Source organism: Xenopus laevis, chromosome 1L, assembly GCF_017654675.1.
Source record: "Xenopus laevis strain J_2021 chromosome 1L, Xenopus_laevis_v10.1, whole genome shotgun sequence".
Classification (NCBI taxonomy): Eukaryota; Metazoa; Chordata; class Amphibia; order Anura; family Pipidae; genus Xenopus; species Xenopus laevis.
The window spans coordinates 64,976,957-65,049,045 of NC_054371.1; the positions used below are offsets into that span (position 1 = coordinate 64,976,957).

Here is a 72,089-nt window from a genome sequence, read left to right on the forward strand (position 1 = left end):
TACCTGTAAATCCACATATGTACATGTAATTCACAAGCATACTCACTGCCATACAAACATGAACACACTCAAACAACCCAAACATACACAGTACTTATCAAGCTTACAGACACAAATTAAACTAAGGGTGGTACCTTATGCAGTGTCATTTTGGATTAACACTGTGGGATTTTTAGCTTTGGTGGAAGAGGGGTTCTTTTTCCCTTTTTTTAAATTAATTGAATTCTATCTGAAATCTTCAGACCTCAATTTCACTAAGGGGATAAATTAGCAAAGTGTAATCTCGAATATCTAATTCTTTTGAACAACCTTACAGACACAATCACATTTTTTTCTTTTAACAAAACTGGCACGTCTTGACACTTGTCCTTCACCCTCTACTAGTAATAGCTTAATTAAGTGGGCAGAGCAAATGCCCCATCCTTCATACGGAGCCTCTGCTTCTAATGGGCAGGCAGACAGGACCTGTAGAATTATAATGTGGAGTAGGCTAATTCTAGCCCTGGTATAAACCTTCCTAGAAACCAGTGGGATTATATTTGACATGTGTGTCCTCACCAGCACCAGCAAGCCTCACTCCCACTAGACCACCAATAGAAGTTTGTGGGGGTGTTGGGAACAGAAGCTCCCCAGAAATGTATAGGATGCATGCAGCAGCAATTATGCAGATGGCACATGGGCACTGGGTAATAAAGGGCACAGAGCATTTAATGTACCATGCATGTCACTGTGCCCCTTAAAAATGCAGCCAAGGCAAGTGTATGCCCTTACTCTGCCTTGCTCTGTTACTTATTTGGTGACCTGATAATCCTGAACAATATGGATATGGATGGATGACTATGGATATCAATTGGTATGCCAGTCAGGCAGAATTAGAATTTTTATCTGCAAAATGAGGAAAAGAAGAGAAGCTGCAGTTCCACTTCACTTCATTAGGCCCCCTAATATGATTCTACCATTTGACCTACGGGTTGTCCCATAAGAGAATTTGCCTCGATTCAGAACATAATCAGGCCTGGGCTGACAATTTCTTTATTTTGGCACTTGCCAGTGGGGCTTCTGTAAACTGCCATATGTCATCAATTATATAATGGGCCGGCTATAATGAAAAATCGCCAGCGGTATGGCACTCGTGTCGCTTCATTTGGAAACTTCGGACGACTTCTGAAAACGAAGCCATACTGCTGGCGATTTTACATTATAGCTGATGGGAAGGTAGGGGAAGGCAGATCAGGGAGATTGTTGCCCAGAAAAAGAGGCGATTAGTAGTCAGGCGACTAAATCTCCCCGAATCTCCCCGTGTGCCCTTAGGGTTAGGTCTCCTGAGCCAATTAGTGGACAAAGTCTTTCACTATCACACTTCCTCTTGTTACAGTTATAGCCAGGGGTGCTTCGCCAATGAGGCAAGTTGAGACTGTCGCCTCAGGCGGCAGCGCCCCACTAGGCACCAGGGGCAGCAAAAATGCTGCTCCTGGTACTTTAAGAGCGAATTTCCAGGGGAGGGGGGCAGCAGCAACTGCTGCTGCCTCAGGCGGCGGATGGGCCAGGATCCCCCCTGGTTATAGCTGCATCATTTCTAGTCAGTTCATTCTGGGGTGATACATTTCCTTTAATATCATTTCCAGCTCCCTCTTCCAGTCTCTCTAATGCTGATCCTGCTGTGTCCTCCATAACTCACTCCAACCTAATTTTTGCAATACATTTCTCTCCCTCTCAAATCTTATAAACAGAAAACTGTGTTAATACATACCTTCCAATATTTGACTTTGAACAGTAAGGTCGTTCCTCATTCACACCCAGACATGCCCCAGAACTATTTTTAGGTGTGAGAGGTGTTATGCTGAAACATTAAGGTGTCTGCTACATTTCAAGCAAGAGATCTGCATCTACCCATGCATGGCCACCTTAAAGTGGACCTGTCACACAGACATAAAAATCTGAATAATAAAAGTCCTTTTCCAATTAAACATGAAATCCAAAATTTTATTAAAGCATTCATAGCTGTCAATCAAATACTGTCTGCCCCTCCTTTATGCAATTACTTTCACTTTCCATTCAGCACTTACTAGATGTCACTGCACTCTCCACATTCCCCCGTTCACCGTTTAAAAGTGTAGTCAGGACATGGGGATTGACATCGGGTCCCACATTCTGGTGCACAAACAAGATTCTGAGATGATGCAAGGCTTGCCTGAATAACAGTGTCCACAAAATGGCTCCTGCCTGCTTTCTATAGATATGAATTCCCAGACCGAAGGAAACAAGATTCAAATAATTTATACAGTGTAATTAAAGTTTATTTTGCTTGACAAACGTAATAAAATAGAATTTGGAATATTTTTTTCAGATGACAGGTCCCCTTTAATGCTAATGTCACAGAACATTTTCTCAGCTGCAAGGAATTTCATGCTTCTGTCAGTACTCACATGAGAGTGAATTGCAGCTGAAAAAAAGCACCAGTGTGCATCAGAGCAGATTGGCGGTTTCTACACTGGAGAATATGCCTTGTGTGACATTAGCCTGACTGACCCAGTAAAAGTAGTAGATGCCAGGTTTAACCCCACTGCAGGTTAATTGGCACAGCATAACGTTGTTCTGTAGAAGGCACCTGACTCATAACCCCTGCTTAGCTTTCCCAGCTGTGCAGACTCTTCCAGCATTTATGTGCAGAACCATAGAATAAAATACCTGAGGTGGAAGCACCCATATCCAGTATAACACAGACATATAATAAATAGACGCAGATAGAAAACTGAGAAAAAATCTGTGACTTACACACAATCAGCATATAATAGATTCTCCTTAGACTGCAAAATAAAGATGCTTATTATAAAGAATATGCAAGAAAAAAAATAGTTATTAGCATAAAGTATGGCTTACAATACATGTCTGAGAAATACCATTTCTGCTCAGCCAAGATGTCCCAGAATCACTTTGGATCCAGTGTGACATCTCTGCATTCAATCTGAAGCATAAACACTAAACTGTACCTGCTATAAATATTCCTGTATTACTCCCCGTTCGGAACACAGCAGTACTGCTGCTCAGGTGTAGATCATACTGTATATTGTTAAGGGGAAACCATATAAACCAGAGAAACATATTACAATTGATTAGTGACTGGGTGATGTTGCCCCATTCACCCTTTGGATTAAAGGAGAACTAACCCCTAAAAATGAATGTGGCTAAAAATGCCATATTTTATATACTGAACTTATTACACCAGTCTAAAGTTTCAGCTTCTTAATAGCAGCAATAATCCAGGACTTCAAACTTGTAACAGAGGGTGACCATCTTGGAAATTGTCTGCAACACTCACATCCTCAGTGGGCTCTGAGCAGCTGTTGAGGAGCTAAGCTTAGGGGTTGTCTCAAATTATCAAGCAGAAAATGAGCCTGTAGTATAAACTGATGCTACAGGGTTGATTATTAAATTCTGATGCTGATTGCATTGGTTTCTGTGCTGCCATGTAGTAATTATCTGTATTATTACAAATCAGCCTTATATTGTGACATTTCTATTCTATGTGTACTGTATATTTTGAGTCAGTCCCTAAGCTCAGTAAGTGACAGCAGCACAGAGCATGTGCAGTAAATCAGCAGAAAAGAAGATGGGGAGCTATTGGGGCATCTTTGGAGACACAGATCTTTACTGCTAAAGGGCTGTGGTTGGCTTGGGCTGGTACAGAAGCAGGAATAGTCATAATCACTCTCTCTCCTGCCATGCGATGTTTCCCCTAAGCCAGGGATACCCAAGCTTTCCCCCCCCATGAGCCACATTCATATGTAAGAAGGGTTGGGGAGCAAGATGAGCTTGAAGATAGTTCCCGAGGATGCCAACAAAGGGTTGTGATTGGCCCTAAGCAGTTCTCTCATATGCAGATTTTGAGTTCAGTGCACCCAATAGATTGTTGTGTGCACAAATAATCTTTGTATGGAAACACAAAATGTGGGCAGGCCCAGACTTGCAATCTGTGGGTTCTGGAAAATGCCAGAGGGGCTGCTGTAAGATGCCATAGACAGTCACTATTTAGTGGGCTACTGGGGGTATTTTTGGCCTCTGTGTACTTGAAATGCCAGGGCCAATGGCAGTACAGTAACTTCAACATTTAGGATTCAGCAGCAGTATACACTGCTGTTCCATCAACATATATACACATACGTCCCAACTGTCCCATTTTTCCCAAGACAGTCCTGATTTTGACAGGTCAACCTGCAGTCCCAGATTGTTACTGAAATGTCACGACTTTCTCTTTGATCTCCTGCACTGAACAGCCAGAAAAAGATACAAAGTTTTAAACTTAATTGGCTTTTGGCAGAGAGCCTGCACTTGGATACTTTTGTAACAATTTAAGATAAGCAAGCAATAGCTACAATTGTAACTATTAAAGATAAGCAGGTCTCTTGGGGAAACTGTGATTTGCAGCTTAATGGGCAATTCACCTTCATTAGCAAAACTGTAATAACACATAAAAACCACTGAAATGTGTTCAAACTTTCATAACCTGCCAAGTTTTGTAAAATGAACATGGTATTTAGGGGGTGTGGTCACAAAAATTAAAAAAAAAATCTTTTTGTCCCTCTTTCTATTTCCAAAATATTGGGAGGTAAGTATACATAGTATGCCCTTAGTAGATATCAGGGAACTTTTACCCAAATTGTGAGTCTGTGCCGTGATAGATTACTTACAATGGTGACTGACTCCCTTAAACTGCTTTGTGAAAACAAAGGGTTAATACACCTTGAGAAAAAATGATATAAGCAAAAAATAGAAAGTAGGGGTTACATGTTTTATGAAAGCAACATTCAGTTCATGGAAAAAGCTACTGGCCATTATTTCTTGGTTCTCCCCCTTACGGCATAACCCAGAACTCTATTATCTCAGACTTGTCCCAGAGGCCCAAATATGAGCCAGACATACATATATCTTGAAAACAATAGAAATGTCACTCACATGCATTTAAGGTCTTTTGCCAATTATATTGAGCCAGTGCTCAGTGTTTCATGCTCTAAACTACTTTCATTAGATATAAGATAGCATTACAAAATTATGTAACAGAGTAAGGGAAAATTGTCACAGTGGCAACCCTCAAAACCATATATAACTTGCCAAATTAAATCCTTTCAGATAGCTACAGTTAAGGCAGGCCTTTGACAAATGTTAGAGGGGCAAAGAAATCAACATAATCCCCAGAAAATATATCAAATATATGTCCCAAAAGCAGTCATACTGCTGCACACTTTTTCCGAACGATATGAAAATGCTCACAAATTCAAATAGTTGGGGCAGAAATAACTCAAGGAATTGCAGAGACCATAGCACTCATTTACTTATTCATAACCGTTGTGTCCCACAGTCAGTTGCGCAGAAAATTTAATTCCTGCAGCTGCTCCTTCTGTATATTTATATGCTGCCATCTCTCTATCTCCTGTTCCGATTCAATTGCTGATGTGCCTAATGATGGGGGATCCCTGGAGCTACTGCCCTCCAAACCTCTCAGTAGCTTCAGTGTTTCCACAGAGGCCTGTGTGAATAGGAACAGCCCAGGTGCACCAAAAGAATCGGATGCATGTAATAGGGTAAAATGTTGATGGTTTAAAGGGGTGATTCACTTTTAAGCTAATTTTAGTATGTTATAGAATGTATAATTTGCAGTTGGCCTTCATTATTTATTTTTTATAGTGTTTGAATAATTTGCCTTCTTCTTCTGACTCTTTCCAGCTTTCAAATAGGGACCTCTGACCCCATCTAAAAACAAATGCTCTGTAAGGCTATACATGTATTGTTATTGCTACTTTATTACTCATCTTTCTATTCAGGCCCTCTCCTATTCATATTCCAGTCTCTTATTCAATCAATGCATGGCATGGTTGCTAGGGTAAAATTGGACTCTAGCAACTGGATAGCTGAAATTGGAAACTGGAGAGCTGCTGCATAAAAAGCTAAATAACCCAAAAAACCCCCCACAAATAATAAAAAATGAAAACAAATGATCTCAGAATATCACTCTCTACATCATACTAAAAGTTAATTTAGTATTGCATTTGCACAGTTTGGTAGATAAAAATCCTGCAAACTGTTTTGCAATTGTATTGTTAGAAGTATAGGCTCTGTTATTTAAATCCATCCAGACATGTCAATGTCTGATACAAGTAGCAGTTTATGTTCTTGGGCTCGCTGTGCCAAATGACATTTTTTTGCACGGAGTAGACTAGCCAAAAGCCAGCCCTGAGGAGAGACATAAAACAGCCTGCTTAATGCTGTCTCACTCATACAGCTAATCTAAAGAAATTGGAATATAGTGCTCTAGGCATCTGTATACGGGATACTCACATTTAGCCTGCATGCAAAGTCACTAAGTTGTTCAGTCTTCCAAAAGACAAACTAGACAAAGATAAACAGGATAAAAGAGCTGTCTTTATTTGCAAAGGTAAGTCTCACAGTGGTATTGTCTCTACATAGAAATACTGCACATGATAAAGTGTAAAATAAAGAAATACTGGTAATGAACTCCAGTCACAGCTTGGTAGCTCTGTGCCATTTAGATAAGGTACCGTGTTTGTTCTGTGAGTGAAGGGAATATGAATTTTCATGAGGTAGGACACAAACCATTTGACTCACAGTTAAAGGAAAGATCAGGAGAGTCTCCTACACAGCAGTTTATAAAGAATGTTGCAAGAGTTACCTGTTGGTTTCTGAATATATTTGCATATTAAATACATAAAAACCATTGTAGCCTTTGCTGGACATATCTGCATGTTCCTATCACCCATTTCATAGTATTGCTGATTATAAAGCACCCTGTATATTGCTGATGCTGAATAAATCCAGGTATCCATACAACTCAGATAAGTCAATGTTCCCTAAGTGAGTGAGGTATATTGAGGTTTTAGCACCATCATTCTGGCAGTGTGAAACTGCTTCATGGAATGCTAAATTGCAGTCAGAAGGTAGCCCTGGGGCTATAACATCGATCCTTTCTCCAGATATAAAATTATTAAAATTTTTGAATCTGAGATATATTTTTTAGCTTAAGAATCTTTAACTTGTGGTCCTCCAGTGGTTACTGAACTGACAAGGGGATTTCCAATCATACAGATATGAAGGTCACCAATGTCATTATACTAGTGATACTATGATACTTTACAATATCAATGTGGCAGCCAAATAATTATAAAATGGGTGTGGATGAGCCCAAGCTGCATTATTTACCCGTTACATGAATATTTAAGGGGATGCACACTTGAGTAAGTCTTGTTTTTTGGGTGGTACATTCCCCTTATAAATATGAATAGTAAACCCAGTCCTACTGTAGCGTTCTCTAGGGGTAACAAAGGGTTGATACAGAACCAACGTGTATTCCAGGTCTAGCTGTGTAGAGATGATGTAGACACAGATGGAGGGCCACAGGTTGTGTTTGGAAAAGTAAGATAGACAAATGAGTGGATCAGAGGACAGTTTGGTCATGCAAAACTGCACTTGTTGGGGGCAGGCCAAAATACCTGATCAAGTGTTTTCCCTGTTTAGTCATACTGAGATGCATTGGTCAACTGGATTTTGGCAACTAACCTGATTACAGTCCGTACATTTTTTTTATAAGGCAAATTTCACACATAGTGCAATTTGGGCTAAAAATTATCAAAGTTGTCAAAGTGATGGTTCTGTGTGTTCCTTTAGAATTATACCTGTATTTACATTTACTGTAAGAGTACACAAAATATAGCACCTAAAATATAAAATAGAGTTGGATGCAGCAAAAATGTCATGAGGCCAATACTCTAATCATTACACTAGGGAGTCAGAGGAAAGGTGGTTTTAGTGCCATGACACAGTCAGTGGTTAAGCTTCTTTCTGATGTGATGATATATGTGTCCATCCCTAAATTCTATAGCGAAGGAGTCTGAGAGGTACAAACATATTTCACAGCTTATGGCACAGAACTCTGAAGGTAGAAAGATGAAAAGACGCAAGATTTAGAAAAGTCAACATGCTGGGCTGAAAATGACCTTATTATCCCCCGTTTCATTGAATAAAATACTCAGATCTATATATTTCCTGCAAGTAGAAAAGATAAAAGTATTCTGATTGTCCAGCAGCTTTTCCCTGGTTTTATGAAACCCTACTCTGCCATGCTTTTTGGTTCCCTACAGATAGATAGATAGTTTATCTAGAAGAAGTGCAAAGTAGTGAAAGGGTAAACAACCCGGGCAGCATATGGGGCAGCTACAGGAAGCAGCTCTATGCAATATATCTGCATGTGGAAATATAACATTTCTTGGTTACTATATGGAGCGTTTCTTCCTGAAGTTGAAATCTGCATCAGGTCCTGAAGAGTTTTCTGGTAGCTGATATCACCTCGTTCTTTCCATTTTCCAGTGGAAAAGCTTTCCATGACACTCTTAAGGAAACCATCCATGCATAGTCATAGAAATGGGAGGGTGGGTGCACTCTGTTGGGGATTGTGGAAATTCAGTTGAATCTGTTCAGGGTTTAGGCAGATTGCTAGTGTTTCAGGTTTGGTAAATTATATGGAGAACACATTTGAAAAGGGATTTCTTCTGTAGAAAACAATGAAAGGGAAAAAAAGAGAACTGGTAAAAAAGAAAGGCATAAATAATATAGTAAAATGAAACTATATGCTAATAATAATTAGGGCTCCCCCCAGTCAGTTGTGTGGAAACCCTCTTTCATTGAAGGTACTTCTGTCAAAATGTGCTCCTTGCACTTCCATATAGTCAGGCCCAGATTTCCTACACGTCGCCCCAGGCCGCGTGGTCCTAATGCCCACCCCCCGACCTTCACGAGCACAACCCCCCGGGACGTACAGGAGCTGTACTTCCCCAGTGCTCCTCAGAATGCGGCTGGTTCGCATGCCGTGCCTAAAATTTTGCCACCCTAGGCCCCGGCCTTGCCACAAATCCGTGGCTGCGTATAGTTGCACTTGGTTACGTTCGGTCCTTCCTTCCTTCCTTGCACCTAAAAAATCATGCACAGACCTCACTCGCCAAACACCAGAAATTATGCCAGATGAAATTCAGTGCCAAACATAGTGTAATTGTGTCAGACTTACTGCCCCCATGTGACTGCAGTGAGGCTGGAATTCCCCACAGTGGGAAAAAATATGGCGATTGCACTCCAAATTGCACTTTGTTCACAGACATAAATGAGCCCAATTATCTTTACATTGATAGTAAAAATACTCAGTATTAATTTCCCAAATTGCTCATAAATAGTAATGGTTTTGTTGCCTTACAGCACTGGGGCCTAGGAGTAATTGCAGTCGGAATGTTCGTGTGTGTGTGTGCGTGTGAGAAGGTATCCCTGTTTCCTCCCATACTCTAAATCAGTCATCCCCAACCAGTAGCTCGTGAGCAACAAGTTGCTCTCCAACCCCTTGAATGTTGCTCCCAGTGGCCTCAAAGCAGGTGCTAAGTTTTAATTCCAGGCTTGGAGGCAAGTTTTGGTTGCATAAAAATCAGGTGCACTGCTAAAGAGCCTCAATGTAAATTGACAATCCACATACGGGCTACCAAATGTCCAATCACAGCACTTATATGGCAGCCCAAGAAAATGTTTTAAGCTTGTGTTGCTCCCCAACTCCTTTTACTCCTGAATGTTGCTCATGGGTTCAAAAGGTTGGGGATCTAAATACATACAAGAAGATTAATTGTCTCCTAATAGTACTGACCATAGTGTGTGTGAATGTGATAGAGACTGTGACAGGCAGAGGTGTTTGATGGATAATTTCTGTACAGGACCAGAGGTGCAAGGACACACATAGTAAAGTAAAGTGGATGTGCTTGATTGTTTTGGGTGGGATGTTTGCCACCCAGTTTTGTGTTTTTTTTCTTCATACCTCCTTCACTCATCCTGTCTCAAATCCCTTCTGTTCTCTCTTTTCCCCCTAAACTTTTTTAACTTGAGTTTAGACTTCCCTTCTCTATCCACACAAGCCAAGATCTCTTCTGAGACTGAATAGTGTTGCAAGGTAAACTGTCTCCTTGCTGAAAATAAGCTAAATATTACTGACTATTGCTAGAATAAATGTCCAAATAAAGTTCGAGTCCAAGGATATTATGGTTTCTCCCAAAGTCCAGCAATAGATCAGGTTCTGCTCCTCCTGTCAGAAAAATCTTCAAAACAAAAGTTGCTGTATTCCTCAGAAAAACACGTTTTTTTGAGGTGGGAGAATAACAGAAACATTTTTTTTATAGTGTAGTATTTCCAAAACTTCATTTACTTACACCCTTAGTGATTTTATACACACATTGTGCCGTGTTCATTAACACTTTTTCCCCGTGTTGATTAATGTGTGTATAAAATCACTAAGGGTGTAAGTAAATGAAGTTTTGGAAATACACCACTATATAAAAAAAAAAAAATTCTGTTATTCTCCCTCCTCAAAAAAACTTGTTTTTCTGAGGAATACAGCAACTTTTGTTTTGAAGATTATTGCTAGAATAACAAAGTGAGCAGATCTCTATGTATTCATAGGAGACCCTACCCACCAAAACATAATTTGTAATTCTGTAAGTTACTCAGCACTTACTGGTGAAGACAAATCATGTTTGTAAATAGCTTTAAAGGCCCCAAATAAAGCACAGGGGATGTGGATAGATGAAGACGATAGAATAGATGATATTTACTAAAATGTATTTTCCATTGATTCTGTTTTCTAAAGAGATGGTAAAACTCTCCTACCTTAAAATATAAATATTCCATATTAAATTCTCCAGCTTGCAGAAAACCAGCACTAAATACATATATATATATATTTTTTTTTAATTTATATATTTTTTTTGAAAGGGTCCACTCCATTCAAATATACCCTACCCTGTGTCTTTGCTCATCTCCCAGTATCATTTGTCAGCCGGGAAAAAGTAGGGCTAACATAACGGAAAGAATGCAGCAACATCGGTGAGTTTAACTCTAATTGCAGAGGGCTGGTGTACATGTGCTGCAGGCAGCAGCTTTGTGCACTGGAGTATACAGTTCATGACTGAAAACAGTTTGTATGTGACATTAATAATTTGCTTATTACAAAGTTAGGGATATAAACACACCATATATAAAACCCCTGTCTTTCAATTGCTGGCTCAATTCTAGTGTCTTACCTGTTTCTAAGAGCTGGTAGAAACCTCAGGTTGTGCTACCTCAGGGATCACTATAAGGAAAATATGCCATTACTTACATTATAAAAGCAAACGGGTTAACATGTGCTGAAAATATACATGGTAACACATTTATAAAGGTAATTATAAATATCTAAATTATAAAATAAAAAATTAAAACAGAATATCACTCTCAACACCATACTAAAAGTTAACTCAAAGGTGAACAACCCCTATAACTCTGTGGTTTGATGTGAAGATTCAGATCTGGCCTAACTACTTGGAGTGCAGGGATCCAAGAAACAGCTAAATCACACAGCATGCTGGGGTAAAAAGTAGGAAGCTTACATGAAATGTTAGTGCCCTTTTCATGAAGAAATCCTACAGTAATCATCAAAGGATAAGAACCCCTCAATGTAAATCATGTGTATCTCATTCATATATAACAATGTTCATGACACAGTACTCACCTGTAGTACCTTGTACTGCCTCTTCTACAGCATCCTCTGGCTTGTGTGCAGACAGCTCAGACCAATCATCTGCAGCAGCAGCAGCAAGCTCTTCTGGGATATTAACTGATGTTTCCTCTAACACAGGAGACAATTCTTCAGCTGAGGCAGCTGCTATGGTGCCAGTGTTCTGTGCTGTATAATTAAAAGAAAAAAACACGTTTAGCTAATATTGTGTTCGTTTCCATAAATGCTTGTCTCCAGGGGAACTGTGAAACTTTAGAGATAAGTGTAAAACTATATATATATATCTATATATATTGAATAAAGTACCCCCTCTTGTAAATGATTACATTATTATAAGTTACCGAGGAGTTCCATGACCATATGGAAGGCCGAGTGTTTTTATACAGGTCATGGAACTTTTGTGTATTATATATAAATTTATATATATATATAGTCCAACAAGCTGCCAGCACTCTTGAAAAGAACAGTTAATATGCCTGGGTGCAGAGTCAGCGAATAATCCACATCAATCAAATAGGATCCAAACTCACAGGTCTTAAAAGAAATGAAAAAAATCTACGTATTGGCGGGAAAAAAACAGCAGCAGTGATGACATATGGTCATCGTCAAACACAAGCGACTAACCGCAAAGGAATTAAAGACATGATGTGCTGTAAGTATGGTTTGTTATAGCGATTGTACCCAAGTCAAGTAAAATAAGTTGAAGGGAAATTATGGTGCCCTATCTGTAGTGCACAGGGAAGATAACAAAATTATAGGTATATATCTTTGTGCTAGACTCTTAACACTTTCTCAATCAACGATACATTAGTAACACTGGCAACATAGTTCCACTCCACTATAAATTAGGTGAAAGGAAGTCATATGATTGCCACAAGTAGAATTGTTACATAGTTTCTTGTTTTTAACCTTTTTCATTGCGAGATTTATAGATATTGAAGAATTGTGTAAGTGTGGATTTTAGTATATCAATTGATGTGTTTGACGATGGCCATACTAGATCACCGCTGCTACTGTTTTTTCCCCACAAGTACATAGATTTAAGGCAAGTCCACTGCTAATTTGCCACTTTGAGGAAGGCCTTAGGGTAGGTCGAAATGTCAGTTTTTAGCTTTTTATTACATACATTTTTTCATTTCTTTTAAGACCTGAGTGCTGATCCTATTTGATATAATATACATATATCCTATTTGATATAATATATATATATATTTCTATATATATATATATATATATATATATATATATATATATATATATATATATATATATATATATATATATATATATATATATATATGTAGTCCAACTAGGATCATGCACAATTCTATAAAACTTAGCATTTATTGGAAGTACTTTAGTAAAAACAGCTCACTTAAAAAAAAAAAAATATATATATATATATATATATATATATATATATATATATATATACACACACACACACATATAAACTCACACTGTATCACTAAAAATATACTGAAATTTAATTAACGTAAAAAACAATGTAATCAAGCAATGCAATTTAAAACAAAATGTTGGTATTAAAAACTACCAGTAGAGGGCAGTAGTATCAATGTGATTATCATAACCTAGACTAAGATAAATAATAACACTATAAGGGTAGTACACTAAATACAGTTCACACCCTAGTACTGTTATATCATCTAATTGCTGACATACCGGAAGAGAGCCAACATAAAGAACTATAGAAGAAGCAAAGGCACGCGTAGCATTCCAGATATTCAATATAGACATCTTCAATATATTCTGGTATTGGATTTGGCCAAATCAAATCCTAATTTGCATATGCAAATTAGGGGCGGAGGCGGAAACATGTGACTTTTTGTCACAAAACAAGGTAAAGGTTAAATATGGTTTCCCCTTCCCACCCCAAATTTGCATATGCAAATTTGGATTTGGTTCAGTATTCGGCCAAATCTTTCACAAAGGATTCGTGCATCCCTAGTTTTTTCCATTTGAGTTTTTTCTATTCTATTTATTGTTAATTCATTTCTAAGCCAATAGAGGAAGACCTTTGGCAAGACCATTCTTTTATTATATTAATAGTGCAAAAAAGGAAAGTCGTTTTATTTGTGACTGAAAACTACTTGTAATGTGGATTAGTAATAGAAAAAAATGGTTTTCTTTACATTTGGAAATACATTAATGTTTACATCACAGCAGGATTATGAGCCCTTATGTGTATGGCGCACATGCAAACATAGTAGTCAAAATGCCACTCCCTGCCTGTTCTGCCCTCCCATTTCATAGGCCTTAACAAGATTTTAATAGCAGTGACTATTAAAGAAAGTATATCATGAAAATAAAGGAGAAAAAAAGGAGAAATAAAGGAGAAAAAAAATAAGTTACACACAGAAATAGATACAAATACGTATACATCACTTAGGTATGGTTTTTAACACCCTTTTGTTGAGTTACAGCCTGGAATGAAGATGGATTGAATTGGTTTTAATTATGTTTTACACCAAATACTTGACACTTTAAAGCTGCAAAATATTTATTGTGGCATAACAGCAGGTATTCACCCCCCATGTCAATAGTACTTCATGTTGAGTTGTAGGCCAAGTGTCTTCTAGGTTGGGCCATTTGCAATTTTGGCCATTCTGGACCCGTTGTCACAGCTTTGACTGGGCCATTTTAAAGATGCCCATACTTGTCCATCTGGGGGCATTTCAGACCGATAATCCTGTGATTTTGGTGGATTAAGGATTATTGGTCCTGATGGAAATTTCTGTCATCTGATAGGAAGTGAAGAGCACATTCAAAATGAGACAATACACACGTATGGCCCCTCCTATGGTATCTGTCCAAAAAGCTTACATGCCAGGCAGGCAGTATAGTGTATGGGTTGGCCCGTGTTTGGCCATTCATTCAGGTTCTTGGGTTCATTCCACTCCAGTCTAGTTTTGGCTATGTGCTTTAAATATTGTGCTGCTTTAAAGTGAAACTTCACATTAATATAAGAATGAAACCAGGCTCTGGAAGATGTTCAAAGACTGGGATCATGTTTACAACTAACCCTCAGTGGCAGAACTACCGGGGGAGCAGGGGGTGCGAGCGAGCCAGGGCCCGCAGCCCCTCAGGGCCCCCCGGCAGCTCACGCGCCACTGACAAATGCGGCCGTACGGAGGGGGGCGGGGCCCGGCTGCGCGTCATTCACCAGGGCCCGCCCCCTCTAGTGACGCTACTGCTAACCCTGTTTGATGCTTCTCCAAAACTGTATCCCAAACTTGTTCAGATAACTCCCTTATCCAGAAAGCTGCCACAGACTCCATTTTAATATAATAATTGAAATGTTTTTAAAATGATTTTCTTTTTCTCTGTAATAGTAAAACAGTACCTTATTAATATTAATTAATATTAATATGACTTGGTACTGTTCACCAAGTTTGTAAAGTTTATAGAGCTCCTGATCCAGAGAACAGGAATGTTTTGCTTCCAATAAGGATTAATTATATCTTAGTTTGGATCAAGTACAAGGTACTGTTTTATTATTACAGAGAAAAAGGAAATCACTTTAAAAAAATGTGAATTATTAGGTAATATTATTTTGATTAGGAGAGATAGCCTTCCCATAATTCAGAGTTTCTGTATAATAGATTTCTGGGGCACAACTCTATACATACTTCTATTTTACACACTATGTAGGAGTGGCCCTAGAAAAATGATACATAGAAAAAACAGATTTACCATGACTTGTAATTTGGTGCTCATTACCTATGAGTCCAAGCTAGGGCACATGAAATGCTGTAAACAAAATCAGTTAGGTATGGGACCTGTTATTCAGAATGTTTAGGACCTGGGGTTTTTCTGGATAAGGGATCTTTTCATAATTTGGATCTTCATACCTTAAGTTCACTAGAAAATCATTTGAACATTAAATAAACCCAATAGGCTGGTTTTGCTTCCAATAAGGATTAATTATATCTTAGTTGGGATGAAGTACAATGTACTGCTTTTAAAAATTTGTATTAATTGGATAAAATGGAGTCTATGGGAGACAGCCATTCTGTAATTCAGAGCTTTCTGGATAATGGGTTTCCACATAACAGATCCCATACCTTCAAACAAAAAGGTGATCCCTTGTTAGATAAATTTATCCTGCGGTAGAAGCGGAGGTCTGACCTTAGTCAGTACAAGTTAATGATTTAAAGGAGAAAAAAGTACCCCACTAGCTTCAAAACTCGCTCAGCAGTCTAGTTTAAACCTACCTAATTTAAATAGTCTCAATTGCGTGCAAATTTGCTGATAACTTTAATATAAATCCCAAAAAAGTGCTTGTGCTATGATTAAACCGATTAAAATCCAATGATTACGAATTAATTAAATAATTGTGATACAGTTCATTCTATTATATATACAGGGGTTAAGAAAAATTGGTACACATATACCCTTAGCTATAGCAAATTCTATTTCACGATAGTGTATATCCTTTTGCAACAGGATATATTATAGTCTAAGAGTTAATAGTAACCCCCTCCAATCACTTTAAGTTAAAAAACTTTAAAGTGCAAGTGCTTAACAATTAATGAAGAATAGTAATTTCATCCAGACTGACCAAAAATTCATAACATTGAAAGTGCTCGATAGTGCTTAACAATAAATTAAAGTTGAGAAAATTGATTAAATAGAGACCGCAATAAATAGGATAAATATTAAAAAACACACAATGCTCAGGTTCAGAAAATAAGTCAGAAATGGAAAAGAAGAGGAGGTGGAGTTGTCCCAAATCTACTACCTAATTTTTTCTATCCCTGGGACACCACAAAGTCAAAGAAGGCTGAGTACCCGGGACTGTGGTCTCAAATTTTACTCTAGTCCTAGACTGGAAGAAAACTATATAGGCCTAAAAAACCACAAATCCACGGGCTCTTGTGAGCTTTAGTATCAGATAGATTAGCGAAGAACCGAGCACTGGTTGAGGTTTGAGACCTCCCCACCCCCTCCACTACTTTGAAAACCCAATTGACTTAAGTATAAAAAGTTAAGGTTAAAAAGGACTCAGAACGCCGACGCGCGTTTCGCAATACTGGCTTTTGTCAAGGCGTAATGAGAAAGCTCCCTACCTGTAATATTTTTCTTATCTATGCATATTGCTTAGATATGCACTGTCCCCATATGTGCTATTTTCAACATTTCAGGATCGTTTATTTCGCTTATATTGGGTTTTATAAAGCACCCAATTCTCTAGTTTAAAAACCTAAAACATATTGAGCAGATACTGATTTTTTTAAAGCAGGTATTTATATTCATTGTGGCTATATTCATTACGGTTTGCAAGCATTTTCTATGAAATGTGACCCATTAATCGTAGACCGATTTTAATGACTATAAGATTTCCCTGTTTCTTTGTTATGACTATGATACACACTAAACAGACTTGTTATTATCAGAGCACAGTAGCTTGTATTCTTGCCTATGTTATTAGAGAAAAGTGCTACAGATGCATTCTGCAAAAAAAATCATTGTTATCACTTTTATCGCTTACTAAAAAAAGCATCTGCTTTTTTTCCACAAAGTATAATGCCCCAGGAAGCCTTGTGGAACAACATGTTTTGTTGTACTGTGGCAATATGGGCAGCTTGAATCACATCTCATCATGCTCCATTTCACACACACAAACTGAGTAATTACCAAGTGGGATAAGCATCAAATATTTATCGCATCATTAAATGGGAAACAACAGTTAGGTCAGCATGCCAAATATTTGATCAGACTATATCCTCAGTACCCAGTTATCTAATCTAGTGCTAATGCAATTCAAAGGTACAACATGCATGTGACCCAAATAATCAAATCATTAGTAGTGGAGCTAAAATTGTCAGAGAAGCAGCATTATTTTTAAATAATCCAGAGAAAAGCAAAAAAACTCATCTAAAATCATCTTCCCAATTAGGAGAAAAACTCCTCCAATAGGGAAATCTGACCATTTTCAGAATAAACTTTGTACTATTTCACAGGTCTGTTAAAAAAAGGTTTTGCATATTGAAATGCAAATGAAATAGCTTGATACATCTACATTTATTATTCAGGCACATCCAACATTCTTTCTCTGTAAAGGATTTACCTAACTTACTGCCATTAAGGGTATATTTTTGCATATTTAATATCTCAAGTGCATCACTAGTCATTAAGCCTCATCCACTACTTAGACCAGATTCCCAGTTCTCCAGGTCTGGACACACCCAGAATGAATTTATTTTTCCTGCATAGTTTTGTCATTGGCAAACACAGAAACATTGTTTACAATGCCCTGTCCCAAGTCATTTAAAGAACAGATTAAAATTAACCCCCAATAGCGAAATCTGCAGCACACAAGAACTAAACTCCAATCAGAGAATATACAAGGACAACTATGATATACAAACAATATTTTAGCCATTTCTCTATCCTTGTGAAAACAGTATTACAAAGAGGAAAAGACCGTAGTTTCCTAGCAAGCTTTGATGTCTTTAGGAACTAAGATAGCAGGAATCTACTGATCAGTTTGAATGTTCATGGCTGATGCAAATCAAACACACTACCTGCTTTTTATAAGTCACAAAAGCCCCTAACAGTACATTGACCCCAGAAACAACATATACTTTTGGAAAGTACACATTCTGATGGATTCAAAATTGGTAGATATATTCTATTACAAACTAAAAAAAAACCTTTGCTAAAGGTAGCTGTTTTCTGGAATTCCTTCATGTTTTATGAAATAGTGCATATAAACAAAACACGCTGCCTTTTTATGTGTGGTAAAAGCCCACTTACAATAAAGCTGGCCATAGATGTTGAGATTTTTAAAAGATCAGGTCCTGATCGTGAGACCACGATCTTCTCAGAACGATCGTACGAATTTACCATCAACTAAAAAGACCAATAAAGACCAATTTGCCAGGAAAACAAAGGGGAGCTGCCTGCTTGGCCCTGCAAACATAGATAGATTGCACTGGGATCGACAAAGACTTTTTGACCTGGCCGAACAATTTCCTGACAGATGTTGGCCCGGAAAATCGTAAGATGTACGATCGTTCGAATCCCACGATAATTTCGAAGGATTGGTCGGACTTCCCTATAATCGGTCGTTCGGCAAGAAGAATCGTCGCGTCTATGGGGAGCTTAAGATGGCCCCCGAAACTAATATATTTTATGAAATATAAACTCAACAAGGTTAAATATATATGTACTCCAAATGACTCAACTGCAAAGCTTTGCTACTGTCACAATTATCATGATCACAATTATCACATTGGTTTTCTGAACAGTTTCAGGGCCATTGTGCACAGGATTGCCAAACTATGTGGCATGTAGAGACCCCAAAATGAATTATTATTGTTAAAAGTTTGGCTGCTGTAAACACTCTTTCTGCTTTTAATGTAACATATAACACCCTAGCATAGCAGCAAGTTGACCCCTGAAAAACTTTACATTTTTGGAAAGTACACATTCTGATGAATTTAAAATGGGTAAATGGATCTATAGTGCTAAAGTAACATAACTGCTGGAATAGAGCCACCCTATTAAAGGGAAGGTGACATAAAAAGACAATATACTTCTGTGAGACAGAGATTATGCCATACAACCCTCTGAGAAAAGGAATAGAAATTGGCTGGGCAGTATTATAGCTAATTAGTGAACAAGTAATAGATCCACATCACAAACTCAGTTTCTGGGTGAAGTAGAAGACCGTTCTCATTAGTTTTGATAAATAAGCATTAAAAGTCGATGTGCGAGTGTCTGAACTATTATCAGGTAGTATAGCTTCTTTTGCAGCCATTGTATTGAGTCACATTCAGAAGACATGGAAGGTACAACTTCTGTTAAGACTCTATTTCCTCACAAAAACATGTATTTTTTTAGATGAGATATCAGTCTTTGGCAAGAACGCTCAATAGAAACTGTAATATCTTCTTCTTTATTTCATATGGAGAGAAGCAACTCAAATGTGTAAAGGCTGCCTTTACCATTCCTTTGGGGAAATAAGGAGTACTAGGGAAAATGAATATCTTAGGGCTTTTGTTTGTATTATGAAGCCACCCTAGTAATTGGTATAGGCAGAGGAACTGTGTGATTTCCCTGAAATAAATCCTTGTTCCTACTAACCGTTGTTTTTTTTTATTCGTCTACATATTGTGTTTAATTCCTGTAACTGAACATTGTGCGTAAATGCCTGGTTACGGATATATCTGCTTTGCTGAAAAATAAAACTAAAAAAGTGTTGTAATGGATGTTCCATTTACATTTTACTTCAAAATGAATAATTAAACCTGCATGTTAACCTGACAATGGTGCCGCATCCAGTTCTGCCACTGGTTCTTCAGAAACTGCTACATCCTCCAGTGTTTCCTCTGTCACTAATGGTGCTGCAGGGGTCGTGTCCTGTTTTTCAGATTCTTCAGCAGCAACGGCTTCAACTGTAACAGCAACTATAACCTCTTCTGTGGCAACATTGCTACTCTCAGCCTCCTCACCTTTTAAAGTAGTGTGAGAAATGAGACATGACAAATAACGGCAGTGCATATAGAAAACGTACATGCAAATTGGAGAGCTCAGAAACCCTGAGATCTGGAAACCGTTATATAGTCAGCACTTCATGAGCACAAATAACTATACTAAACATTTGCAGAGGATATGCATATATTCCATCTTGCTACGGAATAATAACATTTTAGAAGCTAAAGTTGAATTTTTTCATTAAACACTCCTGACACAGTATAATTGCTCAGCAAACACAAATGCAGCAAACCTAGGAAATATGTTGTGTTGTATATGTCCTCTTCTGGTGTCAAAATCTTCTCACTGTTGTTTTGGAACAAGATTATGGTACCACCTTCAGGGAAAATGGTACCTCCTTATGGAAAATCCAGACTTGCTGTTTTTTTGTTTTTTTAACAAGAAAATCCCTCCTGGTATCTAAGGGGTATCTGGTATGGACCGACTTTCTGCCAAGATGGTAAAAACAAATTCTCTGAAGTCTGAATATTGTTCTTATGTAACTGTACAAACACATTTTCCCTTGCCTATCCACTGGATGGCTTTACAATTACAAGCATGCAAGTTTGTAGATGGATAATAAAAATTTTCCATTTAGTGCACACTTTTAATTACGGGTTTATATTTAACGTTGAACCTAACCTTGTACTGAGACAATGTCCATAGACTCTGTAGACACTGGAATTTCCAAAGTTTCATTCTTCATTGAAGGTGCTGAAAGCGTAGTGGCCTGGTCTTCAATTACTTGAGTAACTTCTGCTACAACTTCAATTTGAACAGGTACCTCTTCTGCAGCCTGAGATGCATCAGTGCTTTCAACCTCTTCACCTTTTAAAGGAGTTCAAGAACATGAAGTAGCTCCAAGGAGGAAATGGACCACAGCAACTCCGTTTAGTTTAAAGAAAATAACGCATGCAAAATAGAGAACTCTGAACTTTTCAAGAGGACATGCATTTATTAAAAGAGGTTATTATATATATATATATATATATATATATATATATCTTTACCTCTATGGGTTAATCCAATTCTATACTGTTTATTTTAATGCTATTTAATGCTGAAAACAGTATCATTACTCAAAGGTGACAAATGACTGTGACCAGAGGAAGGTATGCAAGCAGTTAGTTTGGCTGGCTTCAGATATCTCTGCTCTAACTATAGCCAAGGGATTGCTCTCCTAACACCATATATTGATATCTGTTATGATCCTTCAGTCTTTATGGACAGAAGCTATAAGGGACACCATAAAAATATAGAACTTAACCTGGCACTGGGACAGTCTCCAGTTGTGCTGTTGGTTCTGTAGCAGCTGGTGCAACCTCTTGTTCTAGTACTTCCAAATTCAAATGGTCTGAGGGGACAGTGTTTTGTCTGTCAATTTCTTCCACAGTAACTACAGCTACTTCAGATGGCACCACTGCAGCCACATCATCAATGACTTGAATATTGCTTTCAGTCTCCTCACCTTTTAAAGGGGTTGAAAGAAATAAGAGGTGGTTCCAGCAGATAAAAATAGTACTACAACACACCAACATATCTCATGCAAAAGAGATCACAGCTGCCTATCATGTCATTAAAATAAAATGAGAATAAAGCCGCCCCTTTGGACTGTTGGTTCCATGATGGCAACCAAAAGTTAAAAAATAAGGGTTGCTCCATTTATATTTTGAGGAAACTATTTTTCTGATTGCATTTTATACATATCTTAACCTTGCACTGAGACTGTCTCCACTTCTGCCACTGATTCCGTTGAAATCTGTACTTCCGTTTCTTCTAACAATGTATGCTCCAGCGTTGTTGTCAGGATATCATCTGGTCCCTGATTGTCTTCAGCAGCTGCTGTAACAGTCTGGGTAGGAACAGCTGCCTCCTCATTGTCCTTAGAAACTAAAAGTTAAAAAATAAGGGTTGTTGCTCCATTTATATTTTGAGGAAACTATTTTTTTCCGATTGCATTTTATACATATCTTAACCTTGCACTGAGACTGTCTCCACTTCTGCCACTGATTCCGTTGCAATCAGTACTTCCGTTTCTTCTAACAATGCATGCTGCAGAGGTGTTGTCAGGATAGCATCTGGTCCCTGATTGTCTTCAGCAGCTGCTGTAACAGTCTGGGTAGAAACAGCTGCCTCTTCGTTGTCCTTAGAAATATTACTAATGTCAGCCTCCTCACCTTTAAAAAGGAGTTGGAAGAAATATACGGCAGCTCATGTAAAAATGGTAAGGTATTTAGATGAAGAGTATGAAGATGAAGGTATTCAGATGAATAAATGCTGGGAAATTGAGAACTTTTGGGCTACTGATAAGATAGCAAGTAAAAATGAAAGGTTTTATCTATTTATTAGATTCTGTAGCAACTGCTACTTTTTCCAAAACGGTTTCCGCCTTCACCAAAGGGGCTGTGGGGATGGTCTCCTGTGCCTTGCGTTCATGAACAGCTACTGCTATAGCTTAAAAAGTAACAGGTGTCTCTAAAATGGCCTCTGGTGTGTCATTAGTTTTAGCCTCCTAATATTTAATGGAGCTAGAGGATATATAGGCAGCTCCAGTAGAAAAAAATGGAGAATTCAATTTAGTACACAACAAATATAACTAATGCATAATGTATAGTTCTAATTCTAGAAATTTATTTCAGAACGTTATTTAAAGGGCCTGGCAACTGCTAGAAAAAACAAGTATTTCTGTTACTGTGCTATAAAAATACTATTTGCTTTCTTTAGGTTTCTCCATTTGCATGAATGCAAGGCTGGGTAATACTTACTGGCCTTTTCTGGCCCAAAAGTGTTTTCTCAATATTTATATGCAGTGAACGCAACAAAATCCCTACCGTTGCTGTTAACCAGAGTCTTGCATCGCTGCAAGGGAAGTTTGCCTCATGCTTCCAGACAGAACTGGTTTAAGTCAGCAGCATTTGTATGTTTTTCACAGCTCTTTCCTAGTCATGCCACATGGTTTACGTCAAGACTTTGACTAGGCCATTCCATAACTTGTTTTTTGATCCATTCTAGTCCTGGTCTGCTTGTATGCATTATCTTGCTGCATTACTCAGATGTACTTCAGTTGCAACTCTTGGACTGATGGTCTATTTTGTAGCTGTATTTGGGTTTAGTTAGACAATTCAAACTGTAGATTAACTTTTTAGTGAGCAGAGGCTTCTCTTCTGGGTCCAATTTACGCCAGTTGTTGAACCAGAATTGCTAATTGGTATAGCTTAGATGACCTGTTGACTTGAGTGAATGGAAGTCCTTGGTGGCCTTACATTTTTAGTTTATATTCACTTACAAATAAAAGTTACCATGCTATGGGGGCTATTCAGGACTATATGCTCTACATTTACGTTTTTTAAGGAGACCTAACACTGACCTAATTAGATTGATTAAAGTTAGGGGGAAATAATGTTTTCACACCTATGATTTCACATTTCTTTGGATCCTAAATGGGTTTTTTTTCAACGATATACAGTAAGAAAGAAATATTGATCGAAAAGAGCCTCATTTACTTATTGGACAACCTGCAACAAATAGCTGCAGTTCTACAAACTATGCTACAAAGCAGCAATTTTTCCAGAATTGCAGCATAACTGTGCCTGTTGCAAGTTAAACAATTTAGGCAAAGAAGTTGGATCTTCTACAAAAGTGGCAGCATGAGTCAATTAGAAATACATGGATGCCAATAAACCACAGGCACTTTGCAGCCTTACAAGATAGTTTCATAGTAATTACATTACAGATAACAGAATATTTATTATGGTTGCAGTTTAATATTTATTTTCTTTGCTTTATGTTGTCTTTTTTTTACTTCAAAATTTTACAGGTATCTTTTTTTATTAAAGACAGCACAATGTAAACACACTGGTTACTATTTGTTGGGCACCCCCAGTGAGCATAATCCCTAACCTTCTTGCACCCCTTCTATGATAAATGCAATGGCCTGGGGTACATTGTTTGTTGTAAAGCATTGCACCTATTTATCTCCTTATCAGTTATCCCTTGTGCAATTAAGGGTCAGGGAACACAGGCAGATTCAGGGAGATTAATCGCCCGGTGACAAAGTGGGATGGCACTCAAACTTTCCTTGTGAGGCAACTTCAGAAAACGAATCACGCCAAGTGCCATCCTGCCGGCGATTTGCATTTTCCCCGGCAGGAAGGCAGGGGAGGCATTTCGGGAAGATTGGTTGCCCCGAAGAAGAGGAGATTTGCTGCCAAGCGACTAATCTCCCAGAATCTGCCTGTGTGCCCTAGCCCTAAAGTTGGCAGTTTAGATGGATCAATAAATGCGCCCCACCTAGTGCCATGCAAGGGATATCTGGAAAGAAGATAAAGATTTTTATTACTGAAGGGGCACACTGGCCCAGGCAACAAGGTTAATGATTAAGCTTCCTAGGAGGTGCTTAACAAACTGTTATGGACAGTGGCTTTGTATTTATTTTTCTTGACAGCATTTGCTAAACTCACAGTAGTTACTGGTAACAGCTGCAGCCATCTCTTTCATTAGCTCAGATATGCTGATACTTTTGGGCCTCCCCAACCTTTAAGTCTATGGCACATGAGATGTTGTGACTTCTAAAATCAGGCCTAAAACAACAAACATGGAGGGGAGCTTATCACCACTACAAGTGCTTTAGTCCCACAATAATAGGTGGAGATTGTAGCATTATGATTCCTGCTGTTTTCAACCTCATTGCCAAAATGACCTGTTGCATTCAAGAAAATGAAGAAACATAAAGCAAACTCCAAATGAGACAGTTACTGCATATGATACATGCTAAAAAAATATTAACAATTTGGAGGCTAGTTCACATATTATTATTATTTTGTTGCTCCATTAAATCAGATGGTAATATACTGTAAATAATCAGTCTTTTGCAGCGCAGCTACGTACTTACACATTTTAGGTTGCAGTACAATTTAGAAAAATAAATAAAGTATTACTAATCTATATGACATATTGGTTTCAAGAGCTGTACCGTTGTTTGTGGTCCAGCATTTGGTCAGGTCTTCCTTCCCTTTTAGCAAGGGTTCAGATACAGTTAGGCCCATTAATCTTTGGACATAGACAATTTTTTTCTAATTTTGGTTCTGTACATTACCAAAATGAATTTTAAATAAAACAACTCAGATGCAGTTGAACTGCAGACTTTCAGATTTAATTCAGTGGGTTGAACAAAAGATTGCATAAAAATAAAGCCTTACTTTTACACAATCACTGAATTTCAGGGGCTCAAAAGTAATTGGACAAATTAAAAAACTGAAAATAAAATGTTAATTTCTAATACTTGGTTATAAACCCTTTGCTGGAAATGACAGTCTGAAGTCTTGAACTCATGGACATCACCAGATTCTGGGTTTCCTCCTTTTTAATGCTCTGCCAGGCCTTTACTGCATTGGCTTTCAGTTGCTGTTTGTATGTGGGCCTTTCTGTCCGAAGTTTAGTCTTAGTTTATGTATGCTCAATTGGGTTCAGATCGGGTGACTAACTTGGCCATTCAAGAATAGCTTTGGCTGTATGTTTTGGGTCATTATGAAACGCCTCCCAATCAATTTGACTGCATTTAGCTGGATTTAAGCAGACAGTGTCTCTGAACACCTCAGAATTCATTCGTCTGCTTCTGTCCTGTGTCACATCATGGATAAACACTAGTGTCCCAGTGCCATCGGCAGCCATGCACACCCTAGCCATCACACTGCCTCCGCCATGTTTTATAGAGATGTGTTTATGCTTTGGATCATGAGCTGTTCCACACCTTCTCCCTACTTTTTTCTTGCCATCATTCTGGTAGAGGTTGATCTTGGTTTCATCTGTCCAAATAATGTTTTTCCAGAACTGTGCTGGCTATTTTACATGCTTTTTTTTTTTTTTTAAACAAAGTCCAATCTAGCCTTTCTATTCTTGATGCTTATGAGTGGCTTGCACCTTGCAGTGCACCCTCTGTATTTACTTTCATGCAGTCTTCTCTTTATGGTAGACTTGGATATCGATACCCCTAACTCCTTATTGTTCACTTATTTGGCTGTTGTGAAGCAGTTTCTCTTCACCATGGAAATGATTCTGCAATCATCCACCACTGTTGTCTTCCGTGGACGTCCAAGTCTTTTTGCATTGTTGAGTTCACCAGTGCTTCCTTTCTCAGGATAAACTGTAGATTTTGCCACTTTTTTTTTTGTCACAATTTCTCTGTTTTTTTTCTGTTTTTGCAGCTTATGGATGGCTTGTTTCACCTGCGTGGAGAGCTCATTTGACCGCATGTTGTCTGTTCACAGCAAAATCTTCCACATACAAGCACCCCCTCAAATCAACTCCATGGCTTTTATCTGCTTCATTGATAATGACATAATGAAGGAATTGCCTACACCTGCCCATGAAATAGCCTTTGAGTCAGTGTCCAATTACTTTTGAGCCTCTGAAATGAAGTGATTGTGTTAAAAAAGGCTTTAGTAGTTCCTCACATTTGTACGCAATCTTTTTGTTAAACCTACTGAATAAAAGCTGAAAGTCTGCAGTTCAACTGCATCGGAGTTCTTTCATTTAAAATTCATTGTGGTAATGTACAGAACCAAATTTAGAAAAAAAGTTGTCTCTGTCCAAAGATTTATGAGCCTAACTGTATCTCAGAAAATTGCTGTAGCAACCAATGTATGCATAGTGTATATTTTAATACATGTAAAAACATTGTAAAATGTCAGGATTTTTACTAGCCAGACCAGTCTTAACATTGCAATAATTATATTGCAAGAAATGAAATAAACCCTATGTATTTACTAATAAAGGCATATAAATACATATGTGCATAAAATGCCTTTAAATGCCTTAAAGTCCTTTCAAATAATTTGTAGGAATGAATGATATGGATGATTTGTGTTTTTTGGCTCACAAAAAAATATGTAACATACACCGTGAAAGAAAAATCAGGTTAGTAAGTTTGGTAAAATAAGATAAAAATGAAAGCATAACATGAGATAAGAAACAAGTTGACTGTTAAATTCCTTTTTGTGAATTTTCAAGAAAGCACTGGATACTATGGTAGCCATGTTTCCGGAATCAGAGTTCATGGATGTTGTTGCCCTACATCTCTCCTTTATGCCTTGATTATATATGGAAGGATGCTGTATACTGTATTCCACAAACATTTGAAGTAAAACAGGGCCACAATGTTGATTTTAAGGGATTTAAGGGATTTTTATTTTCTAGTTTTTATTTCTAAATTACACTGTTTATACTGCAAATAATTCACTCTATCATGTAAAATTACATTTCTAACCCAACAAGTGTATTTTCTTTTAGTTGTAATATTTGTGTGAAGGTGCCATCTCAGGTCATTTTGCCTGGTCATGTGCTTTCAGAAGAAAGAAAGCCAGTGCTGCCTTATGGAACTGCTTTCAGGCAGGCTATTGTAACAGAATGAGTCGCAGTGGGACATGGATTTTTACTATTGAGTGCTGTTCTTATATTTACCAGGGAGCTGTTATCTTATTGGTTGCCTTCTGTTGATGGGTTGCTGGGGGGGGTAAGAGAGGGGATGACATCTCTCCAGCTTGCAGTGCAGCAGTAAAGAATGACTGAAGTTTATCAGAACACAAGTCACATGACTGGGGGTACCTGGGAAACTGACAATATGTCTAGCCACATGTCAGATTTTAAAATTAAATATAAAAAATTTGTTTTGTTTTTTTTTTTTGCTGGAGCATCACTATTAACTGATGTGCTTTTTTTTTTTAAAAACATGTTTTCCCATGACAGTACCCCTTTAAATTCTGCAACGGTGTCATATAAACTGTGACACGTTGCACTACTGGGCTGTTCAGCTTGAGCATTTAAAACTTTTCTTTGTCTTTATTTTGCACATAAAAATGCATACAAGTTTTCACAATCTTTATAGCAGTATAAGAGACAAAAAGGTTATCCCCAAAGAAAACATTTATTCTTTAGGACAGGTTCTACACAATTATCCACTTTTTTATGGAATGGATGTGTTTAATGGCCCTAAAAATGTGGAGTTACAAGACATGCACACAGTTGGTTTTAAGTTTGGTGATTGTGTGCAAAAATGTAAGCATTTTCAACTGCAAATAAAATTGAGGATTATAAAGTTTAATTACAAGGTTATTAATTCATATTGAATTATTTCTGATCCAACAGTGTTTGTACCAGAAAATGTTAAGAGGTAGATCTTGCATATGGATATCCTGCCTGCTATTTGCAGCACTAGCATATACAGGCAGCACAAGAAGGATGCTAGTTTGTCATCAAAATGATAAGTAACTAAACTCAAGGAAAAAGAGGGACCAGCATACTCAAAAAAAGACTGCTTAAGCATCTGAATGCAGACTGTTTGACAGGAGAAGAAATAAACCTCCTTAAAGGTGGCCATAGATGTTTAGATTTTTAAAAGATCTTTTCGTTATCGTAGGACCTGAAACTTGTTGTTTAAATGCACGTCAACAAAAACAACCATTTCAAGTGACATTGTTTAGTTAAATCTAGGAAACTGTGGGTAGCAGCCTGCTTGGCCCTGCAAACAATTGGACATGACCAATGAAAATTTTCTAACATGACTGATCGATTTTCTGACTGATGTTGGACAAAAATTGTTAGATGCATGGTGTGGTGCCCAGTATCCTCACGACAATTTGACGGATTTGCATGAAAACTGGCTGAAAAATCTTAAAGGGGTGGTTCACCTTTAAAGGAGAAGGAAAGTAATCTTGCACTTGGGGGTTCCAAATATTAGGCACCCCCAAGTGATTGTATTTACTTACCTGAAACTCTGGGCCGGTGCTGCTATCAGCAAAAAACTGCACCGGCAAGGGGTTCTTCCAGCGAGCACCACGGAGCGATCGTCTTCTGGCTTCTTCTTTCTTCAAAGCATGCGCAGTTAAACAAAATAGCCGACTTTTTAGTTCAAGTTCGGCTTTTCATTCTACTTCGTATGCACATCTGCGTAAAGAAAGAGGAAGACAGAAGAGGATCGCTCCGTGGTGCTCACTGGAAGAACCCCGGGCCAGCGCAGTTTTCTGCTGATAGGAGCACAGGCCCAGGGTTTCAGGTAAGTAAATAAAATCACTTGGGGGTGCCTAACATTTGGCAACCCCAAGTGCACGAAGACTTTCCTTCTCCTTTTAAGTAACTTTTAGTGTGTTATAGAATGGCCAATTCTAAGCAACTTTTCAATTGTTTTTTATAGTTATTTGCCTTTTTCTTCTGACTCTTTGCAGCTTTCAAATGGCCGCGCTGACTCCCTTCTAAAAAACAAATTCTCTGTAAGGCTACAAATGTATTGTTATTGTTACTTTTTATTACTGATCATTCTATTCAGCCCCTCTCCTATTAATATTCCAGTCACTTCAAATGCATGCATGGTTGCTGAATAAAGAGCTAAATAACTCAGAAAACCACAAATAAAAACAAATTGTCTCAGAATATCACTCTCTATATCATGCTAAAAGTTATCTCAAAGGTGAACAACCCCTTTAACGTCTATGGCCACCTTAAGACTCTTGAACAGTATTTCCCAAACTGGAGCTGCTCCAACCTGAAGGCCAGTTAGGGTGACATCTCGAGAGAAAGGGGAAGGACTTAATTATCAACGGTGATCAATTAGTAAATAATTAAAGAGAAGGTATTGTGAAAATGAAAATTTAATTTACTCATCATAATGAAATATATTTTCTAAATACATTCAATAAAAAATTCTGCATCATTTCCGAAATAATCAGGTTTATCTTCACTATCCCTCTCTCAGCATCTGTTTCTCTTCATTCTGTCTTCATGCAGGAGTTGGGTGTCAGATAATCATTGACAGTTAGATCCAATATATCTTACAGGGGAAGGAGCTCCTTTTGCCTAGAAGATGTATTAGAGCTCACTCTTAAAAATTCACCAGACATCATGTCTCTCTACATGCAGGATTTGTGCAAAAGGCAGTTATTTTGTTAGATTTTGTTTGTACTGGAATCAGTTATTTGAGTGAGCTCTAATGCATCTGCTAGGAAAGATACTATAAGATACTGTATATTGGACCTGTCAATGAATATCTGACACCCAACTCCCGCAAGAAGACAGAATGAAGAGGACAGATGCTGAGAGAGGGATAGTGAAGATTATTTCAGAAACAATCCAGAAATTTTTATTGATTGTATTTAGAAAGTTTGTCATTTCACTATGATGAAGCTTATATTAAATTTTCATTTTTGCGATAGTTCCCCTTTATGTTATCCTTATACGCAGAGAGGAAGATAGAGGGTCCTATATTGCGATCAGTATATGTTTCTCGCTTAAATTTAAAAACCCTGGATAAAAGTGTGTAATTTACATTTTGAGGTAAATGACCATTAAAAGAACTACATCCAAAACAGATCTTAACCTTGCAGTGGGGCAGCCTCCAGTTCTGCAGCAATAGGTAATTCTTCTGGCAAAGTATCCTCCATTAATGGTGCTGAGGCGATTGTCTCCTGCCCATCAATTTCTTCAACAGCCACTACTACAGCTTCAACTGTAACAGCTGCCTCTTCAATGGCCTCAGACACGTCACTACTTTCAGCCTCACCTTTTAAAGGAGTTGGGAGAAATATGAGGCTGCTCCAGCAGAAAATGGGGGAAAATACAACTCACTTGTTGTGCACATCAAAATAACCCATGCAAATGGAGAGCATTGTATGTTGTAGAGAATTACAATTGTTGGCACTTCTGGTTGACTAGTAGTTTCATGAGCCCTGTCTTCTTGAGTAGACCTGGGCATACTAGACCTTCTGAGTACACTTAGACACCATCCTTGCTTTTTGGTCTTTTGCTTTAAGTAGAGTGTATGTATATTCTTTGCTACAAAAAAATTGACATTATAAAAGCCATAGTAGCTGAAGTGATTTTTGCATTACACCAAAACGGATTGCAAGGTTCGAAAAAATATTGCAACCAAATAATTGTGTAGAACTATGTAAGAAAATCATGGAAATGTTTACACATTGTGTTATGATCTTGCTTTGGGCACTAATAAAAGATTTTATTTTTTTTAAAGATAAAAACACCTCAAAACAACGTTTAAAGTTATACTGGGAGGCCCATTTATCAAAGGTCGAATTTCAAATTCATGTGAATTTTTATTTTTAATTCGAATATACTCAAACTGGGAGGTTAAGAAAAAAATTAGAATGTCTAATATTCCATCAAATGGCCAGAAAATTTGAATCATCTTCAGTTTGTAGTCATACTAATACAGGAAGGCTATTAACATCTCCAAATGGTTTAATGGACCTCTGCCATTGACTTGTACATAAACTTGGCTGGTTTTAGGTGGCGAATATTTAGGACGGTTTCCATGGTCAAAGTGTGATAAATCTCACATTGGAATTTACATTTGAATAGGGAGATTAAAACTGAAATGTGTGAAATTTAAAACTCGAAAATTAGAATTTACTGTTTGACCCTTGATAAATCTGCGCCTCAGTGTTCTAATGCATTTCATATAAGACGTGATTAACTTTTTATTTTTATTGAAATGTCAGAATTGCCTCCAAAAATGCAACATCAGTCATGACTGCCTCAGTCTTTTTCACAAACTTCAGTTTGCTACAATGGAATAACAGGGTAGATGGGTCAGTTTTTCCACTTTTAGTGTGAAAACACAATTTCTGCATCAAAATCCACTGATGCTCTGATCCCATTATAGCTCACAGTTTCAGCAGCGAATCACCTCTTTTCTACTTGTATATACAAGTCATTGGAAAAACCTACTAATAAATCATTAGCCTAATAGGTGTAAGTAGCCACATTAGCGTTTTTAACAACTAAAATTACTGAGTTATAATCCTAGCACTATAGATTCTACATTTTAGTATTCCGCTTTACTCAAAGCAGACATTTTCATTATTTCAGTTTTTGCTTGATAAATCAAAAGATAACCCTTTTGGCGCCCAAGTTTTTTTTTTCTTTTGTTTCTTGTAAAGCAATAAATGGATATGCATAAATGATGATGAAAAGGCCCCTTAGTTGTGATATAAAAATAAAATAAAGGGATTTTATAATTATCACTGGAAGAAGGCAGCCATAAAATCAAGTTCCATAAATATGCAAGTGGGAAAGTAGCTACACGATCAAATCAGATTTGTTTTTCCCCAGTGTTGATTCACTAAACATAGAGTGTCTGCTTTCACTAAACATTGCACATTGTTTTCAGCCAAAAATGCTAACTAATTTTATTATAGTGTCCTTTTAATTTAGAAAAACACATTTTTCTAGAATTGCAATTTTTAATTTGTGTGGGCATTGCCTTTATCAATAACAAAAAAAAAAAAAAGAAGAAAAAAAAAAAAAAAGAAACCCGGAAATTCATACACGCTAGAATTTATGTACCATGATTCATTTCCCCCCTTTAAGGTAGGCATAATCCCTTGTAAATAAACTGAACTTCATTATGTGCATGTTATAAGCAATATATGTAGAAAAGCGGTGCCTATAGCCAGTTAGTTATATTTTAAAAAGCCAAATTCAACAGCCAACTTTAACTGCACACTCTACCCTCCTTTGCATGAGTGAATTTGTGTGCTTGCAACAAATTGCAAAAGGGTGAACAGCAGAGAGCAGAGTCAATAGGTGAAATATATGAAGTGAAAAAACAACAGCAATTCATTGTGGTTACAACTCCTTAATTTCTATCATAGTCAAGGGTCACTGACCGCTTTACCAGCCAAAATGAAACACACACATACTTTAATAGCCATAGAGACGTGTAAACTGTTTTTTTTGTGTTATTTTAAGCATGCAGGCAGAACATGTTATTTTAAAGAGAAAAACAAGAAGAAAGCCCATAGCTGCCAAGGATGCATAAAAGGAAAAAAGCATCCCCGTGCTACTATGAAATTCTGCTCCTTGTAGCATATAATCAGCTCATTGCTTCCCTCTGCACCATTCTGTTTTTGGCAAGTTGTGAGCTAGAGTTTAGTGATAATGTACCGATGACTAAATACCTACTGTCAGACTAAGAATTTCTAACACTTTGTCAGATGCAGACAATCCAAGTCATTAATTTATCTACTAATCTGTGAATATGCAAGTGGTTTTCAGAGCTACACCCCAAAAGGTGGATAGCAACTTGGTGCCATGCTCATCTTTGTGTGCAGGGCCTTGATAACAGAATTTAAAATTCAGCTGGAACAATGGCTCCAGGAATGTGAAATCAGCTGAAAAGGGTGTACTTTGCTACATGTACTACCTTTTCTAAAGTAGGTGTTTTAAAATGTATATTAATCTGCTTCCTGGAGTGTCCAAAACATTAGATTCTCTATGTGGGTTTGGAGTGTAAAGCAGAATGCAGCAGCGACTATCTGACTATATGAAATGCGGACAGCTAAACTAGTGTTTTACAGCAATGTGCAATCAAGAAAGCAAGCGATTATTTGCATTATTAGTTTAATTAGTTCATCCACCAGGTTAGTTTTACATAAGGAAAGTTTAATTTGAAGGAATGACAAAATATTAAGTGATGTTAGACAAATGTTTTTCCCTGGCAACCAATCTTCAACCAAAATAACCAAGGACAGACAGTCAAAACCCAACATTCATAGATTTTTTTTTATTGGACAGTCATTTATACACACACATTTAAATTGCAATCAGCCATAACTGCTTATTTGCTTTACATTTATCACAAAGTTGCTTTAAAACAGCTTGTGACCATCCCACCTTTCTCTAAAGTAGGTGTCTAGACACATGAAACAAAGTAAGTAATCCGTTTAAGAATGTTTAAGAGATATTTTGCTGCAATTTTTAAGTAAGGAGTCAGAACAGAAAACAATCAACGCTAGTTAGGCTGCACGGCAAGATGGACTGTCCTTTAATTTGCTCCTATAGCTTCAAGTTTGAGTAGATATCCCCTTGGCTTTTACTCTGGAAATAGTAAGAAGCAAAGTGATAATTAGAGGAAAAAAAAATTTCATGAGCTAAAAAATGTGTAAAGCTCATGGAACGGGGAAAGAAGAAAAAAAAATGCTCTGCAAAAGCAAACCACAAAACAAAAACGTTCAATCACCACAGATGTAAGTTAGCCTCTGTTATGAGCAACACGTTGTACAAGAAAACAGCAAACACTGGTTATCACACAAATCCAACTGATAATATACATAAAGCACTAAAGTTCTGCTTAATGGGTTTAGGTTTTTTAGAAATATTTGTAAGGTTAAAAATAAATAAATTAAGGTTAAAGATATATAAATTCATGATATTTAGAATTATTGGGGTTAGAAAAAAAGTTAATGCCTAATGCTTATATCCGATTTAAGGGTAAGAGCACAAGGTCAACTATGATATTCCTTCTACTGCATAATCCGAATGTTACATATTGCTCAAAACAGAGGCAGAATACATAGCTATATGCTACCTTGGCCTGGTTTATGATTTGAAAAATACAGCAAATCTCTTAATTTCGTGAACTCGTTTAAACAATGCACAACGCATGAGGTAGCATGAAGCAGATATTGAGAAGCAAATGTGTAAGCACAACAGTTGGTTAATGCCCTTGGCAGAAAACACCAAATGGGATGCTGGAAAAACAAAAGGGCTGATAAAACAAGTCTGCCAAAACTAAAAGATGTCTGGGAGTAATCTGAAACATAATCAAAGCAAACAAAGGCCAAGACAGAATATTGTGCAATAAGTAGTGCCAACCGCAAAAGAACAAATAACATAGATGGGAAGGTACTACTTACCTGAGCCTGGTTGAAGAAAAAAGGGAAAAAAAAGTTAGAAACAAGCGTTAAGATAAAATTCCAGAGTAAACATTTTAATAAATGCATGAAGTCCTTGCACTGTAACAGTTAAACCATCATCCCATTCAACTTAAAAAGGGTTAGGCTGCCTATTTAAATGCATCCAGACCACATGGTTCTTTTTATACATTGTTAAAGTAACAGTAAAATCGAAAAATTAAAGTGTTTTAATGTAATAAATAACATGTACTGTTGCTCTGCACTGGTAAAACTGATGTGTTTGCTTCAGAAACACTACTATAGTTCATATAAACAAGCTGCTGTGTAGCAATGGCGAAAATTGAAATAAGGCTATATGGCACAGGTTAAATAGTGGATAACAGATAACACCATTATGTTCTACAGAGCTTATCTGCTGTGTAACTTGAGCCTTTTCTCCTGTGAATGGCTGCCCCCATTGCTACACAGCAGCTTATTTATACAAACAATAGTAGTGTTTCTGAAGCAAGTGCAGTGCAACACTCCATTTTATTTTTATTTCTTTAAAACACATTTTTTGACGTTGTGGTTTCTTTAAAGGAGACATAGGATAAATGAAAATAAAACCTAATTTTGTAGGCAATTATGAGTAATATAGGATGTTGCTTTTACATGGTGCTAAAAATTAATATGATCTTTGAAAATAGCCCCTATTTTGGAGCTCCCTATAGATGTTCACTGGTCCCAAGCTGTGTTTCAAATGAGGGGTGAGTGTGTCCCAACGGTCCCTGCCAAAAGCACAATAGGAGGGGGACAATCAATCACAGCCCTGCAGTCACACAAGCGCACACACAGGCTTCATTTCCCTATCAGGTCCTGCTAGCTGCTGATTGGTTCCTGTCCCACAGTGCAGTGAACTGAGAGCCGCTGGTTCCCCTGCACAGCCTGGGAATTCAGGAAGCAAGAAGTGGAAGAGAAGGGAGAAATAATCAATAAATCAGCCTGAAACACTACTTTATTAAGCACTCATTTATATCTAAATGAGTATAATGCACTGGTACGTTTTTTTTAAACAATATATGTCTCCTTAAAAGCAAACAAACCAAAAAATATTGGGAGTGTATTTCTCAGTTATGCGGACCGTAAGCTATTTTCCATTAGTAGCTCCTAATACATAGATTAATTTATATGAAAGTTCTAATTCCCTGGGGATGCTAATATATCAGCAAATTCATTTGATGGGGTTTGCCTTATTCAGCCTCAGTTTTTTAACGGACCTCTGGGCCACCATTTCACCAATATTCCCCAAAGTCGCTAGACTTGCACATGTGTATTATAGCAAAATATAAAATGTTACTTTAGTGCACATCTGCAAGTCTAGAGTGCAAGGGATCCTTGGAAAAATACAGGTAATATTGCAGTTTGAAGGAACCCTGGCCAGTGCATTTTATTATTATTTTTTTGGGTGGGTGGGTGGGGGGGGGGGGGCTAACAGACAGAATTTCTAAAGGTCAAGAAAAGTCTAAAGCTCCCCATAGACGCGACGATTCTTCTTGCCGAACGACCGATTTTAGGGAAGCCCGACCAATTATCGTGTGGTTAGTGGTATTCGAACGATCGTACATCTTACGATTTTTCGGCCGACATCTGTCGGGAAATTGATCGGCCAGGTCAAAAAATCTTTGTCGGTCCCAGTGCAATCTATCTATGTTTGCAGGGCCAAGCAGGCAGCTCCCCCTTTGTTTTCCTGGTAAATTGGTCTTTTTAGTTGATGGTAAATTCGTACGATTGTACAATCGTTCTGAGAAGATCGTGGTCTCACGATCAGGATCAGATCTTTTAAAAATCTCAACATCTATGGCCAGCTTAAGTGCTGCTGAAATGATTGCTATCATACATAGGAATACTATAGGTGCTGTTACAGACAGACTTACCCTGAGGAGGCCATGGCTTAGCTGCAGTTTCTGGTTTTGGCCTGCTTTGAATGTACTCGTGGCGATCCTGAAAACGATTTCTGTCTCTGGTTATGGTATTGTACACCTAAAATGACAGGTACCCATTAGCAAAAGACAAAATAAATAAAACTGCTGTGGAAGGTCTACTTTGCCTATAGGTTTTACATTGCATCTCAGGTGTGGTCTAAAGGTTTTGTTAATAATCCAAGGCCAACATTCCCTTTGTGATGTAACTTTATTTCTCACACATCTACACAGAAGTCTTATAGTTTGGTCCTTATTAGGACATTTATCAAGCATAAAGGAGACTTTAGTTTGGCCTGATTCTTTTTGGGCCACAAACGTTTCATCCTGGCTGACCTTGCAGTAGGTCCCATAATGAAATAGCGAGGTTCTCCAAGAATTCTTGTGAATTCTTAGCAAAACACAAACATCTTGTGTTCTGCTATGGCTGGTCACAAAACAAAACAAACTGACGGATGTTTGAAATCTTCTCCACTTAATTTAGCCGACAGTAGAATGCCAATGTCCTACTATTTGGCAATCTTTTAAAGGGGCAGTATACACACTTGTTCAGGAGTTTTTCATAGAAGCACGATGGTAGCCCAAGTTTTCAACACTAAACAGCAAATTATGTTCCTTCAATAACCTCTAATCTTTTACAACTGATCTGGTGCACCTTATAAATAGAGCAGGATATTCCTTATAGATGTATGGGATCCGTTATCCAGAAACCCGTTATTCGGAAAGTGCCTAATTACAGGGAGGCTGTCTGCCATAGACTATTTTAATCAAATAATTCAAATATTAAAAAAAAAATATTTCTTCTCTCTGTAATAATACAACTGAACCTTGTACTTGATCCCAACTTATATAATTGATCTTTATTGGAGGCTAAACAGTCCTATTGGGTTTAATTAATATTTACATTATTTTATAGTAGACATACCTGTACTGAAAGCTCAATTTTACATCCCCTGATTTTAAGCTTTCCCTCATTTTACACTTTTTATGGTTCCACCTATATATTATACATAAAACATTTTCCTGATTTTACATCATTTTCTGCTGGTCCCCTGAAAAACCTAAAATGGAAGCTCTACTGTATCACCTTAATCAGTATTGTTGAAACAAAGATCAAACATCTGTTTAAAAAGTCGAAAAAATACACTGGACGTTTTCTACATGACTGTATCTCATTATTTCAGATACCACTTATTAGGCTTATGTCACATGAAACTGCTGATTTGTCCTGTAAGAGACTACAATGACAGGAATGCAATTTGTTGTCACTACACAAGTGTAATAATGAACCGCACTAGTGGAGAAACCGCTTAATGCAAGATCAGCCTTAGGATGCAATGAACGGTTTAAATTTCTTTTATTTCATATAGTACTTTAAATGCCAATACTAGGTTTTATAACAAATGGTCTAGAACGAAGGGAGAAAATTCTGGTTTTCCAAATTAATTCAAACATTTTATTAACCTACATATGGCTTATATCATATTAAGTGGTCTATTAAAGAATCTTAAGCTGGAATATGGATATAAATAAATATTGTCAATCCACATCTTTCACCTTGAGCCACCATTTTATGATATTCTCTGTGCTCCCAGAGATCACCTAACCAGAAATAGTGCAGCTCTAAATGTAACAGGAATAAGTGTGGAAGCAAAAGGCATAACTCTGTCTGTTAATTGTCTCATGTGACCTAACGTATGCGTGCCCTTGATTTGTTTGTGCAAGTTTGTACAGTGAATCATATGGTCCCACGGGGCACCTCTAAAGCTGGCCATAGACGCAAAGATCCGATCGTACGAATCAACGTACGATCGGACTTTCCCATCTCCCGACCCTCCACTAACCATTCAGATCAAATTCTTTACCATTCCGATCAAATAAGAACAGATCACCCAATGTTCTGCCCCTGACAGCAATCGTACGATACTTATGTCTGACAACACTAGTGACAGTCTCCCACTGAAAATCGTACGATCGGCAATACACGCAGAGATATTATCGGCAGGCGACAAATTTTCTAACCTGTCCGATCGACCAAACGACCGATCTCCGATGGACGAAAAATGTCGGGACTCTCCACACATGGTCCGAAAATCGTACGAATCCACGATTCGTACGATCGGATCTTTGCGTCTATGGCCAGCTTTAGTTCTAAAAATGGCAATTTTCTATTTAGGATTACCCAATGGCACACACTGCTAACAAGTATATTTTATGAAAATTTAGATGAAGCAGGGTTTAACATAAGAGCTATATGCTATATATTTTGATAGAGACCTACATTGTTTGGGGTGGGGGAGTTTTATTTTAAGAGAGGGGTATCTTTTTCGGCCTGAGGAGCGGTGGATTGGCGTCCAATTCTGGAGCCCCGGCGTCCAATTCGGCGGCCCAGTTGAAGACTGTCCGTGGCCCTGCGGTTGGGGACCCCTGTTTTAAGATATTTGTCAACCGCTATCTACCATCTATCAATCATCTATCTATAGCAGTTGACAAGTATCTACTACACCCCCCACACAATGTGCTCATCACAAATTGGCTATACTTTCTATTTTACCAAGTCTTACTCTTTGCATAGCACCTCTACCCACATTTGACATTTTTGAACTTCAACTTCTGAATATGTTTTGTATGTATATATTTTTTTTTTTTGAATTTTACTAGACATGGCAGAAATTGTTTATATTTCACAGACACATGGTTTCCTGGATTTTATGGGGTTTTGTAGCGGTTGTTTTCCCTCCATGTTCTAAAGCATTTTTAATGGGACTATTTCCTGAATTTTAAGTTTATGTTTTCCTGCATTTTAATAATCATTTTACCTCATTTTCCTTTCCTACATTTTAAGTTTTTTTTTTTTTATAGCAATTTGTGCCATGTTCAAAGGAAAACCCTGATTTCATGTTTTTTTTCTGGGCCCCTGGAAAACCTAAAATTAGGTTTGACTAATTAGCTCCCACTTACAAATCTCATGTGAAAACTTCTTCCTGATGTCTAGACTGGACATTTTTTGCATCAACTCTGTACTAAGAGTACATTTTCTAAAACAAATGTATCTGCCAAAAAAAACTTTATTAAAGGGAAACTATGTTTTTCTCAAAATGCATCAGTTAATAATGCTGCTCCAGCAGACTTCTGCAATGAAATCCGTTTTTCGAAAGAGCAAACATTTTTTTACTTATTTAATTTTGAAATCTGACATGGGGCTAGACATATTGTCAGTTTTCCTGGAGCCCCAGGCATGTGAGTTGTGCTCTGATAAACTTCAGTCACTCTTTACTGCAAATATGAGTGATACCACCCTCCCTAACAACAGAACAATGGGAAGGTAACCAGATAGCAGCTCCCTAACACAAGATAACAGCTGCCTGGTAGATCTAAGAAAAGCACTCAATAGTTAAAATCCAGGTCCCACTGAGACACCTTCAGTTACATTGAGTAGAAACAATAGACTGTCAAAAAGGAATTCCATGGCTTTTTCTGAAAGCACATGACTAGGTAAAATAACCGGAAATGGCTGCGTACACACCAATATTAAAAAATTCACTTATTGGTTTAGGAATTAAATTTTATATGGTAGAGCGAGTAATTTGCAGTGTAAACAGTGTAATTTAGAAATAAAAACGACACCATAAAAATCAGATAGAACCCTTTTAACTAGAACACAAAAGAATATAAAGGTTATGGCCAGACAACCAGCAGAATCTTGGGCTAAAATTGCAAGCTAAGACACGTCCATATCTTGGGTAAAAAAAGCAAAACGAAAATAATTTACCTCTCAATCATTCCAGTAGACAAAACATGAACAATGATGCTATCGATACAATATATATCAAAAATCAATTGCAAGTATTGCTAAATCAGCATTCTAAAATAAACAAAAAATGTCCACACGTGCAATACTTTGTCTTTAATGTGGGACTCAAGAGCACTAGTGATGCAGCAGAATAGTTCATACTTGATGTGCTGATCTGCACTGCTTTAGGAGAATCATAGGTCCTACTTGACAGATTAATAGGTCCTTCATAAGAAACATTTTTTCTTCTTTTAACAAAGCAATATTTAAAAAAAAAAAAAACAGAACATACATACATACATATAAGAACACTTACATATACTCCTCCACCTGCAAAAGAAGCACAGACAAATAAGGTGTATGGTAGGGAACTCCCAGAAGATCCTGGAACACTGCTGGATGACATCTGTCGTGCTGGAGCTAAAATAGAAATAAAATAAATTCCAGAATGGTTAATATCACTTGGTGATGAGACATTCCTTTAATAAAAAAACAGTCTGTCTATGTCGTTGTTCTCCCTGAGAATCACTATCAGAAAGATCAGTCCCACTGCTGGAAGTTGATAATCCCTTCTCTTGTTGTCTAGGTGGAAATTTCCAGGGTCTCCTAGTAAATGTACCCCCTTTTAACCATCGATATACATTATCTGTTTTATAGTCCTGCACAACGACATATACAGACTGTTTTTTTATTAAAGGGCAACAAAAGCAACTCAAGAAAAAAAACAGAAGAAGTTTTGCAAAATACAAGAGAGAGCAGAAACATATCCCAGGACAACATCAACACGACCCCCTCGAGTCCAGTAAAGTCTCGGAGCAAAAAGGACAGTGTTTTCAAACTGATTTGCAGGTTCGTGTATTGGGTAAAGGATTTAGCTTTGTGCCTACTACTAATTTTGATCCATTTAATTTCGAGATTGAATTGTATCTTTGAATTTAAATTCTTTTTTCGCTTCCAAATCAGCATAAGAACTATCCAGTTAAGGAGCTGAGCAATTGAGTACCAACATGTCACAGCAGCTACGCCTTAAATCTACATTCATGCCACCTACCTGTAACAGATCAGTAAGTACCTTTGCTAATGTCAAAAGAGATGTGGGACAATACATTAAAGGTAAACATAGATACTCTAGAAATTTATATCAGAAAGAAAGAAGAGCTATTCAGGAATTGTCTAAGGACACTTCGAAAATAGTCAAGCCTGCTGACAAGGGTGGGGGGATAGTCGTTATGGACTATACACAATATAAATCTGAGGCAATACGCCAACTCTCAGATGAATTATGTTATGAACAACTACCGAATGATCCCACATTATCTTATTTAAAATAAATTGTTCTTAAGGTTAAAGAGGCCTTGGATAAGCAGATTGAGGTAAAAACTAGCGAGTTTCTAATAATGAATAATCCACGACGCCCTTGTTTGTACCTACTTCCTAAGATTCATAAAAGTCTTTGGTTAATCCCCCAGGGAGGCCCATTATTTCAGCTTCAGGGTCAGTTTGCCAACCTTTGGCACAATATGTAGATTCCTTTTTGCAACCACATGTGATGAAAATTCCATCTTTTACCAAGGACTCTTCTGATTTTCTTACCAAGCTTAAAATCAACAAATATCAACCACAATATGGAGTCACAAGTAATGAGACATTTCTAGCTTATATACCAACATTCCCCATGATTTAGGCAAGCAAACCATCTTCAACCTCATCAAGGATAATTATAGTAATGACAAATGTGGGCCCTTCTTGTATGATTTGCTTTGTTTTGTCTTGGATCATAATTACTTTAGCTTTGAGGATAAGTTTTACAGACAAAAGCAAGGTACTGCGATGGGGAGCAGTGTTGCTCCATCATATGCAAATTTATTCATGGCCAAGTATGAAAACCAATATATCTATAAATCTGAGTTTTGGAGGTTCATTCTTTGTTATTATCGCTTTATAGACTACCTTTTTTTTTCTTTGACAGGGTACCAAAACAAATTTGATCGCCATTGTTAATTATCTCAATACAGTCCTATCCTCTATTCGATTTACAGCAGTTTGGAGTAAAAGTTCTGTAGCTTTCCTTGATGTTTTGGTTCAGTATGAGGCAGGTAAATTTAAGACGAGTATCTATCGTAAACCCACTAACAGAAACACAATATTACATGCTGCCAGTTTTCATCCACCTTCATTGATTAAAGCACTTCCATATTCCCAAATGACTAGGGTTAAACGTATAACCTCAGAGCCCCTTAAATTAGAGAATTCTTTGGAGTCCATGGTGGATAGATTTTGCGAACGAGGATATGGGGAGGAGATTCTTACTCAGGCGATCACTAAGGTAAATACGAACGCAGTTAAAGAGAAAAAAAAAAGAGAGAAAGGTGTTTGTCACTAAATATACCACAGCAAGTCGCTTCACTGCACATACGGTTAAAAAACATTGGTATCTTTGCAAACTGATGTAATAATTGGTGCCAGATGTCAAGAGGCCCCAATGCTGGCATATAAAAGGGGTAGGAATTTAAAAGATATGCTAGTGAAGGCGAATAATAAAGCACATTACTCAATTCCACATTTTTTACAGAACCTGAAGCCGGGTAATTATAAGTGCTTTAATTGCTCTATCTGTAATAGTATGATTCAAACTACTTCCTTTTCCCATCCTAGGACTTCAAAGGTTTCAGATAAAACAGATAATTACTTGCCAGTCAACATATGTGGTATACACTTTGGTTTGTGGCCTATTTTATATAGGAAAAACGATTCAAAAATTAAAAAAAGACAGATTTATCAAACATAAAAGTGTGATTGAAATAGGTCAAGCAACAACACCATTAGTTCAACATTGTATAGAACATAGACAACGTATCATCTCTTCGATTTATGGGGATTGACCAAATTACAGGGTCGAGTGGGGGACTTGATAAGAACACTGTTACTGAGAAAGGAGGCAGAATGGATCTTTCGGCTGAACACTGTGACCCCTATGGGTCTTAATGACTTTAAATTTGTCCTGTTTTTTTACAGAGCAGATAATGGCCGCTGCAATTCTTGCTCGGATCATTGATAATTCCTATTCTTCGATTGAGAATTTTTCTATCCATTTTAGATGATGCACTTTAGATAGGTATGTTCTGCTCTTATCTTGAGATATATATACTCCTTAAATCTATATCGTATAACCAAAGGTTTAACAAAGAATATGCCTCTCGATGGTTGTTACATAATTTTGAAATGTGGTTCTTGTATATTGATTTTTGTATATTTATGTAATTTTTCTATTTTTTTGTGTATAACTGACTCATGGGATAACAGGCTTAGACTGTGTCTGGGGCTCTTAAACAAGAAATGGCTTCAGTAATTTGTGATCTAATTATACACAGTAACATGAGATATGATATATTTTTTGATGTATGTTGGCCATTAAACAGACATGATGCTCAGTATTTGCATATGCGTTCCATCTCAAGATTTTGTGCGCACACTTCCTGTTTTCGCCTGTAATTGGGCGGAAATGACGTCACACGCCGAGCATCGTCTGTTTGGGAGCCTGTCTAACATGCCATAAGGTATTTAAACTGCATGTACACACACAATCTTTCTGCCTTTTTGATCTCTTTTATATTGAGAAGTTTTTTGCCCCTGATGAAGACCACTGTGGTGGTCGAAACGCATCGGGTTTTTCTGTGATGTCTGTAAGTTTTTATTAATATGATATAATAAATTTTGACTTTTTTTACATAAGTCTGAGTGTGCAATCCATAGATATACTTTTTATTATTCATCTTTCTATTCAGGCCTCTCCTATACATAGTCCAGTCTCTTATTCAAATCAGTGCATGGTTGCTAGGGTAATTTGGACAGTAGCTACCAGATTTCTTATAATGCAAACTGGAGAGCTGCTGAATAAAAAGCTGAAAGTTGAACCACCCCTTTAAGTAAAAAAAAAAAAAAACATCACATTTACAGGGCGAGGAATGGGCAGTCATCTCTAAAGAAGAAGTAAGATTCAGATTCAGAGTGTTGAGGCAAGAAACAGCAGAAAATCACTGGTGCTTGGAGATACTCAAGGTGGCCAGTGGAGGGCAAATTCAAATATTTTCAGGCATCATGACTGCACAAGTTCATAAATGGCACAAAATGCCCAAGCAACCCCTTGTGCCACAATCAATTTTATTTTCAGTCTGGTAGCATTACTACAGTTCAACTGACAGCTCATAACCAGCCAATTGCTTAACATGAAATAAAACACAGACACAGAAGGGCCTAAATCTGTTTAAGGGCTTTCTCTAGCAAAATGAAAACATGTAATTAAATCATGTCAAGCTTAAGAATTTCCAGCATCCTGAAAATTAGCAAGTATTCAAAATGCATCATAATTTGTATTGTTTTTACTTACACATACTTCTGGAGGATTAAAAATGTTAGTCTCTTACAAACTGATCAGAAACATACTAAAGGTTAAAATTCCATTTTCTTTAACTATGAAATTGAAACGGATTTGTTCTTGTTTGAGGTAGAGTCCGACCTTGGGTTGGATAACTACAGAATAGCTGCAAATTGGTCAGTATGCAGACAGACAAGCCCGATGTCCTTACCATGCACGGGAATCTGCAGGTATCAAGCAAAGGGATTTAGATGTTAAAAAAAATAGGAAGACTTACAGCCGGGGGCAAATTAGCTAGAGGAAACCTCTTAGTTGGGTGGGTTTGGGTAAGAGGGTTCATTAAAATAGACCTACCGTATATACTTGAGTATAAGCCGACCGGAGTATAAGCCGAGGTACCTAATTTTACCTACGAAAACTGGGAAAACTTATTGACTCGAGTATAAGCCTAGACACAACTACAGCCCTGTCTCCCAGCAGTGCACATTCCGCCAAAGCGACCCCCCAGCGATCAACCGACTTTTTTGTAAAGTTGATGGTGACAGAGAATTGCCAAACGGATTACTGTGTGCATTGTCCCACTACCATGTGCAGAGGGTGCTGTGTGATATTGCCATCACTGTTAATCTTTCGTATAACCAACAGAGGGCGCTGTGTGATATTGCCATCACTGTTAATCCTTGATATAACCAACAGAGGGCGCTGTGTGATATTGCAGTCACTGTTATTCTTTCATATAACCAACAGAGGGCGCTGTATGATATTGCAGTCACTGTTATTCTTTCATATAACCAACAGAGGGTGCGGTGTGATATTGCAGTCACTGTTATTCTTTCATATAACCAACAGAGGGTGCGGTGTGATATTGCAGTCACTGTTATTCTTTCATATAACCAACAGAGGGCGCACAGTTATTCTTTCATATAACCAACAGAGGGCGCACAGTTATTCTTTCCTATAACCAACAGAGGGCACTGTGTGATATTGCAGTCTCTCCCCAAGCGAACTGTTGTTATAGGAATGATTAAAAGGGACTGCAATCTCAGCTACTGCCCGCTGACTCGAGTATAAGCCGAGGTAGACTTTTTCAGCACATTTTGGATGCTGAAAAAGTCGGCTTATACTCGAGTATATACGGTACGCTGTCCAGGTCTGGACTGAAAATCAAAATAGGATCTGTCATTTCAGTTACACAGAGGCCCAAACAGCCCCCACCAGCCCACTAAATACTGCCTTTCTTTGGCGCCTGGGCCTGTTGCTGTCCATTTATACTGGTTCTAATTACATTCTTGAACAGTGACCAAAATGAATTTATCTGCCATGTTTGTAAAATAGAAGATATTAATATATGAAACAGCAACAACCCAGACTACTTAGCCCACAAGGTTTTTTTTTTGGATCCAATCAATGTTCTGTACCTTAATCACAGTTGTATTCAGGGAAAGGTGACTGAACAAGGCACCATCAAGTATTTGTATACAAAGGGAGAGCAAAGAAAACCATTTCCATTTTTTGGGGAGAAGGGTGCAGCTTTACCACCTAATAATTTAACCAACTAACCGCTGAATGTGTTGAAGATCAGCAACTAATGGACGTCTGAATACAAACAATAGAATATGCTACCCAGTAGTGATGAGCGGGCCGACACGATACCCGGGGTCGGGCGGGTCGACCTCGCACTGCTCCTCGCGGGTGGTGGGCAGGTGCAGGTTGAGCTCTTCTCCTGTTCTCTCCGCCTGCCACCTTCAAATGCTGGCTTCCGTTTTCTGGTTTTATAGTCTTTCGTCTGCTCGCCCCGCCCCTTTTGTGACGTCATCGGCGGGGCGGGTCTATAAAAGGACCCCAGAAGCGGTGGTTGGAGCAGGGCGGGTTAGGGTCGGGTGCGGGTCAGGAAAACCGTGACCCGCACATCACTACTACTCAGTGCCTTTACTAGAGACAGGCGGGACCTTATATATAATATTATAACTCTACAACTGGGTGATTGTTACAGATAATCTACAAGAAATAGTGTGCACGCCAAATGTTTATCTTGATTTAAACCCCTGGCTTTAGTGCATTACATGGGGTAGCCCCACAGAGTGTGAAATTCTGATAGAATGCACTTGATTAAACCTACTCAGAGGTAACTTTTCAGAAGTTAATTCATATTGAAATTTATATACTAATTAGGGATGCACCAAATCCATGATTCGGCCTTTTTCAGCATGATTTGTATTTGGCCGAATCCTTCTGCCCGGTTGAACCGAATCCTAATTTGCATATGCAAATTAGGGGCGGGGAGGGAAATCATATGACTAAGTAAAAAATGTTTTCCCCTTCCTACCCCTAATTTGCATATGCAAATTAGGATTTGGTCGAATCTTTCACAAAGGATTCAGCCGAACGCAAAATAGTGGATTCGGTACATCCCCAATACTAATGTTAATTTATCTTGTAATTTAAAGAAACAATATTGATTCTTATGCACCATGCCCTGTTATTTGGCATTTCTTTACTCCGTTTAAAAAATGATTACCTAGAAAAAAGCATACGATCTGCATGGAAACAGGAATATCTTTGAGAGGGAGAAGGAAGAAATATTCCAGTAATGGCACAGTTTGCCTGATTGTAACCTCCACTTGCTGACACGAGTGACCTTCATGCCTCCTCTCCTAGGTCATCCTTTCCCCGATTCCTGCTAGGCCTCATCTATGTTGCTAAACAATCCATTCCTATACATGGTGGGTCAGCATTCCACTGGGTGAAAATCCTGTCTGGGCTGTAGTCTCTTGCAGACATCTGATGGGGCTATAAGAATACCAAAGGCTGAGCCTGTGTAGGACTATTTGTATACTTGAAATACCAGGACATTTTAAATCCTCAGTTCAGACATGATAAAGAAGGGAGGTCACTATTTGGAGGGGATATTAAAGAACTACAGCTCCCCGTAGCACTCCTGAGTAGGCGTATGCTCATTTTGTACATGCCCAACAACACAACTAAATAACCACAGGCTGAATATACCTCCGCCATTGGCTGTAGATATAGACGAGGCATGAGCAAGGTCACTGGCAGTGCAGGCGCGCCCCTCCCCCATACATGTGCATGTTCTAGCAAGTTCCCTAAGTGCTCGCCTGGCCAATGCCATTGCTCCTTTACAAATAAGATTAGAAAGCCCTCAAAAAACAGACGTTAAACGCGACAACGCACAACCTGCGCCGAGCGGCAGGAAGCCATTTATCACTGTGAACATTCTATTATAATAATAATATATTATAGGGCAATAAACAGGGCTCACCATTGCGGAGCAGGGCTGCGGTGCCACTGCTTCTGGCTACGGGTGCCAGCTTTTGCCAGGCTGTCCTACCCAGGTACATGGTGCGTGTCAGTGAGTGCAGCCCCGCAACAGAATCTCTCAGTCCCCCAACCTCTGCACACGCCGCTGACAGCCGGTGTAATGACTGAAGTATCACCGCCCACTCTGCGCAGCTCCGAGTAGAGGGGCGTGGCGATTCGCTTCTTCCTCCAATAGGGCCGTGCGGATTAAATGCTTGCGTGCCATTAGGGTAAAGGTGGTTTACAGCTGAGTGGGCATTCCATTTCCAAATACGGTTTATTTCGATGTAAATAATTCATGGGTTTGCAGAACAGTAGGAGCAAGGAGGCTGCTATCAAACATATCTATACCCATACAGACACCTACGTGTTATAATCTAAAACAGACATAGCAGGCAACCTTGCTGCGTTCTAGCCTCCCTTTTTCACATGCTTTTCATGATACGCCATAAAATCAGCATTAAGGTGCTGCAGTCTCGTGTATAAATAAAGCGCGGGAAGGACGGGTGATGTCTCCCAGGCAAGGTGTTCCTGAAACAAACAGCCCACACAAGGTCACAGCCAGGAAGCTGCCATAGAAGTGATTATGGCGCTCAAGTACTGATTACTGATTGGGTGCGTGTGATTCCTGTCATGTCGCTCGTCGTCAGTGTTGAACATGCAGCATAGAGGAAGTTTAGGAGGGCTGCATAGTAATGTTTATGTGACTAGGGTCAGGCCACACTGGGTGTTTTGGGGAGATTTGGTTGCCTCGTCTTTGCGCCGACCAATCTCTCCAAACGTCTTCCCTGACTCTGCACCGGCTAAAATGAAAAAACGCAGGCGCTAATCACATGCGGGCGATTCGTTTTCCGAAGTCGCCTCACGAGGTTAGGTGTAACCTATGGCCACCTTTAAGGTGGCCATAGACTCCAAGATCCGCTCGTTTGGCGACATCGCCAAACGAGCGGATCTTTCCCCGATATGCCACTAAACTGCATGGCTATATCGGGGGTAATTCGAACATTCGGCCATATGGCCGAACGATCAAATTACGATGCGCCAAGCGGCTCCAACGGGTCGGTCGGGTAAAAATCCAACCTTCCCGATCGATATCGTGGCCAGATATCGATCGGGAAGACCCGTCGGAAGCCCCCATACACGGGCAGATAAGCTGTCAAACCGGTCCAAACGACCGATATCGGCAGCTTTATCTGCCTGTGTATGGCCACCCTTACCTGAACTGGATGCAGCCGACTTTGTGATGGAAAGACATGACCCTGTTTTCTTTTTAACTGATTTAAAAAGAAAGATATGAATTTAATGTTACATCCGGCTATGATTGTTGGCGCACTACTCTCAGTCAATGAACTGCACTTACCAAAAAACCTTTAAACATTATTTGCTTTTGTGTGACATGTTATAACCAAATTTGGCACACTTCTTGAATACCAGCTAGGCATAGCAACAAAATGATATCAACTTATTAGCAACTACCAACTGCACTTCCATTATTGGCAGGTCTAATTTTCAAAACTTGCCAAAGTTGGCTACAAAACCAGCCCAAAACTAGCCAAGAGGCACTTCAAAAGTAACCCAAAAATAGCACAATATGTGCAGTGAAAAAAAGTCTGAAAAATGAATATATGTGAAAATACGCCTTCTTCGCATTTTCACTATTTTGCAGAATGGGACAGATTCGCCCGTCACCAGGGACGTAACTACAGAGGGGGGCCCAGGAGGTGTAGGTGCCCCATAAGGCCCTAATACATATACAGTTTCAAAAAATATTGGTAAAACTGCTTAACCTCTAGACATGTTGGTGGCCAGCATATTTTTGCCCCAAAATTGTCTGAAATTGAGGAAAATGCAAGAAAGCTTAAGAAGGACGGGACACTGGGGTACAGAGCCAAAAGTCTGGTAACTAGGATATATGACTGCAGTCATAGAGGAAGTTCCATGGGTGCAAGGCTCAGTTGAGCCCCTTTCAGTCTCTAATTCTGAACACTTGGAATCGGAAGACATCAGGTCTAGACAAGATGATAACTGTCCCAACCAGGATGAAGAATGCCTTAAAGTGGTGGACTCACATTCAGAACCTAAACAACAAACTTTTCTTTATCCCTCTCCATTTATGATCACAACAGTTATTAAAAGGTTGGGAAACCCAACTAGGAAGTCTGATGGCACAAAGTCTCTGGTTTCAGAAGGAGAATATTAAGTCTTTCAGCAACAGAGAGTTCGAAGCAGTCGAAAACGCTGAACGGTTTTCAGAGCAAGAATTGGACGAGGAATGTGATCTACAAAGAAGAACTTGAAATTCTGTTCTTTATAACGGGAAGATTGAACACATTTTTGAACAAGTGGAACTTCCACTTGTGTATGTCTTCTTACAGGATCTCTTGATTCAGAAAACCACCAAAAAGGTTAAGCAGGATCAAGCAAACATTATAGTCCTTATAAACTGGCCCAGGAGCTGGAGGTCTTGTTATCCAGAGTTGTTACATCTTTCCCAAACAACTATTGGATCCTTAACTGAAGATGAATTTATTCTCCAAAGGCAATATTTATTTTTCAGACCTACAGAGACTCAAATTGACAGTTCTACGCTCAATTTTCCTGTTTGATTAAGAATTGTATTGCTTCATTATACATTTTAAACAGGGACTAAATTTTACCTGAAACTTACTTGATGCTTTAAGGTTAAAACCCCCAAACATGGTTGCCCTTTTATTGGCCACCACTGAGATCACCTGACTATAGCTGGGAAGGGTGGGAGCTACAACATGGAGCTGGTCACTGCTCCTATATAAACTATAACAAAAAAGGGAAAGTTGTGCTCACCACTGATTTTTAAAATAATAGGCGGGGTACAATGAGGCTGTGACCACAAAATACATATAGACAAATACAAGAGATCCTCTGCACTCAACCCATTATCAATATATTTAAGACAAAACAGGGATTGTTTGTCCATATATTACAATATATTTAAGCTGGCCAACTACGTCAAAGTCATCCCATATCATCCCATATCTGGGCAGTCCTACGCTCAATTTTCCTCTTATTTATTTAGAATTCTATTGCTTCATTATACATTTCAAACAGGGACTACGTTTTACCTGCAACTTACTTGCTGATTTCAAACTCCCAAACATTGGATTATATGGACAAACAATCCCTGTTTTGTTTAAAGGGTAAGATATTTTTTAGTAGCTGTATGCACAAAATGTCTTAATGCCTTAAATATATTGATAATGTGTTGCAGAGGACCTCATGTATTTGTCAAATTGACAGTGTGGTTACTGAAGGCTTGTCAGTGTTAGAACAAGGTTTATCTGAGGGAGTTGGGGAAACCTTACATTCGTTAAGGAAGAAGTCTAGATCCTTATCATATGAAAAGACTTATACCAAATGGTGTATCCAAAACTATTTGTGCCATATACAGCCTAAAGTTCCATAAATTCTGCAGTTCCTTCAAGTAGGATTTGAAACCTTCTACCAGTACCTGAAAGTGCCCCTAACACAATAATCACAGCGGAGCTCATGGGCCCCATCTTCAGGCTATTCGGTAATATGACCCATTGTTCTAAATATGATTTCCTGGAGGCTGACTCATTCAATTGCTTCAGGGCCTGCAAAATTGCTTTGCAATTATATGTAATACAACAGAGTATCTGCTCAGCTATGTTCCCCTGTTCTCTGAGGGGAAATCTTTTGAATTCTCATTCTACAAGATAGTAAATTAAGCTGGAGGAGTATAAATTACTCATTATTGTTTCATACCTCCCAACATTTTGGAAACAGAAAGAGGGACAAAAAGATTTGCTGCGTGGAGCGATATGTGACCCGCCCATTTTTTGGCCACACCCCCTAATTACCATGTCCATTTTACAAAATTTGGCAGGTTATGAAAGTTTGAACACATTTCTATGGTTTTGATATGTTATTACAGTTTTGCTAATGAAGGTGAATTGTCCTTTAAGCTGTGAGTCTTAGTTCTTTTCTTATCTAAAACTGTTACAAAAGTATCTTTATGTATTCTGGGCTCTCTGCCAAGAGCCAATTAAGTTAGAAACTTTGTATCTTTTTCTGGCTGTTCAGTGCAGCAGATCAAAGAGAAACTCGGGACATTTCAGTACAAATCTGGAACTGTGGGTTGAGCTGTCAAAAGTGGGACTGTCCCGCTCAAAACAGTCGGGAGGAATGTTGTTTCAGCAGTATCAGGAAAATATATCCTTCAAACATTGATATGAGTATTTTTAACATGGATTGGGTAGAGATATTGTTACAAAAGAAATACACACTAAATCCTTTTTAAGATACAAGAAAGCATAAATTAATGGATTTGTTTAGTTTCATCGCTTATTTCAGCTGAACTGAATGTATTTAAAGCCTTATTTAATGTTCTGATACTCCTATACATTGTGATGCTTGACAAATTACCAGCCTGTAATTATTTGCTTGATTAGGATATTAACAGAGATCTGAATGTGTAATATTATTGTTCAAAAGCAAAAGAACTCCCTAAAAATAAATACACAAGCAACTAAATCATGTTTTCTTTTTCTGTATAAAGGAATTTCTAATAATAATTTATGTATACAGTGACATCTAGTGATATATTATACGTACAACCGCCACACTATATTAACTTGAGTGTCAGTATGATAATTTGTGGTGAACCTTATGGCTGAGTGCGGCATCAGTGGCTGAAATGGCTACAGTGCTGAAACATCAACAGAAACACCACTTAGTTGGCAACCATATGTTTTGTCCTCCTTGTGGAAAACAGGGCCAAATCTCACAATGGAGGTTTCAGGACAGCCCCGAATCATGGATCCCAAAAGTGTCTGGGCTTACTGCAAAACGTGTGAGCTTTTGTTAGATTTGGGAGTGTCTGGCTATAAATGGGAGTGGTCATTGCACTCAACAAGGGCGTCAATAAATGTGGTAATGTCCGCTCCTGGATTATTGCATACCTCATAAATGTTCCTTTTAGATGTTAAACTCAAGTCAAAGCATGTCCTAGGTTGATGTTTAAATGTCCCTGTTTATCTTTTGCTTTTCTCAGCTCCCTGGCTGCTCCTTGAGAAAAAATTCAAGATGGTTATGCTCTCCACTGTGGATTTTTTTTTACAGGAGTTAGGCAGAGGGAGAGAGACCAGCAGTAGGAGCAGCAGGAAAGAAGAACTTTGGTGTTGGTATTCTGCTTGTGCAAGTGAAGGCGAGGGGATGCTTTTTGTCATGCTGGGCAACAGGTGAGTGGCTGGTGGGTGGGAGCCTTAAGGTGGCCATACACTATAAGATCTGCTCGTTTGCCAAGGTCGCCAAATGAGCGGATCTTAACCCGATATGCCCACTAACGGCTGGGCGATATCGGGTGAATCTGAATGATCGGATTACAATGCTATGAATGGGCGCCGATGGATCTAAAGGACTGATATCGGCAGATTTAATCTGCCTGTTTATGGCCACCTTAAGTGCTTGGTAACATGGAGACTCCAGATAAGTCTGTATAACAAACCAGAGGTCGGGGGCAGGATGCAAGATGAAGCAAGTCTGTGTAAATAGGTGAGAGGTCTTTGGCTGATGGCAGGCAATACAAGTCTGTGGACCAGGCAAGAGGTCTTTGGTGGGCAGCAGGCAATAAAAGTCAGTGGAACCATTGATGGGCAGGGCCCCTTATAAGTTAAAAAAAACCCAAAACATTGTGCCAGGGCCGGACCAAGCCGTCAGGGTGCTCTAGGCACCCCGTTGGCTAACCCCGCCCTCCATGTGTGTGTGCACGAGAGTGAATGCGCACGCGAGAGTGAATGCGCACGCCCCATCTAGAATATGCTGTACAGTTTTGGTCTCCATCTCTCAAACAGGACATTATTGTATTAGAGAAGGTCCAGAGAAGGGCAAGTATGCTGGTAAAAGGTATGGAAAATCTTAGCTATGAAGAAAGACTGGCCAATTTGGGGATGTATATGCTGGAAAAGGGGTGATATGAAAACTATGTATAAATATATAAGGGCATCATATAATAATTTCTCTAATGCTTTATTTACCAGTAGGTCTTTTCAGCTGACACAAGGTCACCCATTCCGATTATTCGGATGGAGTTTTTTACAGTGAGAGCTGTGAAGATGTGGAATTCTCTCCTTGAATCAGTGGTACGGGTTGATACATTAGATAGCTTTAAGAAGGGGTTGGATGGCTTTTTTGCAAGTGAGGGAATACAGGGTTATGGAATATAGCTCATAGTACAAGTTGATCCAGGGACTTGTCCGATTGCCATTTTGTAGTCAGGAAGGAATTTTTTCCCCCTCTGATGCAAATTGGAGAGGCTTCAGATGGGTTTTTTGCCTTCCTCTGGATCAACTGGCAGTTAGGCAGGTTAACAAAAAAAAGTCAAAAGGTTGAACTTGATGGACGTGTGTCTTTTTTCAACCTAACTTACTATGTTACTGTGTTACTGTTCCTTTCGTGACTTTGGGTCTTTTTCGGCTGTAGGACTTCAACTTTGGGTCTTTTGCAGCTTCGGCTCCGTTTACGGCTTCGGGTCTTCAGCATTTCGGGACTTCGGCTATTTGGGGGGGCCTGGCTATTTTGAAAAGTAGAGCACAGTCGGGTTCCGTTTTAGGCACAGGCCCAATATAACAGTACCCTCTGTACCCCCCCAGATGGCGGCCCTGGGCAGGCAGCAGGCAATACAAGTTCGTGGAACAGGCCAAGGGTCAAAACCAAGAGATCGCATAAAGTATGGTAGCAGGAACAAGAACTAATAGGACTTAAAAACAAACAGTAACAGGGTAAACCAGGAACACGGGCATAAGGGGCTAGAACATGGACTTGAGTCAATGATCCAGCAATAGCTGGCAGGAAGGATCTGGCTTATATAGGGTCTTACATAGGGCAGAGGCAGCAGCAGTCTATATGGACAGTCAGGGACTGTGAATTCTAAATGCCTCCAGTGGCTCAGCAGGAAAACGTATCTCCTCAATCAATTCCAAATTGCTCTGTAGACTTCTATTCAGATTTCATGAGATAAACCATGAGATACGTTTTTTTCATTGAACTGAAACTGGCCCAATATAGTCGCAAACATTTCTAAACAAATCTGCAAAGTCTTAAAAAATTATATCAAGCGTTTAGAAAATGCAGAAATAAACAAATCCTAAAGTGCAGTTTAGCACTGAATTCAGACTTTAATTAGCAGGAAAATACTACAATTGACAGAAGGCATAAGAATTAGTTAGAAAACACGCAGCAGGTAATAAAGACCAAACTTTCTTGAAAGTCTGCTTTGCTTAGTATAGTAGCAGTAAAAGTAAATGCTGTACTTTACTGTGAAATAAGATTTGTGGTGTGAGGCAGTTGGCTGTATATAAATTACACCCAAGTACTAAAGCTTGAAGTCTCTCTTTAGAGGAGTCAATAGACTAGCTCAAGGATGGGATTTTTACTAACTAAGGGGTGATCTATTCTGTTTTATTAGCTAAGATAGATCTGTTGTTATTGACATGGATTGGTAGATTTCATGTTTTAGTAGCTTAGGTAGAAAGGATTCTGAATTTTTTGTGCCTTCCTATAAAGGAAAGTACAGGGTTTTGGGGTAATAAAGATGAAAAAGTACATGATCAATAAATGATGACAAACATATCTTTATACCTATAACTCCACATTCAGGCCCATGAAAGGGTGAAGCCAATAAGTTATTAACCAATTGTGTCCCAAAATGTTGCATGAAAGCATAGTGTATATATTGAAAAAAGAACCATATCCATGAAGATACAAAACATTCCTTATATGTTAATAGTGAGTTGTATTAATTATACAAAATCCATAAACCTGTAAATCATTTATTATAATAACCAGTAGAACTCTAAATGAAATCTCTTACCATAACTTTATTGTGCAGCAACCGATGGAAGATCATACATAATTAATTCCTGACTGTCTTGTCAGCTACATATCTTTCTTACTTCAATTACTTTATGTGTACCTAGTTAAAAAACAGTATTAGTCAACAGAAAAACAAGCTAATACGTATATATTCATACCTTTTGGTTACAATGGCGTTAGCCTCTAAATCCAACATCTTCCCCTTCTAAGCAGCCTTTTAGTGAGGTCCCCCCTTCATTTAAGGCTCACTGTTTCCAGGATCTGCCAGCATAACCGTGCCACATTATGTCCTTGTTCTACAAAATGTCTGGTCATTGGTGTGTCCTTGGTGAGTCTTTTGTCACTTTTGTGTTCACTAAGTCTAGGCCTAGAAGTTTGTACAAGGACATTTTAAAATGACATTTTAAAATCTAAAGGCCCCCATAAACTGGCATATATTAAATCAGCAGTTTATTGCCCAGTGTATGTGGCCCTCCGATGTCCCTCAGCCAGATGTCGATCAACCTGGCTTTAAAAGCCCATCAGATCGAGGACCGCATCAACAAACTAATATGGTCCTCGATCTGATGGGCTTTTAAAGCCTGTTTTCTCCTTATTATGATCTGATCTATCACGATCGGATCAGCTCTATGTTGCCCACCTCTAGGTAGACATATCGGGGAGAGATCCGTTTGTTTGGCAACAAGTGGATCTCCATATGTATGCAGGGGCTATCCTGGCCCCTCCACCGCCTGAGGCAGCAGCAGTTGCTGCTGCCCCCCCTCCCCTGGAAATTCGCTCTTAAAGTACAAGGAGCAGCATTTTTGCTGCCCCTGGTACCTAGAGGGGCGCTGCCGCCTGAGGCGACAGCCTCAACTTGCCTCATTGGCGAAGCACCCCTGTATGTATGGCCAGCTTAACTCTCACATGATCTGTTCTTTTAGATAATAAAGGTCCCCACGAGCAGATATTAGCTGCCGACAGATTAAAGCTGTTCATAGATGTAAAGATTTTTAAAAGATCCGATTGTCATCGTGAGACCATGGTTATCCTGAAACGATCGTACTAAAAAGACCATTTGCCAGGAAAACAAAGGGTAGCTGCCTGCTTGTCCCTGCAAACATAGATAAATTGCACTGGGACCGCTAAAGATTTTTTAACCTGGCCGATCAATTTTCGGACAGATGTCGGATGAAAGATCGTAAGATGTACGATCGTTCGAATCCCACTAACCACACGATAATTTGACAGATTGGTCGGACTTCGCCAAAAATCGGTCGTTCGGCAAGAGAAATCTTTGCGTCTATGGGGAGCTTAAGTCAGCAACTTATTGGACAGTGTATGGGGCCCTCAGCCAGGCTTCCCCAATCGATATCTGGCGGAAAGTCGGCTAGATGTTTAAAAATCCCATTGGATTGAGGATTGCATCAGTTTGTTGATGCAGTCCTCGATCCAACCACCCATTTTCTCCTCTTTGCTAACCGATCGTTGTACCCTAGGACCCACGATTGGATCAGCCCAATATCACCCAAAAAGTTTCTTGAACAGCTTAGGTAGGAGGAAACTGGATTGTTTATCTTTCGGGCAGGTTTAAAAATCCCATTGGATTGAGGATTGCATCAGTTTGTTGATGCAGTCCTCGATCCAACCACCCGTTTTCTCCTCTTTGCTAACCGATCGTTGTACCCTAGGGCCCACGATTGGATCAGCCCAATATCACCCAAAAAGTTTCTTGAACAGCTTAGGTAGGAGGAAACTGGATTGTTTATCTTTACAACAGTAAAAATGCATGTATATTGAGAATGTACTTGTTTTTAGGTATTTCAACAGAATCCCTTAACTTAATGGAATGGCTTTACATCCCCTTTATGTTTTAAGGTAAAGGGGAGAAGGAGCGCTAACCATGACATTATGAAAAGTATTTCCCTTTTTTGTAATTTATTGGTATGATGCCACTAGGGTATGTGAACGTACAGAACTTCCTTGTGTCTTCTCACCTCATGCTGATCTTTCATGTCAGTCCTAGTAACAGGCAAATTAGATGCATGTGCTTTATATAAGACAAACTAATGGAAGTGCCTACATGACATTTTCCTTCTCTGTGACATTCTCTATGCTGTAGAAATTTTCTTTAATTTTATCTTTGCAGCACATATGAAAACACATAAGCTCGGGTTTATGGGCATTGCTTTGTGGTCAAACACATTCCACGTGGAGGGGGAAAAAATTTGAATTCACCATTTCGCCTGTCCCCAGGTCCTTTATATATTTTTGTAACCATTAGTTTGCAAATATTAAAAATACTGATATAAAAAATATAATGATTTATCCTTCTTGGTCCTCGTTGGACTCATCTTGCATCCTCCCTACCCTGCAGTGATGGGGTCTGATGCTCTGTTGTAAAGCCACTGCATTTATATCATGGGGCAGGCATGCGGTAAATCAGACAATGGAAAGATGCTCTGTGTGAGATGTGGGAACCCTAAACCAGTACCACACAACCCAAACCATCAGTAACTCTGGGCAAAATGCCTTTTAAAGGAGAACTAAAGCTTAACTATAGATGTAGCCTACCAGCCCAAAGCAATCACAGCCATTTAGCAGGGAAGATCTTTTCTGCTGATTCACTGCACATGCTCTGTGCTTCTGTCAGTTACTAAGCTTAGGGACCAACTCAAAATATACAGTACACATAGAATATAAATGTCACAATGTAAGGCTGATGATGATTATGCATGATGATTTGCGACAACCCCTAATGCTTAGCTTCTCAACAGCTGCTCAGAGCTCATTGAGCATGTGAGTGTCACAGACACTTTCCAAGATGGTGACCCCCTGTGACAAATTTGAAGTCCTGGATCATTGCCGCTATGTAGAAGCTGAAACTTTAGGCTGGTGCAATAAGTTCAATATATAAAATATGGCATTTTTAGCTATATTCATTTTTAGTTGTCCTTTGAATACAAACATTACAATTATGTCGCCCCACTCAGGTCCAAACTAAGGGTAGGCAGAAGAGGCACGTGCCTAGGACCCAATAGCAGAGGGAACCAGAGGCTATTTTGCATGGGCGCTTGTCTTGGAAGCCCTCATATTTAAGCCTAGCATTGCTCCCACTACCTTAGAGTCCCCATTACCCTATATTGTATGTTGCAAACCCAGCAGCATGGCCTTGCTACCCAACTGCAGTCTCTGACATGTAGGGCAATGTCTTTCTGTGTACTCCCACAGTCATTGCATTGCTGTAGGGAGGACATGGAAATCCTGGGATCTAACGATACATATTAAAAGGTAGGCGGTGGGAAAATGATTTTGTGTAACTACCTCACCATTGCCCAAAGCGATGTCTTTAAATAGATGTTGCTTGTACAGTATTTCCAGTTCACCTTGCTGCTTTGTAATTTCATGCTATACTTCAGAGTTTTCACATAATCCTATCCAACAGCGAACATGATGCAGCTCTGCTGGGATGTCCATCGTTCAATTTCATAATAAGAAACCTTGCATCTCTTTGTTATTTCCCTTGGCTCCCACTGCTCAATATAAGGTCCCACTGATTCCTCTCAGACACGTCCTGCTGCGCGCTGCTGAACAATATAGTCATGTTCTGGGGCAAATCGAAAGAATTCGGTTACAGTCTCAATATTATCTCCCGGTGACCTGCTGAAAATGACTTCCAGCAATATTTACAGTGCTCAGCTAAACCACACAGCAGTACTGTAGGCCATTTACTTGCTACAGTATAGCACTTCGAAATAAAAAAATATCCATTAACCTCTCTGTGTTTCAATAACTTGGCGTTATACTGATAGTCTAGCAGAGAAAGTAATGCCAATATGCCATCCACAGTGAGACCCTCAGACAGGAATTACAGCTGCCATTTAGTTATTAACCACAGGTATGCCAGGAAGGGTTTGCCATTTATGTGATCTAACCTCAAAAATATATTTGCTTAACTATGCCTAGAACAGAACATTGTCTGTGCAAGTACAAGTGCAGTGTGCATAATACAATTTGCGGAGCATGTCACTATGTTTTCTATCCACAATGCAGCATTTTGCCAAAAATTTCTCAAAATTTTGGCATCTGACCAGATAGTCAAACGACACAGGCAGGGGTTTTGGCATAACAAAGCCCGACTAGGGTGTGTGGGTCAGGGGCATGTGTGAGATTTTTTTTTCATCGGGCCCTGTTGTCTTCACCAATGGGTTAGTAATTGGGGATAGGCAGCTTCTGGTTGAGATTGAACATAGACTCTGGTGTTTCAACAGATTGGGTTGGGTTAAGGTCAGTGTAGTCAAATACTTTTTTAACCATGCAACACTAGTCTGAACCTTTGACATACTGTAAATATATGTAATCTAAATGCCAATACCTGTGAATTAAAATTGGGGTGTGCCCAGATTTATTGAAGTGCTCATGACACAAGGGTTACGATCAATATATGTAATCTATACCTGAAACATGAGCATAAATAAAAATTGAAAAGGGAGTTAATTATGTAAGTATGTACCGTATGTTTATATGTGATATATGATATATATATATATATATATATATATATATATATATATATATATATATATATATATATATATATATATACTGTATCGGTGAGTCCTGAAGTGCATCTGGTCAAGGTATGGAATCTGTTATCCGGAAACACGTTATCCAGAAGGTTCTGAATTATGGAAAGGCTGTCTCCCATAGACTCCATTATAATAAAATAATCCAAATCTTTAAAAAGTATTTCCACTTTCTCTGTATTAACAAAACAGTACCTTATACTTGATCCAAACTAAGGTATAATTAATTCTTATTGGAAGCAAAACAATCCTATTGGGTTTATTTCATGTTTACATGATTTTCTAGTAGACTTATGGCAGAGGCAGCCAGACCGGCCGGGCGCCCTAGGCAACTCAGCCGGCCAGCTCGTCCCCATTTCCACCATCGCGCGGCACCCACGGTGACGTTGCATGACTTCACTCAAGTTGAATGTCAGGTGAGTCTGGTCTAGGTGTAGGCAGAAGAAGTATCTGCCCAGTGCCCCCCCCCAATCATTGTGCCCTAGGCAGCTGCCTCTTCTACATGCCCCTAGTTCCAGCCCTGACTTAAGTATAAAGATCCAAATTACAGAAAGATCCATTATCTGGATTCTGGCAAATGCCTGAGAGGCTGCTGTAAGATGCCATAGAAAGCTGTGTGGGCCTCTGTGTACTTAAAATGCCAATTTTAAATCCCAGTCCGGGCCTGGTGTCTGTGGGTCTCGGGTCTAATGAATATTTTTTCTCTTTTCTTATATTATCTACAGCCTTTAAACATTTTAAAAAAAAATTTCTGCCCCACCCACTTCTGATGATGTCACTTCTGTTTTGCAGGGACAGCACTTCCTGTTTAATGGTGGTCAGCAGGATGTGGATCAGGTTGTGGATAAGGCAGTTGCAGGTTGGGCCGGGTAGCTGGTCCAAGCAGGTAAAAATGCGGGCTGTAGGTTGTGGGTCTGTAACCGTCTGGGTTCAGTGCAGGATTCTACCTTTGAGAATAGTTGGCTTCTTTTAAAATTACATAAGGGGGATTTTAAGCATGGAACAATGCATCTTAAGGAGTGGGAATTCATTTTTTTTTTTAAAAAAAAATGAAAATATCACATGCTCTTCAAGGCACAATTACAGATATTTTTTAAAACCCAAATATAAACCCCATTTCCTAAGCTAATTATTGCTAGTCAATAGCAGCAAAAACAAGCAACCCCAAATATCCTGGAGCTATCTTACCAGACACACAAATCATTTCCTTTACATCAATCCCATCTCTAATACCAGTAACATTATTTTCTCCTTCTGTAGCTGGGCTAATCTAAAATACAGGGAATACAGAGAAAAATTGTACCTCTGTAAAATTGATTTCTGTTACCATTTAGGATATAGTTGCATTGTGTAATGGAAATCTTTTGTCATTTTTTTGTATGGAGAAAGGGGACAACCTGTACACTGCAGAGAATTTGTCAGTCTGGCAAAGGGAAGAACATCCTCTTTACTTAGCTTAGAGTACTAAGAACTTAGAGTAATAAGATCTTATTTGGTGGAAGTTAACCTTCCCATAGGCTTTTACTACAATATAGATGGAATCCATTATTTATGTTGTCCTTCATTATTTGCATTGTATAGCTTTTGAATGATTAGTCTTAATATTCTGGCTCTGTCTAGCCTGGTATTGAAAATGGTGTCTGGCTTGTGAGAGGGAGAGGGGTCACTGACCCCCAACAACAAATCAAGAGAAGAAGATGAATATGAATTGTTTTAAAAATCTAAATAATACTGAAAGTAGTTTTAAGGGGAACAGCTCCTTCATAAAGCCAAGGGAAACATTGCAAAAAATGGGTGTAAATTTGTCCCTTATTTGACCTACGGGTTAAACCTTGCTTTAAATACAGCACTGACTGATATTAGCAGCACTCCATTTAGAGGTTTAGGGTAATGGGCGGCACATGGGTGCCTGATTTGAGCATCTTTTAACTGCACCCACTATGGCAGGTCTTAATAAATAATAATAATTATAATCTGACATGAACTCTAGGATCCCTTCTTGAGAAAATATGTCATTCTGTCACCAACAGCCTCTCAGCTTTAGGCAGGGTTTCTGGGTAGTTCCTAAGTACCTAGAAGGCTGTTGGTTGGAAACTCTTGTGCAGATACAGGTATTCGGAAATCCATTATCCAGAAAGCTCTGTGTTACGGAATTGGAAAAAAAAGCAAAATAGTTCAAAAATCACAGTTAATAAAAGATGAAACCCAATTGCAAATTGTCTCAGAATATCACTCGCTACATCATACTAAAGGTTAATGCAAAGATGAACAACCCCTTTAATGTATAGTAAATGCTTTTTAGTAGACTTAGGGTATGGTGATCCACAATATGGAAAGATCCCTTAACTGGAATACCCCAGATTACAAGCATTCTGGATAACAGATCCTATGCCTGTAGTAATAATAATAATAACGGGTGTTAATAAAATGTTGCCTGATGAAAGAAAACGTAATGCTACATAACTTTCCAATACAGTCATTAAACACGCTTCAATGGTTTTAAAGTTATTTGCAAATGTTATTTGCCTGACACTTTCTGTATCCTCTTGGGAAACTGTAGCAGAATTGAAGGCAGAGTAGTAACATCATGTAGGGTACAGATTTTCTGTACTGTACATGTGAGTGATGTGAGTGATATGAGGTTGCTGGGGTACCAAACGAGAATGGCAGTAACGTAACTACCCTCTTCCAGGCCCAGGTGCAGGATGTGCACCAGGCCCCCCTCCAGACAAGTGATTTTCTTACCGTGTTTGCTATGGCTCAGTGTGCATTGGGCCCGAGGGGGAGCTGCTCCCCCTGATAGTTACACCATTGAGAATGGCAGCATGCCACTGAGAAGAGAACAGCTGGTGTTCCACTTTTTTTCAAAAATGCACTGGCCCAGGGTACTTTCCTTCTAAAGTAAGTGACTAGAATCACTGGGGTGTGCTCCAGTGATTCTACATTTCCTTCTCCTTTAAATGCATTTTTTGATCAAGATTAGAGCTGTGGTGGGGATTTCAACAAATGGGCATCTGTTAGTATGGAGACTGCACCCGGGTGCAGTGCTTCTCATGCATGTTAATGCTGGCATTTTTTTCACACAACTATTATATTATCATATGTGCTTCATATTTTTACCGCTATAGGCTCCTGCGGGGGGGGGATTAGTTTATCAGTGTTGCTTAAAAGAACACTAAACGTGGCCATGCATGGGCAGATAATGCTGGCAATATCGGTCGTTTAGACCAATTTGACAGCTAATCTTTCCGATTGATATCTGGACATGATATCGATCGGGAAGGTTTGATTTTTCTCCTGACCGTCCCGTCGGAGCCCATTGTGCTCGTCGTAATCCGACCGTTCGGCCTAAGGGCCGAACGTTCAGATTACCCCCGATATAGCCCTGCATAGCATATCGGGGAAAAGATCCGCTCATTTGGCAATGTCGGCAAACGAGCGGATCTTATAGTGTATGGCCACCTTTAAGGTAAAATGCTAATTTATAAATAATATGAAACAAATATACAAGCTCATTTATAAGTGAAACTGGTACCAGAAAAAATATATAATTATGGCCAATGCCAAGAGAATGATTAGCCATACATTCTAACATGGTTTTAGTTTTGTGCATCCATTTATAGAGACTTAATTAAAATATAGGTGATTTTTGTAACCCAGAGCCTCACATGAAGGAACGTTTTCCTTACCTTTCTTTACACAAGTGCTTTTATGTGCAAATTGAATGCAATAATAACAACCACCCCTAGGTGTCATCAGAGCATTGTATAATGTATTAAATTGTAGAAGAAGAAAGATAAAACAATACTTCCTACCATGTACTGTTTGAAACATAGAGAATGCTAATATAAGTGGCAGTCATTTTACAGACTGGTTCAAACAATGCAGCACAGCTGTAGGGATGTAGCGAACCGCCGATAATGTGTTCGCGAACGCCGTTCGCGAACACCGGCAAAAAATGCGGACAGTTCGCGAACAGTTCACGAACTTCGAACATCCGAAAATCGTTCGATTCGAACGATCTAAGGATTTTAATCGTTCGATCGAACGATTTTCGTTCGAATCGAACGATCGAAGCCATTCGATCGAATGATTTCATTCAATCCAATGGCTTCGATCGTTCGATTCGAACGAAAATCCTTCGGTTTTAGCGATCGAATGGTCGAATGGTCGAACGATTTTGACGCGAACGCCTATTGGCGAACGTCGCGCGACGTTCGCGAACTTGCGGCGGACGCGAACAGCCGATGTTCGCGCGAACAAGTTCGCCGGCGAACAGTCCGCGACATCCCTACACAGCTGTAGATTTATAGGCCTTATCCCATATTACCATTTCTTGTAAAGTGTAATAAATTATTAAAAATGGCAGTAGTTATTTATTGTTCCTGTTGACAAAGGGTTAGCCAATGTATCTGTTAAAAATGGGGTATATTTTCCCTTTAAGAAGAGAGATCAAGAGTCAAGAGTGAGTTTATTGTCATTTCATCCATATACGTTTGTACAGTACACAGTGAAACGAAACAACTTTCCTCTAGGACCATGGTGCTACACAACATAGATGTACCGGACAACAGACAAAAGTGCAAATGCAAAAATATGCAACTCCTGCAAGACAACAGACAAAAGTGCAAGTGCAAAAATATGCAACTACTGCAAGACAGGTCAGCATAGTGCAGGGACAGGACAAGACAGTGCACACTCAGCAGATGTAATATGTTAAGTAAATAATGCTAAACGTCAGACATGATGGGTGTATCATTGTGACATGACAGTAGCAAGAACATGATAAAGAACATGACAAAGTACAGATCTGCTTATAGGGAACAACTGTATCCAATGGCCATTCATCCATACAATGCTGTACAGTGGCTGTGTAACGTTGTGGTATATAGTAAGGTCAGATGGAGTGTGTGTGTGAGAGAGAGATCTGTCCGGTCCCTGAGTATTCAGGAGCCTTATGGCTTGGGGGAAGAAACTGTTACACAGTCTGGAAGCGAGAGCCCTAATGCTTCGGTACCTTTTTCCAGATCTCAGGAGTGTGAACAGTGAGTGTGAGGGGTGTGTTGGACCAGCCACAATGCTGGTGACTTAACGGATGCAGCAAGTGGTGTAAATGTCCGTGATGAAGGCAGAGGGACGCCTATGATCTTCTCTGCTGTCTTCACCATCCTCTGTAGGGTCTTGCGCTCCATGACAGTGCAGTTCCCATCCCTTACAGTGATACAGCTGCTCAGGATGCTCTGGATAGTCCCTCTGTGGAAGGTTTTGAGTATGGATGGTGGGAAATGGGATTTCCTCAGCTTGCGCAGGAAGTAGAGGTGCTGTTTGGGCTTTCTTGGCTAAGTAGCTGGTGTTGTGGGACCAGGTGAGGTTTTCCGCCAGGTGGACACCAAGGAATTTGGTGCTTTTGGCGATCTCCACATTAGAGCCGTCAATGTACAGTGGCAGGTGGTAACTTCTAGTCTTCCTAAAGCCAACAACCATCTCCTTTGTTTTGTGTATATTGAGAGACAGGTTGTTGGCTCTGCATCAGTCTGTTAACCGTTGCACCGCCTCTCTGTATGGTGACTCGTCATTATTGCTGATGAGACCCACCACGGTTGTGTCATCAGCGAACTTTATGATGTGATTTGTGCGGTGCATGGCTGCACAGTCATCCGTCAGCAGAGTGAACAGTAGAGGACTAAGCACACAGCCTTGAGGGGCTTCGGTGCTCAGTGTGGTGGTTCTGGAGACGATGTTTCCAATCCTGACTGAATGAGGTCTGTTGGTTAGGAAGTCCAGAACCCAACTGCAGAGGGAGGTGTTCAGTCCAAGCAAGCTCAGCTTTTCTATCAGATGCTGAGGAATGATAGTGTTGAATGCTGAACTGAAGTCTATGAACAGCATTCGAACGTAGGTGTCTTTTTTGTCCAGATGAGAGAGGGCCAGATGGAGGGTGGTGGCTATTGCATCGTCTGTTGAGCGATTTTGATGGTGTGCGAACTGTAGGGGGTTCAGTGCTGGTGGCAGCAGGGTTTTGATGTGTTTCTTGACAAGCTTCTCAAAACACTTCATGATGATGGGGGTGAGTGCCACAGGACGGTAGTCATTGAGGCAGGACACTGATGACTTCTTCGGCACAGGGACAATGGTGGTGGTTTTGAAGAATTTCGGGACAGTGGACGTGTTCAGGGAGATGTTAAAGATGTCAGTGAAAACATCTGCCATCTGATCTGCACATTCTCTTAGCACTCTTCCAGGGATATTGTCTGGTCCTGCAGCCTTCCGTGGGTTTACTCTTTCCAGAGTCATCCTCACTTCAGCCACCTTTAGACGCAGTGCCTGATGGTGATGACCTGTAGTTTGTGATAGCCTGGATGCCCTGCCACATGTGCCATGTGTCGCCATTCTCCTGGAAGAAGCTGTTTATTCTTTGAGTGTATGCGCGCTTAGCTACTCTGATGGCATGGGAAAGTTTGGCTCTCGCTGTTCACAGGGCAACTTCGTCACCTTCCTTAAAAGCAGAGTCTCAGGCCCTCAGTAACACACGTACCTCTCCAGTTAACCACGGCTTCTGGTTAAGGCGTGTAGTGATGCACTTGGAGACAGTGACATCATCAATGCACTTTGTGATGTAGCTGATTACAGATGACATATACTCATCCAAGTTGATGTAGTCGCTGTAGGTTGCAGCCTTCCTAAACATGTTCCAGTCAGTGCACTCAAAACAGTCCTGAAGAGCAGTCATGGCTCCTGCTGGCCATGTTTTCACCTGCTTCAGATACGGTTTAGAGTGCCTGACGAGTGGTCTGTATGCTGGAATTAGCATAACAGAGATGTGGCCTGAGTATCCAAATTGTGGGATGGTTAAAATCTCCAGCGATGATAATCAGTCCATCTGGGTGAGTGTTTTGTATGTCCGTGATATTGCTGTACAGCTCCCAGAGCGCATCTTTGGTGTTTGCGCTGGGAGGAATGTAAACTCCAATAATATGAATGGAGGCAATATCACGGGGTAAATAAAAGGGTCTGCAGTTCACAACAACAAACTCCACCAGCGGTGAGCAGTGGCTGGACATAAGGACAGAGTTCCTGCACCATTTTGTGTTGATGTAAACACACAGACCACCACCGTGATTCTTACCACTCAGAGCAGCGACTGAATGGCGGCATCCGGAACTCTTTCGCTGAGCCGCGTCTCTGTGAATATGAATATGCAGCAGTCTCTGAATTCACACTGGGTAGTTTGCTGGAGTCGAATATAGTCCATTTTATTTTCTATAGAGCAGATGTTAGACAGTAGTATGGACGGGAGAGCGGGTCAGCTGGGGTTAGTTCTTAGCCTAGCACGGACTCCTGCTCGCTTTCCGTGCTTCCGCGTCCTCGTACACCGTTTCCGAGTGCTTCTCCTCCCGCCATTAGCCCCAGACGAGACCTCGGTCAGAAGATCCGGCTCCCGAAGTAGGCTGAGATCCTGTAGTGTGTGCAATAAGCCATCCTTTATTGTAAGATATGCATGATTGCTGTACCTAAGGAGTGTCTGCCGATTATAGACCTGGACCTTAGTTGTTCCGACTTCCATGCTTCACAAAAAACAAAGTAAAAAAGCACAGAATCTTGTTCGCCACTAGGCCCACAGTCTCCCCCGAGGTGACCGTGCCCCACGTCAGCAGGCCAGCAGTCTGCCTTGCAGTTCAGGCCCCAGCTTGGTCCCGGGTACCTCTACTACTAGAGTCCCCGGCTTCTGTTGAGGAGGTAGGCCCAGTTTTGTTCTCTGGCTCTGTGTGTGTTAGAGAGACAGTTTTTCCTCCTTTAGGCAGCGGATGTCCCTTTTAGGCTGCTGGTGTGGGAGATGTTGGCAGAAGGGGACTTGTAAAGCACAGATGGGTGCAGATTTTAACAGTGCCCTGGGAGCCCTTGCAGATGTGTCTTCCCTGGGGGTGGGTGGGTGTGGCTAATCATTTTGTCACTCCATCAGATGTCTGTCAGATTTTGTAGCATAAAATCCAACATATGTAAAGGTAGTGGTTTAAAGAACATAGTCATCCTGTAGCTCAATAGAGCCACGACTCCCAGTTAAACCAAAAGCTTTCACAGTTGATGAGATTCTTAGAGTTGCAGGTCAAGGACATCTGCCCATAATAAACCTATTAATATATACGTATATAGCTCTAAGGACTGTGAGACACTTTATTTATTATTTAGTTACTCATTGTATGTGATTGTATTAGTATAAATGTTATTACTAGATATGGGCATGGCTTATGTTTATATGTATTGATTTCTGGCTATCCAGACAGCTAGCTCAGTGTGATATTATTGGTTTTGTGTGGAGATAATAGTCTTAATAAATATATAGATGTTATCCACTATCTGCTGTTATATCTGCCTTGTCATTAGGTTAGATAGCATTATAGCAAAGGCAGACATTGTGGCCACAGACCCACCAGGTTGTATTGTGTATGTATTGTGTAATATAGAACAAATATCATACAAACAGACCTGCATATATACTCCATATAGAACAATTTGAGGCACGTAAACTGGTTTTATTGCTTTTTCTTTTTTTTATTACTTTTTTTATTGCTTTTCCAAATGTTTTTGGATCATTGTACACAACCTACGGTTCGCTAGCGAGTTGTTCTATGCCTGTTAGTGAATTCGCAATGTGATTTCTGGCGAATTCACGCTAGCATTGGCCACTTCACCCTTTAGTGAATCTGCCCCATTGTGTTACATTTCTAACCTACTTCTCTTTTAAGCCTCTCCTTTAGCTGTTTATTTGCACAGTGAAGCCTGGTGATGTGTGGTGTATTATTCTTCCTTTTTTACACCACATAATAAATATGCCCCTAAGTCTCTTTGGTGTTACTTCACACATGGTACAATATATATATATAATCACTGGTATGCACGCACTACTAATAAAGTTTAGTGTGAATTATTCTTGGTTCATAAGCTAGATATAGCACATCAGAAAAGTTCCTAGGCAAAGAAATAAAGAAAAGGGAATAAAAAAACATATCCCCAACAGATACAGAGAGATAAACTGTTAGAGCAGTGTAACGGAACTCAGTGTGGCCTCTTTGCAACCAGCCTTGACCTCTTTATTTTCCTCCATTGCAAACTCAAATTTTCCATGCTGTTGGGAGATTGTTTTTAATTGGTGTGGGTTTTCCTAGGGGGCAATATTTTGTTTACTACAAATAACTAAAATATGTGCTGTATCTTGCAGATGCATATTAAAGTCAGAAAAAAGTACGCTAATTACATAATATCAGTTGAACGACCCCTCTTTAATCACATGTCTAATCATTATTTATTGTTTAGGATAAAACTCCAGCACTTCCTATACCATAGAATATATATAAAGGACCTTGTATTGAGCAGATGTGGATTTTGAATGCAATAACTGTTTTGCATGGTTAGTCTTGTAGAGTAAAGTAAGGATGCTCTTATGTCTGAGAGATGTTTTATCTGATAGTCATTGCATTGTTATGCCAGTCAAACATCCCACCATTATACCTGATAAATTAGCCAATGGGGTCCTGTTTCATTAGCGCATGTAGAAGGTATTTCATTGCACTCTGACAGAGGAGGCAGTTCGGAAGCCACCATTCACATTAATGGACACACACCTAGAAAATATGGCTGTCTTTACAGAATAACCTACACATAATGACCTTAATAGATGAAACACATGAGTAAATAGAGGATACACATTGCACTATTGTACAAGTTATATTTCATACATAGGATGTACCTGAGTTTGATTTGCAATTTTCATTCATTGAAGTTTTATGACACGTGTACACATGACATATACAAATACCCAATATTTTAGCTAGGAGGCATTAAGATCTTTGAGAGAGTGCCGATGGTTTGGATAGATTTGAAAGGTGCAGCAATAAGACTAGTGGCTAAGTTGGTGTGGGTCTGAGAAAGAGGAATCAGCAATTACTTGAATGTAATCTATATGCATTGGTTCAATGTGCAAGGCAAAACGAAAAGAAAATAGAAATATAAATGTGGGTATGCTCAGTTTCGCCAAGTACAGGTCACTGAGAACTTCACAGACAGAAATACTATGGTCAGGCTGCTGTGCATAAATATGTTATACTTGCAAACAATTCTTTAGACAAATTGGGGTGGGGGTAAAATAGTTGGCTTGGCACAGTTTGTGCTTGTTTAGGTGCAAATCGTATAACACTGCATCCATGTTTGTGCGACTGCACTCGTAAAGATATAGGAGTCCTATACACCTACCATTGAACAGGCATACAATACATTGTGCCAGCAATAAATGTTTATGCCACCTAATCTGCGTGCATTTAAAGGAGAACTAAAGTGTAACTAAAGAAGTAGATTCCATACCAAACAGATGGACTGCACTCCATTTCTGGGAAATAGCAAATTTATTGCAGGCTCCTACAAGGATCCAACGCCCTACGCGTTTTGGGATACAATCCCTTAATCATAGGCTGTGATGCCTATGTTAAGTTACTTTTTTCAAATCCTTCCATGCAAGCATTTACAGTTGTGATTTTGTAATAATGTGATTGTGTGAACTTGGAACTTCAATTAAACAGCTTCACTTTCCTGTACCCTGCATTTGTAAGGATACTATCAACAAATAATTTCTCAATTTGTAATAAAAACATTTCCATTTTACAAAAGCTGCAAGGGTTATAGAACATTGTGTTATTCCCAGCTCAGACTTCCCTAGTTAGAGGCATTTCATGGTCACATTGTGTGCAGCTGCTAGTAAATAGCAAATAGACTAGTAAAAGGTATAAAATTGTATTCTAACTTGAAGGGCTGGTAGTAATATGCTTGGAACTGCCAACCCATTTACTTGAATGGTAATCATCAGGGTCATGGTGGATATACGATGATGATTTCTCCCCACCTATAATAAGATTATGTATATGTAATGTAAATGACTGTATTGAATCATTATTGGATTTTAAGCCTAGTGCTTCAATATATTGGAAAGTGGGAAAACAGAAAATTGTATGAAGTTGTCTGAAGCTCTCTATTTTGTATAAATATATGGGAAAAGATATTTAACACACTTCATTTCAGTGGCTCAGATTGGAAGACATAATCAATGCATTTACCACTGGCACTTGTTCAAGGCTGAAATAGCATGGACATATAATAGCAAAAAAAAATCATATATTGACACCATGTTTCTATTTAATCAAGTTACCAAATATATGTTCTCTGTCACTCTTCTCAGCCTGTTCAGAATATGATACCATTGTTTAATGCTGTTGACATTTGGTGTTATACATGACAAAATGGAATCTGTTATGTCTACGAAGAAGGAGCCACAATCATATTTTTCTGAAGAAAAGAGGGAAGCCAATGTCATTCATTTCCCATGCATTGCATATTTTTCATTAGATGTATGTGACTGAGGACTGAGATGA

The 72,089-nt window shown here is 39.1% G+C and overlaps 1 protein-coding gene across 2 annotated transcripts; it reads right to left on the reverse strand.

Moving 5' to 3' along the window:
• Positions 1-6,397: 6,397 nt before the first annotated feature.
• On the reverse strand, positions 6,398-48,425 carry mgarp.L (mitochondria localized glutamic acid rich protein L homeolog). Of its 2 annotated transcripts, XM_018231805.2 has the most exons (13): positions 48,198-48,425; positions 40,859-40,962; positions 36,705-36,810; positions 34,792-34,797; positions 30,456-30,638; positions 22,066-22,266; positions 21,803-21,979; positions 21,357-21,557; positions 20,732-20,917; positions 19,876-20,067; positions 11,582-11,755; positions 11,115-11,164; positions 6,398-8,558 (listed from the first exon to the last, which is right to left on the reverse strand). In XM_018231805.2, exons 1-12 carry the CDS (start codon positions 48,274-48,276, stop codon positions 11,121-11,123), a joined length of 1,653 nt encoding a protein of 550 aa, XP_018087294.1. In that variant the 5' UTR covers positions 48,277-48,425; the 3' UTR covers positions 6,398-8,558; positions 11,115-11,120. The 2 variants fall into 2 exon arrangements, with proteins under 2 accessions (XP_018087294.1, XP_041445822.1); XM_041589888.1 differs by lacking the exon at positions 21,357-21,557 and having other exon boundaries at positions 48,198-48,420.
• Between the last annotated feature and the right edge of the window lie 23,664 nt (positions 48,426-72,089).

Coding starts and splice junctions, on each gene's coding strand:
- mgarp.L (XM_018231805.2), bottom strand. CDS start 48,276: ATGTACCTGGGTAGGACAGCCTGGCAAAAGCTGGCACCCGTAGCCAGA. Junction 11,756..19,875: donor GGATGCGGCACCATTGTCAG/GTTAACATGCAG, acceptor TTAATTATACAG/CACAGAACACTGGCACCATA. Junction 11,165..11,581: donor GGCAGTACAAGGTACTACAG/GTGAGTACTGTG, acceptor TTTTCCTTATAG/TGATCCCTGAGGTAGCACAA.